The sequence below is a fragment of the Mastigoproctus giganteus genome, chromosome 8, assembly GCF_048544385.1.
Source record: "Mastigoproctus giganteus isolate SK-2022 chromosome 8, ASM4854438v1, whole genome shotgun sequence".
Classification (NCBI taxonomy): Eukaryota; Metazoa; Arthropoda; class Arachnida; order Uropygi; family Thelyphonidae; genus Mastigoproctus; species Mastigoproctus giganteus.
The window spans coordinates 175,355,552-175,427,640 of NC_143582.1; the positions used below are offsets into that span (position 1 = coordinate 175,355,552).

A 72,089-nucleotide genomic window follows, 5' to 3' on the forward strand; every position below is an offset into this window, starting at 1 on the left:
AGAGTAAGACTTTTACAGGATTGGAATACAGCATCTGACTCAGAGTTAGCAGAAGTGCATGGAAAATTATGGTGATGTAGGAAAATAACAGTGTATTTATTAATGATTGAGGACTAATTGATGTAAAAGGCATAGCACAGTTGTAGGAATTAAATATTCTGAGGAAAAAAAGAGGAGGCATTACTTTCGTATCACTCCACCTATTTTTATGGATAACATTAAAACAACAATTTCTAATACTCTTTATATTTTTCATCCTTTTATTCTTCAGTCATAGGAGTTTACACTTAGCCACGTTATCTAGAATATAATCATTAACCATGATCAGCGGTCATATGGGCTGGAATCCTGTTGAGCTCTAATGCCTGTACTTCTGTGCTACCTTACTGATTACTAGGCTCAGTCAAGCTTTGATATTAGCTTACATGATATTAATAAAATAAATTTTCTGTTTATACTCTGGAACGACCACAAGGTAGGAGGAGTTCACAAGATAGAGCGAGAATACAAGAAACAGCATCATAATTAGCAATTACGAGTTTGAACCCTAGTCACTCAAAATACGTGTAGTTATGCACCCTTGCACCTGACCATCTGGCTACAGCAGCCTTCATATATGCGGGAAACCACAGGAACTGCCTAACGGTTGCACATTTTTCACTGTTAGTTTATATGATTTTTAAATATCGCTTACCTGGATAAACCTATGCTGATAATTTGGTTTTATATGTTATGAAGAAATCTGCATTTGTAGTTGAGACAAAAGTGGCACAGGTTTTAAAAAATTTGGAAGCATGTGCTCTAAAACTTCTGTTCTTGATTTTAGAGGTGATTTCTACCTCTAAAACCGTCACGATCAGTGGTGTTTTCGGGCCGGAACGCACCCGAACTTTTTCCGGTACTTTTTCTAAATTATTATTATTTTTTATTATTACTATTACCAGCCACATGGTGCAAGGAAGCCTGAGACTTATGCTGCACCAGCCAAAAAAAAATTCCCTGAGAGAGAGAGAGAGAGAGAGTCAAAAGTAAAGGGAATCACCAAAAAAGATAAGAATGATGATATCGAGCTCAGGACCCTAGGTGTGCCAAGCCCGTACTCACCAGATGTGAGCCCCTGGGGTTGATGTCATAATAGAAAATCATTAAATTTATACATCTAATACAGTATTATGAAACAATGGCATAATCAAAGGAGAGAGAGAAATATCTATTTCACCCACTGCTACTAAAAATATATATTAATAGTAATCTTTAAAATGAACAGATTTCTTTAAAAATTTATTTAAAAACAAAAATATAAATTTTGCAATGAAACTTGAATGTTTCTTACTAAAGTACAATGTGTTAGATAAGGAGATCCAACGAATGAGATATACTGTGATGCATGCGAACGCTGCATTTTGATTCACCATGAGCTGAATGCTAGAACTGGCTGTTCTATGAACCATGAGTCTGAAGTCTGATTCAGTTACTGTACAGTCGATGTTGTGTTATCATATAGTCTTCTGGAGAACGAGTGTTCCGGTACTATTTTTTTTTAGCAATACACCTCTGGTTATGATGCTTCTTAAAGGGAAATTAAATTATGAATAACCACTGAAGGCTAAATTTAATGAAGTTCAGATTCCCTTTGTGTCTGTTTTCTTTTTTTTTTTTTTTTTTTTGGTAATTGTTGGAGCATCGGCTTCTGTGGCCATAGTGCACCTCCCAAGGTTTTTGCAGTACTTTGATCCAAGCCCGAGGCGGGATTCGGACCCGCGTCCTTTGGGTTGCCAGGCAGGCACTTTACCCACCTGGCTAGCCCGGTCGGCCTTTGTGTCTGTTGTGAAGTATTTAGGTATAAGACTAGATTGTAAATTGTCCTTTCTCCCCCAATTCAATTACATACATGAGAAAGTTAAAAAGTTCAGTTTGCCAATAATAAGATTAACTAGATCTGAAAAGAAGTGTCCTTAATTTATATTACAAAGCAATGTTTTTACTCATTGTAACTTATGCTGCCTCAGTGTGGTATCATAGAGATGTAAATGTTAAGTTTAAACAAAAATTACTTTCAATCCAGAGGTCTATGCTTTCAGTTATTTTAGATGTATGCAGGACAGTTTCAACTAATGCAATGCAGGTGTTGGCAGGCCACTTACCATTAGATTTGTACGTTGTATATAGAGCACTTTGCTACTGTACCAAAAAAGGTACAATTGTTTCTTTTATGAATATTACTTTTGATAATGCTACTGATTTGACTAAGGCCAAGAAGGATATTTTAAATCAATTGGTTATGAAATGGCAATAGCAGTGGGATATAAGTGACACTGACGAGGTGACAAGATTGTTTATCCCTGGGGTCACTTTTACTTTTGATAATTCTTTACTTATGTAAACTCTAGAAGGAAGGGGATGAATCAGATTGGTCCACTTGATATCGAAGGTTCAACTGTTGATGATCCTGCTCAGGTAGCTAACAAACTAAACGAATATTTTGCATCTACATTCACACATGAGGACTTATTCAGGGAGGGGAATGCCAGAGGTGTATTAAACTCTGGCAGTAAGCTAGAGAATCTTGTAAAAACTAAGAGTAAAGTGGAGGAGAAACTGTTGAAGATAAACATAAGAAAGGCACCTGCGGTGGATGAAACCTGTCCAGTTATATCAGAGTCAGCAAACCCTTAGCCATACTTATGAGAGCTTCCTTGGACTCAGGGTAGGCACCCATGGACTGGAGATGTGCAAATATGACCCCAATCCACAAAGGATGATCAAAGGGAGACACAGGTAATTACAGACCTGTTAGTTTAACTTCTGTTCCAGGGAAATTAATGGAGGCACTGGTTAAAGAAGCACTGTAGGATCATCTAGAGAAGACTTCAGTTATAGCTCGAACACAGCATGGGTTTGTTAAGGGGAAGTCTTGCCTGACTAATTTGATTGGATACTATGATGTAGTCACAAAGGAATTGGATGAAAAGAATAATTTTGATATCATATATTTAGATCTTAGAAAGGCTTTTGATACTGTTGCACATGGAAGACTGCTGCACAAATTGGAGCAGTGTGGCATTGGAGGTAAATTGCTGGTATGGATAAAGGGATGGCTGAGTGGGAGAAGACAGAGAGTGGTAATCAATGAATACTGCTCTTCGTGGACTAATGTTATTAGTGGAGTCCCCCAGGGTTCCATGTTGGGTTCATTGTTGTTTTCTGTATTCATTAATGATCTTGATGATGGCATATCAAGCTTAATGTCCAAGTTTGCAGATGATACAAAGGTTGGCAGGGTTTTTTAGGACACTAATGGCAGTACACTGCTGCAACAGGATTTAGAAAAGTTGAGCAGATGGGCTGAGAAGTGGCAACTGAAGTTTAACATTGACAGATGTAAAGTACTGCATGTCGGAAGCAGTAACCCCAGAGCAACATATCAATTGTGTGGTACTACACTGGCAGTGGTAGAGATTGAAAAGGAACTGGGAGTAATTGTGCAGGCAGATATGAAGTTTTCTGAGCAGTGCAGACAGTATGCAAGAGTATATCATGGTGTCTTGTCAATGATATGCAGGAATTTTGCTAGCAGGGATAAAAAGGTGATTATCCCCTTGTATAAGGCAATGGTCAGGCCACACCTTGAGTACTGTATACAGGTCTGGAGGCCTCATTTTAAGAAGGATGTAGAGCTGTTGGAATGAGTACAGAGAAGGGCAACAAGATTAGTGAATGGAATGAAGGGCTGCTCTTACAAAGAAAGGCTTAAGTTTTGCAGATTACAGTGTCTGGAGACTAGGCACCTGCAAGGTGATCTGATTGAGATGTATAAAGCCTTGAATTGTTTGAGCATGCTCAATGCTGATGGGATTCTTCCTCTTGCTCAGAATAATTGCCTGAGAGGGCATAAATTCAAATTGAGAAAAACAGTTGTAGGATAGATCTGCGGAAGTTTGCTTTAGCCAGCGGATGGTTGATTGCTGGAATAAACTTCCATCTGTCGTTGTAGAAGTTGATAGCTTAAACAGATTCAAGGCAGAACTGGACAAAGATTTGGAGCGAGTGAATGGGTGAAATGAGAAAGGTGGTTTTTTTTTTTGGCTGATGCTATGGAAGCTTGCTTTCTTGCATCATGTGCCTTTGCTAATGCTAATAAGTATAACAAATGGTTTTTTCCAGTAATTCAATTGTCTTATGTCCTGACTGGCCATGGGTCCTTGAATTTTAAGTTATACCATTTTGGCCTTGTAAATTCTTTGTGTAGTTGTGGTCAGCCTGAGACATGGTATCATATTTCATACGAGTGTAATTTGTATTCTGAACAAAGAGGAAAGTTATTGTTACATACTGAAGATTTTAGTTTTGGTAATGAAAGTAATTATCCTGCTAATCAGTTGAGATTTAATTTTTTGCAGGAGTTCTGTGTAACTGTTTTTTGGCAGCATACACATTGGATAAGCCTTATGACATCATTAAACCTAAGGTAAATTTAGAAAGTGATTTATCCCAAGTTTTTTTTTTTTTTTTTTTTGTGGCTCCCAGGCTAAGATACTGGGGGCGGGATTGCTGGCATCCACGGGTATAGTGTTTTCTCCAGTGGGTGCAGGATTTTTTTAATTTATTATTATTTTTTATTTATTAATTTATTTTTTTATATTATTTTATTTATTTATTTTATTATATATTATTCATTTATTTTTCATTTTATTTTTATTTTTTTATTCATTTATTATTATTATTATTATTATTTATTTTTTTTATTTTTATTTTTTTTTTGCTGGGTCCCAGGTCCTATACTGAGAGGGGGATTACTGGCACCCACCAGTATAGCACTTTTTCCGGTGGGTACGAATTTTTTTTTTAATTATATTATATTTCATTTTATTTATTTTTATTTAATTTATTTATTATTTTAATTATTTATTTTTTTATAATTTTATTTATTTATTTATTTTATTTTTATTTATTATTTATTATTTTATTTATTTATTTATTATTATTATTTTTTTTTATTATTTTTTTTTTTATGCAGTTACCAGGTTGGGTATCCTGGGGGCGGGACTGCTAGCATCCACCGGTATAGCACTTCCTCTGGTGGGTGCGTGATTTTGTGCTTTAGCACAGTAAGATAAGAAACACTTTCAGGCCGTTCTTTTTACTTTTTGTGGAAGTTTTATCCAAATGCAGTATATACAGGCGGAGTTAGGCGAGAGCCTGGGAGCCACCCATGACACGGACACATATAACCTCGATAAATAGCGTTATACTCAACAACGAAGAAGCCAATCCATAAAATCTAAAACAGGGATCTCTGACCATTTCAAAAATTGCAAATACTCCAAGAGTTACATCGACTTTCGAGGGCTATTTTTGAAAATATGAAGTAAATAATGTAACGTTTCTGAAATACAGAAAATGCAATATCACTGTAAACAGAAATACCAAATTTAATTAAATAATTTAAAGAAAGGTTTAAATTTATTATAACACTTTAGACAAAATGCATATGTGTGTTTACAGAGAACTTCTCATAGTCTAGACTCTAGAATACATTCAGAAACCACAACTCTGATAGTCACTTAAAATGCTTATCACAGATGCAATTGCTCTGCTTACTTTTAAAAACATTTATGAAAATGCAGTCTTACGGGTATATGACTATGTGAAGCTACAGAACTCCTTTTTACATAGCATTCACTAAGATATTTTGGATTGGTTGGTTGGTCGGATTCTCCTCGGCGCATCGAATACTTTCATCATTTTGCACCAGGTCATATGGTACTCGATGTGATCTCGATCTCTCTCTCTCTCTCGTGTATTCGTACAAGTGTCTAAGTTCAGGGAGAGCGCCGGCCCGGGCTCATGAGAGTTGTGTGTCAGTCTAGTGATTTTGTGCTCTCAAGTGAAATTATGCAACCAAGTGTAGATTATTTCGGATATCCCGAAAGCTAAAGATGTCATCTATACAAAAGTTCCAACTATCGGCCCCGAATTTTTGAGGTAATCTTACTTTTTGATAATTTTAGATAGACATAATTATGCTTTAGCAGTAGTGTTTGTTTGTTGTTTTGTTTGTTATTTGGTTTTTAGGAGCATTAGCAACTAAGGCCATATTGCTCCGGGATATGCGGTGGTCATTTCGTGACCTTTCCGCATCCTCCGTATTTGGTGGTGACGGGCTCGAACCCTGGTCTAATCAAGAAGCGTGTGCTACGCACTGCTGCTCCTTCCCACCTGGCTACGGAGGCGCCTAGCAGTAGTGATCGGATGCACGTGTATCATAGCACTTAGAGCAAATGCCACACTGCTGCACGTACTCGCAACTAGGCTAATCCCTGCCTTGAGCAACAAGGCTCAAACCATCTGCCTTTTGTTTCTCAGGAAAGAGAAAGTAGTTAATAATGCACCGTGTTTGCTGCTTACTTGTTTGAACTTAAGAAGGGCCAGCTGAGTGGGATTGCCCACGTATATTACCCCCAAGGGCTCACATCTGGTGAGCATGGGCTTGGCATACCCAGGGTCCTGAGCTGGATATCATCGTTCTTCTCTTCTTTGGTGATTCCTTTCTACTTCTCCCTCTCTCTCAGGGTAATAGGGAATTTTTTTTTTTTTTTTTTGGCTGGTGTAGCATAAGCCTCAGGCTTCGTTGCACCATATGGCTTATAATAATAAAAATAGTAATAATAATAATATACAATAAGGTAATCTATTTCCAGAGCTTACAAATTTACCCTACTTGATCATATATTTTCAGTGTATGTAAATATATTTTTTCTAAAACATTGAAGTCAGCCTGCAAAAATCGCAAACTTAGTTGTTCAGCCCATATTTGACCACTTACTCATGGTTTTTTGGCAATTACAATGAGCTCTGCTTCAACTTACTACGAGTAGATAATTGATTATCCGTATTCCTCTCGTTAATCCAGATACCCACTAAAACAACATGAGCGACGCTGAAGTTGAACTGATAGTTAAGGGGCAGGCGGATTACCCAATCCGCTCAGGGAGTGAGGCCCGACAACTGGGGAAGGTACGAATAAACCTACAAAGACCAAGGCCAAGAAGAAAGAGAAGGGTAGAAGGTCTGCTACAGATGTTCCAACAACGAAGGAAGTCTCTGAAGAGGCTGCCAATGAATCATTCAGCGAATGTGACCATGAAGAACAAAAGAGTCAGGAAACTGAGCATGAAGGAAAAAAGAGTCAGGAACCCCCTATTACCCAGGGTTCCCCCATTGACTGGGACTCCAGTGGAACAGATTACTGCCATTAGAGGAATAGTAGAAAAATACATGGCTAAGCAATCAAGTAGAATTACTGCTGCCATTGGAACTGACGTGATAGAGATCTTCAGTAAAATAGAGACAGTGGTCCAAAAATTACACGTTGACCATGAGAGGCTTAAAGCAAAAATCGAAGTTCTCACACAGGAGGGGGAAAAAACAAATGCAACAATCAATGCCCCTGCTCCTTTGCAGAGGCGTTGAGGAATGGAGCTCAATAATATGTGCCCAACCAACCAGCAAAAGTACAAAACCAAAAGGCAGTAAGAAAGCCTGAATCACATGTTATTTTGGTTAAACCAGTGGAAGATGCACATTTAGATACCAGTGAAGTGATCAAGGAAGCAAAAAACTTCAAGGAGCAGATGAAAACTATAAAAATAGAGTATTAGAAAGACCAGGCATCCAGGAGTCTTAATAGAAACAGACACCAGGGAGAAAGCATAAACCATTCTGAATAATGCTGACATGACAAATTTCAGGCTTAGGGCAGCAGCCCCAAAGAAAACGGCCTTCAGTTGTGATCTTTGATGTGGACCAGAGCTTAACACCAGAGGAGCTCAAAGCCGAGATCTTTAATAAAAATCTAAGTATATACCTGCAAGATGAGGCGAGCGTGGATGATATTAGTCCAAAATACAAAAAGAAGACTAAGTCACCTACAAACGTAAACTGGGTAATCGAACTATCAACCAGAGCATGGCAAATTCTGGGAGCTCAAAACAGAATATTCGTTGGATGGGGCAGCCATAGATTCAAAGAATATATTCCTGTCCACAGATGTTACAAGTTCTCCGCTTTGGCCATACCTCATATACTTGCAATCAGCATGAATCCAAATGTGGCCACTGTGCCCAAAAGGGGCACGACTATAAGAATTGGCCTGTCAGAAATCAGCCGCCAAGCTGCGCAAATTGCAAGGCTGCAAAGGCTCCACACCAACATTCCATCCGAGATACCAACTGCCCTGTCTATCTAAAAGTAAAGAGTCTCTACCAAATGCGGATAAATTATGGATAGAATTCCTTCTCCCAATTACCAACTAGAGATAAGAATTGTACAACTAAACGCGCAGGAGCAAGAATGGTTGCAGACCAGCAGAGAAAAAACAAATAGATCTAATCCTGCTCCAGGGGCCCTATGTTCGCTCTGGGATGGTTATGGGCTTCCCCTCATCGTATAAAATTGTCCATTGTACAAATTGCGATTGTCATCAGAAACCCTGACATCGCAGCAACCAAGATCACCCCCACTATGCACTTCCATCAGTGCCTGTGCCCAGAAATCATGACATCTCTTGGATCACTGTCCGTCCTCTCTCTCTACAGCCATCCAGATGAAGACATCGCTGCTGCGATCTCTCTGATTGAAATGGCACTCCAGCTCCTCCCGGGTGGGCAGCTACTGATAGGCATGGACTCAAACTGTTGCTCGCCACTCTGGCACAGTCAAGCACCAGATAGGAATGCCCTAGGAAATGGCTCAAGACTTGGGGACCTTATCCTCACATCAGGCTTACAAATCTTAAACCGCCCAGGACATCTACCCACTTACAGTGGCCCACTCTAGAAGAGCGAAATTGATATCACAATGGCTACACCTGACTTAGCCAACAAACTTTCCAGCTGGACGGTCCAGGAGTCCTGGACCACTTCAGACCACAAAGCGATCACATTCTCCCTTGTTCGCTCTGTGGAACGCATCGCATCGATTCCAAAGGACATTGTGCGTTATAACACCAAAAAAGCGGATTGGCAATGCTTCCTTGTGGAACTGTCCAGAAGGCTACCGGATGATGTTCCTCTACTGGCTTCACTCTCGCCGGATCACTGTGTACGAAATATTACTGCCATCATCAAAAGTGCCTGATCTGTCCATTCCGCGAGGAGGCCATACCGCTATGATGTCCCCTGGTGGAATACAGACCTTCGGGACTTAAGAAAGAGGGCACAAAAAGCCAGGAAAACTTACCAACGTGCGCATGCCCATCTTCCCCCACATGAGGTTGAAAATGCCTGGGAGGCATATCAGGTAGTTAGAAACATGTACACCATGGAAATTCGTAAGTGTAAGAAGGAGTCATGGCAAACCCTGGTTTCCACTATTGGCAATGAAGACCCATGGGGCATGGTGTTCCGCATCGTCACCAATAGGCTGCCTAGAGGTGAGGTTCTTAGTACAACTCTCAAACCGGATGGCTCTTTAACCTTTACCTGGTCTGACTCAATAAGCAGTATTCTTGATTCCATTTACCCTACTGAAGTTTCAGCGATATCACTGGAGCAACAGCAGTTCATCGACAGTAATCAAGCTTATCAGCCGTAGGATACGGAACCGCCCTTCACTAGGTTAGAGATGAATATGGCTAAAATGAAAGATGGCAAAACTCCAAGTGCTGACTTACTCGAAGTGGATGTAGTCAAGAAATTTGCTGAAAGCTACCCCACCACACTCTTGAGCCTCCTGAACAGGTGCTTTGCTGAAGGAACTTTCCCTGTACCCTGGAAGACTGCTACTCTCAAGCTGATCCTGAAAAATCCAGATAAACCGCCCCAACTTCCTGCCTCCTACCGACCAATAGCTCCGCTCTCCGTTTTGTCTAAGCTTCTAGAACGACTTCTGCTGTATCGCCTCTCCACCTGCTATAGCAATAAGTAACTCACCTCACCATGTCAGTTTGGATTCAAGACAGGCTCCAGCACTGAAGACGCTATACACAACTTGATTACCCAGGCCACACATACAACTTCAAAGTATACTCTAGCCATCATGGTGGACTTTGCTGGTGCCTTCGATCGACTGTGGTGGCCCAGTGTCCTTCGCAGGCTTCGGCAGGCAAACACGTCCAAAAACCTATACAATAGTCTAAAATCCTATCTCAGCAATAGAAAATTACAAGTTGTAAACAAATACCAGACTATCACAAGATGCGTTCACCGGGGTTTCCCCCAGAGCTCTGTCCTTGGGCCATTCCTCTGGTCCATTGTTCTGGACGAGTTCCTGGGGTTTGACCTGGGTGGGGCCAAACCCTTGGCCTTTGCTGATGATCTTGTCCTAGTGGTCAAGCTGACACAAGAGCGCCACTGGAATCAAAAGCAAATACAGCTCTGGAAAAGCTCCAAAACTGGGCAGCACTCCACAATCTCTCAATTTCTGGTGAGAAACAAAATCGATTATCCTCAAAGGAAAGCTACAAATACGCAGGCCTCCAACAATGAAGTTAAATAACATCCCCATCCGTCTCTACACAGAAGTCATACCTGAGAATCTACATTGATACCGGTCTTACCTTTCACTCTCATCTGAAGTACTTATCCACAAAAATCCGAAAGTATACGGCCATGATAAGAAGAGTCAGCAGAGCGGACTGGGGCTTGAAGCATAAAGCTTTGTCTCTCATCTATAAAGCGGCGTTTCTCCCAATTGTGTGTTATGGAGCCTCAGTTTAGTGTACAAAGGCCATCCTGGAAAAGAACAAGCGTAAACTTGACTCAAAACGAAGATTCATGCTGTTGTCTATCTGCAGGGCATGCGGCACTGTCAGCACCCCTGCCCTACAGGTCATTATTAGATGCTTGCCACTCTATCTTGAGGTGATTAAAAGGGGCCTTTACCATCGTTTAACGAAAGGAATTCCGACACAGTTGTTAAATCTTCAACTGCAGCTTACCAATGACTTGAAACAAGAAAGAAAACGTATCTTCAAACACCTTCAAGGACTTTGGCAGCATTCATGGGAAACCACGCCCAAAGCAGAAATTACCAGAAGATTCTTCAAAGTCTCCTTCCTGGTTTTCACCTGGTCTGCAAGTTACATTCCTGATCACAGGACATGGGCCCTATCAAAAGAAATTGACAGCAATGTGAATTGAAAGCAATCCATTCTGCCACTGTGGCGAAGAGGAGTCATAGGGGCATCTCATGTATGAGTGCCCTGCTTACGATGATTGTAGGCTCAAATTTTTTACTGAAATCCAGAGGAACCCTCGTGAAACATACCTTCTTCGGGATGAAACAACATACAAAGCCCTAACGAGTTACGCGGAAGCTGTCTTTACCATCAGACGGGCAAAGTTTGCTGAACTTAGAGCTGCTCAGAACAACGACCCTCAAGTGCAAACACAAACTAGGGTCGGATAGCATTTTCCCAACTGATAAAAGAGTAAGACTGAAGATTAAAATACTACGCTGGCATCATCGTGGTTGGCACTCCTTGGAAAGCTGATTCCCAGAGAGTGCTTTGCCTTTGGCACTTACACAGTGGCACCTGCCCCTGTGACTTTTGATCCCTCTCCCCATCCCCTATTTCTCCTTACTCGGGTGGACTGCCTTCTCTATCTGTCCACTTTAGCTTTTTCCTCACATTCAGATCCCCCTTCCTCTTGTTCCCCAGGCCTTCTCTTCTCTTCCTTTTTTTTTTTTTTTAACTTGGTCTTCGTCCAGGACGCTCAGGCGGAGACCAGCCAGAGAATAAAGGGCAGCCTGGCTACCTCCTAGCGGTGTGTGCGGGCAACGTGAGGCCCACCAGGGGCCCTGCGGCCAATTGTCAGGACACTCAACAGAACCTAACGCAATATGTCATATACAACAGACAACACTTTTCTGGCATTTACAGTAGTTCTGTATTTCTTCACAGCGTACATATGGCGCAGATGTGAGAAATCACAGGTGGCGCCTGACTCTAACACTATGCACTATGTCTATGTTCGGGGCTCGAGTTACATGTTGTGCAGCTGAAAAACCCAGAATTACTACTGAAAAAAGCAGTATTTTCTCCCTCTAGTCACTCTATAAACAAGTCACTGACAAGTGGCTTGTTTATAGAGGATCTAAAATACGTCATAACGGACGATATTTCATACCACTCACTAATTTTCCAGCCATTAAGTCGCTTAATGAAATATCGTTTCAATTCACGTTTTATGAGGAGCTCATGAGGACTACTTGAAATTATCTTGGAATATATGTTGCACACTAAAGCTCAGGGATAAATCCCTACTGTGAGGTAAAGGAAGGGCATTAGCTCCACACTTTGCTTACTTAGGAATACTGTTTCTTTTCCCCCTTCTGGTTCTAAATGCATTTTTCAGACTGTAGGTCGAACCCCGCTAAAAATCTGAAGTCGGTGCCTATGAGCACAGGAAAATTAGATGCTGATTAGAGGAAATCTTAAATAGCACATAAAAGTGCCTTATGACAGATGGAAATAACGAAAAGGTCTCGCCAATTGTGATCAGACGCAAAGATAAGGTAAAGAAATGTGATACCTCTGGTTTTAAAAAACTGCGATAATAATTTAAACAGTGTTATGCAATCAAGTTTTACAGAACACATGCAGTTCGGAGCGAAACCTTTAGCCTGAAAGGTGAATATAGAACTGTTAAACTTATCAAAGATGTAAACGTCATGTGATCGTTGACAGACTGGTTCAGCCTTCAGAAAGTGACCCCTAATCTCTTGGTTAGCTTAGGTATTGACAAGTGTGTTCACTGAATGATCAGCATGCTGTGCTTGCTGATAAACTTAGAATAACTCACGGGGGGGGGAGAGAGATCCCTACTCCTTTGCGTCTAAGATCAGGTTTTTAACTAATACAGAGTTAAATTGTATCGTGGTATATCTATCTTACTATTAGGTTTATGCTTCTGGATTTTTTTTTTTTTTTTTTCATATTTGAGCCGAAATTTACAATTTTATGTTAGAAACAGACTACGTATTACCATTACAAGTATTACATGACATTATAAGTATTAGATGACACGAGTAATTACAGACCAGTTAGCTTAACTTCTCAGTTTTTAAATTCTGTACAGTGCGACCAACTGACGATGTTACCAACAGCAAATTCTAAGTGGGAAGCATTCAAGGAATTAATCGTGGAAGATACAGGACGTTTCATACCTATTAAGAAATATTGTTCAAGATTTAGGCCTAAATGGTTGTCAAATGAACTAATTAGACTCGTGGCAGAGAAGAAAAATGCATGGGATGCATATAAATTATCATGCGATACAGAAGCCTATGTCATATATAAGCTAGTCTGTAATCAAGTCACAAGGAGGTTAGGCAAGCGAAGGCAGATTACGAGAAATCTTTGGCAAAGGATGCTAAGAAAAACAGCAAGGATTTCTTTACTTATATAAACTCTAAAAGAAAGGGGATGATTCTAGACTGGTCCACTTGATATCGAGAGTTCGACTGTTGATGATCCTGCTCAGATAGCAAACAAACTGAATGAGTATTTTGCATCTACATTCACACATGAGGAGTTATTAAGGTTCGAAAATGCCAGAAAGTTATCAAATTGTAGCAGGGTGCTTAATGATTTTGTAATAACTGAGAGCAAAGTGGAGGAGAAATTGTTGAAGTTAAACATAAGAAAGGCATCTGGGGTGGATGGGACAATCCAGTTATATTAAAGGAGGCGGTAAAGGAACTAAGCAAACCCTTAGCCATAATTATGAGAGTATCCTTGGACTCAAGGAAGGTCCCCACGGACTGGAGATGTGCAAATGTGTCCATAATTCACAAAGGGGGATCGAAGGGTGACACGAATAATTACAGACTAGATAGTTAAACTTCTGTTCCGGGTAAAATAATGGAGTCACTGGTTAAAGATGCATTGCAAGATCATCTATACAAAACTGAAGCAAAAATTCAGACACAGCATAGGTTTGTTAAGGGAAAGTCTTGTCTGACAAATTTGATTGGATACTATGATGTGGTTACAAAGGAACTGGATGCAAAAAATAATTTTGATATCCTATACTTGGATTTCAGGAAAGCTTTTAACACTTTTGCGCATGGAAGACTACTGTACAAATTGGAGCAGAATGGTATTAAGGGTAAGTTGCTACGATGGCTGAAAGGGTGGTTGAGTGGGAGAAGACAGAGGGTGGTAATGAATGGGTGCTGCTCTTCGAGGACTGATAATGTTATTAGTGGAGTTTCACAGGGTTCGGTGTTGGGCCCACTGTTGTTTTGTATATTTATCAATGATATTGATGAAAGTATATCAGATTTAGTGTCGACGTTTGCAGATGATATAAAGGTTGGCAGGGTTGTTAATGATAGTAATGGCAGTGTGCTACTGCAACAGGATCTAGAAAATTTGTGCGGATGGGCTGAGAAGTGGCAACTGAAGTTTAACATTGACAAAAACCATGTTTAGTCTCTAGAGCAAAGTTTCCAGCACCCCACTCCCCCCATACTTCTCCTTCAACCCATGCACGGTACTAAGTACTATAGGTTTTGATACCTTTCGTGTTTGGGGTTTTCATAAAAAAAAAAAAAAAAAAAAAAATGCAAAGTACTGCATATGGGTAGAAGTAACCCCAGAGGAACGTACCAACTGTGTGGTACTACACTTAGCGTGGTAGAAAATGAAAAAGACCTGGAAGTAATTGTGCAGTCAGATATGAAGTTTTCTGAGCAATGCAAACAGGCATGCAAGAGCAGGTCATGGGGTTTTATCGATGATACACAGGAATTTTGCTATCAGGAAAAAGAAGGTGATTATCCCTTTGTATAAGGCAATGGTCAGGCCGCGCCTTGAGTACTGCGTACAGGTCTGGAGGCCTCATTTTAGGAAGGATGTATATTTGCTTGAGCTTGTACAGAGAAGGACAACAAGATTGGTGAGGGGAATGATGGGATCCTCTTACCAAGAGAGGTTTAAGCTCTGCAAATTGCAGCCACTGGAGACTAGGCACATGCAAGGCCTTGAATGGGTTGAGCACGTCGAATTCTGATGGGATTCTTCCACTCACTTGCTCAGATTATGAACCTAAGGGGGCATAAATTCAAATTGAGGAAAGACAGTTATAGAATAGATGTGCGGAAATTTGCCTTTAGCCAACGGCAGATGGAAGTTTGTTGGAACAATCTTCCATCTGCCGTTGTGGAAGTTGATAGCTTAAATAAATTCAAGGAGGAACTGGACAAACATTTAGAGGGAATGGTTGTGTATATATATTTTTTTTTATGTTGATTTTATTGATAGGCTCATACATTTGCTTTCTTGCATCACATGCCTCTATTAGTATTACATTATTACATTTCATGATTACTACGGAAGATTTTACTAAGAATTACTTTTTACGATTTCTAAATTAAAATTTTGTCTAATCTACTTTTCTTTTCCCTTTTTTTTTTTTTTTTTTTTTTTCTAATAGAAAAGTTGTTCCCATTTTCGATTACGATAAAAGAGCATTTCTGAAACGAACATACACCGATTATACTTCAAGAAAAATAATAAAGGAAAATAACACAATAGTTGTAGCGTGACGACACACCTACCCTTATACTTCTGTTTTTCATAGCTAAATAGGCGTACTGAAGGGCAAACATCACAAACAATCGCTGTTCGTTTTATTATTGTTTCATTTATTTATTTTATTATTTTATTTTTAAATAAAACCGCTTTACATCCGTTTGTGAAGTAAACCGATGGAATTTTTTGACTAAACCAAGGAAGAGAAATAACATTCCCACAGAAAAACACAGTTTGGTTAGAGAATCTAGAATGATAAAATTTAAATGGTAATAGTTGGTCCAATTTTAACATTAAATTCAAAAATTTAACTCAAAATGTAACACAGACCATAGAACAAATTACCTAAACTTAAAAATACGCGAAATGAAGCGTATCTTTTCTTTCTTAATATCTGCATTAATATCTATAGTAAACTCTAAAAATGTGAAGTAAATCACTTTTCTTATGAAGTAACAAAAAGATTCCATATCTTTTTGTTACTTCTTTGTTACATCTCTATAGATTACATACAAATCTAATGGCATGTGACCAGATATAACCTGGAGGGCATGTTGTAGAAACTGCCTTACAGACGTTCTGTATAGCCAATTTTGTCCTTGAGGTTGTCACAGACATTCTCTCAGATATGCCAGACAAGCTATACTTGCTACCTGGGAGTCTAAAACGCTGATGGAACTGATATTCGGGTGACACTCAAGTCAAGTGGACCCAATTTCGGCGAAGTCCGGACGGTCTGTGACAGCCAAATCCTCTGCTTGCACCTTCACGATGGTGGGACTGTTAGTAATCCTGGGTATAACCTCCATGCACAAGTACATGGTGGGTGACCACCCAGGCGTGAACCAACGTAAGCAGGGGTCGAGGTGTGGCGCCCACACAACATGGAGGAGCGCCACCCTCTATGTTACCAGGCAGTACTAGGTGGTAGACGACTCTCATCAACCGGTGAAATACCACCACTTTGCTTATTGGAGGCTTGAAGTGGTGGAACCCATGTTTAGAATCTAGAGCTAAGTTCCGGTCAACCCTTCCCTATCTCTTCCATCATGCAGTATGATTGATGACTTTTGAGGTTATGATGAACGTCGTGGCGAGATCCAATATTCCTTACATTTCGAGGGTACAGCTCTAAAACGGTGTTCGCAGGCCGGCCACTAGTTAATACACTGGACCGTACCTATTGGTAACTCTCTAGGAGGTTTCCGGATCAGCTAGTGTATAATCTTGGTACCTCTACTCTGCCAGACAGTGACTGGAGGGAGTCCGAGTAATGTGTATGCGGGAAGCATTGTCGAGGCCACGTTATGTCAAGGATCTGGGTATATTTTTACCACGTGTACGCCATATCCAAAAATTTCATTACTTCATACAGCATGTCCCACCCACTTTTTCTTACTATTGAATACACCATGAATTGTCAAACTAATATAGCAAGTTTATCTGCGAAAAGATCTAAACCTCCCAAGAACTTCATAATTCATTTCACAAATATACGTGGTCTCAATTCTAATCTCAACGATGTCCATTTCCACTTGCAGTCTGCCAAACCCCATGTACTTTTTCTCACAGAATCTCAGTTATCGGTTGATTCAACTACTGCTCATCTCAGATGCCCAAATTATTCGCTGTATGATTCCTTTCGCCTCAAAGGTGGTACTTGTGCATATATCCGTTCTGATATTCCCTGTCAGACACTTGGCAATTTGGAATCTCCTCTCTTTGATCTTCTCTGGCTTAAAATCTCTCTACCTCATTGTGTCAAATTCATCTGTTGTCTCTAGCGTTCTCCCAACTCCACTAATCACTTGGAACTCTTTAACTTCCTCTCTTTGCAACTTGACTTTCTCCAGTCCAACTTTCCTAACAGTGAGGTAATTTTCCTTGGTGATTTTAATGTTCACAACTCCAGTTGGCTTCCGTTTTCTAGTCACACCGACCCAGCAGGTCGAGATGCTGAGGCTTTTGCAATTACAATGACCTAGCACAGATTGTTCATTTACCTACAAGAATACCGGACAGTCCTAATCATACAGCCAATACGCTTGATCTTTTTCTCACAAACAACCCTTCTAAGTACACGGTCGAAGTGAGAGGTCCTTTAGGCACTTCAGATCACAACTTGGTGATTGCCTCTTCTCCAATGGAACCTTTATCTCATGGCTATTCCCAACCTCGTGTTGTTTGGCATTACAAGAATGCAAAATGGGATGACCTGCGAGACTTCTTTTCTTCTTTTCCTTGGTCGGATTACTGTTTCAAAACTTCTGATGTCAACGTTTGCTCAGATCGTGTCAGTGAAATTATTCTTGCAGGAATGGAATCCTCTATCCCACACTCCACTTTAAAGTCTCGTCCTTTATCTAAACCTTGGTTTTCCAATAAATGTGCTAAGGCTGTTCAAGAGAAGAATGTTGCATATCGTAATTGGCTTCTTTCTAATTCTTCAGTTTGATTTTCTGACTACACCAAAGCTCGCAACAATTGTAAAGCAGTTATTAATCAGTCCAAACTTGAGTTTGAACAGGCTAAGAGTAGAATTCTTGCTTCTTGCCCTGATGGTAGCCGAGCATTCTGGTCTCTTGCCAAAGCTATTGGCCGCAACTTTTGCCCATCTCTGCTCCCACCTCTGTCCAAACCAGATGGTTCTGTTGTCACTTCAGCCAAGGATAAAGCTGATCTGCTAGCATCCCATTTTTCTTCCAGCTCTTGTATTAATGATCTTGGTAAAACACCTCCCACCATTCCCAACACGCTCCATTCACTGCCTCCTGTGGTCTTCCGTCAAAAGGATATTAGAAGGATTTTGATGAATCTTGATGCTAAGAAAGCTCCAGGTCCCGATGGTATTTCTCAACTTGTTCTCAAAACCTGTGCTCCTGAACTTACTCCTATTCTTTGCCGCCTTTTTTCACTTTCTTATTCCAAAGGTGTTTTTCCTTCTGCTTGGAAATTTGCTCATATCCAGCCAGTTCCTAAAAAGGGTGACAAATCCCTCCCATCCAATTATCGTCCCATTGCAATTACTTCTACTCTTTCTAAAGTAATGGAGAAATCAATAACCGCCAACTCTTAAACTACCTAGAAACCTTCCGTCTGATCAACGATCGCCAGTATGGATTCCGTCATCGTCGATCCACTGGTGATATTCTGGCTTATGTTACCCATTTATGGACTAATTCAATGGAAAGGTTCGGTGAAACACAAGTAGTTGCTCTTGACATCTCAAAGGCTTTTGATCGTGTTTGGCATAAAGGTCTTCTAAACAAGCTTCCATCTTATGGTTTGCCAACTGTTTTTAGTAATTGGTTATCCAGTTTTCTCTCTGATCGTTCACTGATGGTGATGGTAGATGGCTCTCTGTCTTCTCCCTTCTCCACTAATGCCGGTGTCCCCCAAGGTTCAGTTCTTTCCCACACTCTTTTCCTCTTGTATATTAATGACCTTCTTCCATTGACTGGAAATCCTATCCATAGTTTTGCCGATGATAGCACATTGCATTCAACTTTCCATTTTGAGAAACCTTGTCCTGCTCAATCAGCTTCAATTTCTCGAAAATCTGCTACCAATTCCCTAAATACCGATCTTCAGGTAATTCTCCAGTGGGGCAAAGACAACTTAGTTGATTTCAACCCTTCTAAAACTCAATCTTGTCTTATATCTCGCAAAAAGGATTCTTCTGCTCCTATGCTTATCTTTAGTGACACTCCGATTTCTAGGAAAAATGATATATCTCTTTTAAGGATTACCCTGACTTCTAATCTCTCTTGGCACAAGCACATTACAAATATTGCTTCTTCTGCATCTAAAAAACTTGGTTTTCTCTTTTGCTCTCGGCGTTACTTTTCTTCCAAACAGCTGTTCACTCTGTATAAATCGCAAATCCGCCCTGCCAGGGAATATTGTTCCCACATCTGGGGTGGTGCCCCCAAAACAATTCAATGGCACAAGCACATTACAAATATTGCTTCCTCTGCATCTAAAAAACTTGGTTTTCTCTTTTGCTCTCGGCGTTACTTTTCTTCCAAACAGCTGTTCACTCTGTATAAATCGCAAATCCGCCCTGCCAGGGAATATTGTTCCCACATCTGGGGTGGTGCCCCCAAAACCTCCCTCAGGCTTCTTGATTCCATTCAGAAGAGGGCAGTTAGGTTAATTAATGATTCATCTCTAACAGAGTCTCTCCACTCGCTTTCTCATAGACGTACTGTTTCTGCTGCATGCCTCTTCTACAGATACTTCCATGGGCACTGTTCTTCTGAATTGGCTTCTATAATTCCCGCTCTCTCTTTAAAAACAGTCCGAACACGTGCCGCCACCAGCCAACATCCATTTACTGTCCAACTTCAAACCCACAGAACCAACTTTTCATCTTCCTCATTTATTCATTCAACTGCCGTTTTCTGGAACAACCTTCCTTCAGAGGTATTTCCTGAAAATTACAATCTACACAAGTTCAAGTCCAATGTCAACAAATATCTTCTTTCGTCTTCTCAACCTCCAACGCAAGCACGGTACTAAGTACTATAGGTTCTAATACCTCTGGTGTTTGTGGTTCACATAAAAAAAATTAATAATAAAAAAATAATATTAAAATGAATATAATTTAACTTTAAATTTCAATTTCGTTACCAAAGTCACCCAAATAGAAGCAATATAAGTTTCAATTGGCAAAAATATGCCTTAGGCTTATAGTATAGATTTAATGTCCTCCTTCCCAATCCCCATTCAACTCTAGATATTCTTACTATGGCTGCACTAAATTTTTTAATTTTGTCAATTAAGTTGTTTACGTGGGGCATAAATTTTAAATTAGAATACAAAATTTCCACCAAATACTTATTTTGTTACACCATAGGTACCTGTTTACTGGCTATTAAAGCCCTCAGTGGTCTACTAGTATCCAATTTAGCCTTCAAAAGCATTACTGTTTTATCTGAAGAGTTTGCAGATGACTAAGTCATCTACAAATGCAACTTTGTGGCAACTCACAAGTGGCACCTGAAACCACTGGTCAAGCACCAGGTTCCAAAATAAGGGTCCTAACACTGACCCCTGGGGACACCCCCTATTCATAAACTTCCTGGTAACTAAATGTTCAGACCTAACAGTAATCTGCTGTCATTTAAATAACTTATAATAACTCTGTATAAATTATATGGACATCTGATTTTTCCGTAGAGAACTCAGTATACTATCTTAACTAGTCGCTAGGATGCCAAACCGTGTCAAAAGCTCTTTTAAAGTCTATAAATAAAACCAACTCGTACTTACTAACTGAATTGTGTACATGACCAATCAGGTCATTTAATGCACCTTCAGTAGATTTTAATTTTTCGAAGCCATGTTTACACGGCAAGCACATCTTCCTTTGATCTAATAATTCTGTCAGGCGTAGGTAAAGTAATCTTTCAAATAATCTACCCAAATTGGGCAAAAGGGAAATTGGCCGGTAATTTCGTGGGTTAGACAAGCTCTCTTGCCTAGATTTCGGAAAAGTTTGAGTAGTGCATTTTTCCAAAATACTGAGAAACCCCCTCCCAACAAGCACTTATCATACAAATTTAATAATACTGTTGGACATAACTCTAACAGTTTCAATATTGCATTTTCCACTAAATTAAAACCAGGAGTCTTGTCAATATTGATCTTACTATCTACCAATCTCAATTTATTCAGTTGGAACAAGGGACAATTCTCTAGGGAATAATACTGACTATTCAATTGCCTAATTTGCAATTGTTCAGTAGTATCAATTGCCTGATTATCATCTGGAAACAAAGCGTTCAGTTATTACATGAACAGTTTCTCTCCAATTCAATGTTTCACTGTTACCTATTTTGTCCATAGTTAACTTATAAAGTATCCCCTGGCTCATTATTACCTACTGTACTGACCAAAGTTCTCCAGGTCTGTAATTTATGTTTATATATTAATTTTCTATAACTTCTTTTACACCTGTAAATTTCGTGATAATAGCAGACCTCACTAGAATCCCAACCTTTGTCTCTGGAATTGCTTTCCAGCAGCAAAAACCTCCCTTCACATCAAATTCAATTCTTTAGCCTATCTTTTCTTTTTTTAGTTGAATTTAACATAAATATTATAAATAAAGCATATTTTGGACATATAAAGAATACCCAACAAAAATCTCCTATTAAAGAAGTATTAAATCTGTTCCAATTTATAGTTTTGTATTGAAATCGAGATTGTTCAGTTGTTCTATACCCACCATTACTGTACTTATCACCTGTATCTATATGGAACAAAATTGCTCTGTGATCACTATTAGTTACTTTAATATCAACATACCAATGACAGACTATTCAGCATTCCAACAGAAGCGTCAGATCAATATTCGAAGCACCATGTATACTGTCAAAAGTGCAAGACTGATTTATTATATTTAATACATTTAGATTTTTGGATAATACAAAATCTAAAATCATATCTCTGGCATCTACAGTACAACTAAATCAAAAGTCTGACTTAGTATTGGAATCCACGCCAATGATAATATTACCATTTTCAAGTCTTCCCAGTACCAAACTCTAACCAGTTTAAAACACTTTCAATATCCACAGAAGGTGTACAGCACAATCAAATAAAAAGCAACTTGAGGAGTTTCTACTTTTCTGAGGGGCTTCAAATTTAAATATGGCCGGGAGCCTATTTCATCTTAACCGGCCCTGTCTACATCCTTCCTAAAGTGGAGCTTCCTGACCAGTATTCAGTGTGTTTTCGGAATTCCAAAGAGGAAGTTGTCGTTTTATTATTTAGGACAGCTATAGCTGCTGTAGGCCTACTCTCAGTTACATACACTAATTTAGTAGTCAACGGAAGACCTACCACTCTAAATAGCTGCTTAGTTTGCACAACATACGCACCTTGTAAACAAATAATATCAAAACTATTCTCATTCACAAACACACGCAACTCATCCATTACAGATCGTGATCTATGTGCATTATGTTGTATAACATTCAAAAACCTTTATTCCTCATTATCAAGACTACCCTAAAAATCAAATATAAACCTACAGTCAACCATAATTTATTCTTGAGCTTGCCAATTCAAGTGCTCTTTTATACTCAGGACAATTTGAGTCCCTAACAGAATGCTGACAGGACAGTCTCTTCCTTTTTCTCTTACAATTTATACAGAGTGCTTGGTTGTTGGTGTCTGTGCATATAGTCGGCATAAACATACCCACCCCTCAGCACAGTGATCACAGGACACTACTTTACGACTACAAAACTGGGCAGAGTGGCCATATCCCAGGCACTTTAAACACTTAATTACCACAGTGAATCTTCTAAACCTATGACTAGAAAAACCTACATAAACTCTGTCTTTCTGTAATAAACATTTTAATAATCTGGGGGTCAACCCTACAACCCAGTTAGTCACTTTTACCTTATTACCTGTATTAAATACAAGAACTGTATCATCTTTAACCTCCTACAAACTAAAAGTAGAATCAGCCAGATTCTTAACAAACGAATCGTCAATCAACTCATCAATATGTCCTTAGGGACATCAAATATTAGAATTGATGGATTATTAGTTTTCGGTTTATCATATTTAATACCTTTAGTAGTTAACAAATCTGAGCCAATAGTTTTGTTCAGGTCACTTCGTGACCTGAACAAAATTATTGTAGTAGTTAATTTAAAAAGAAAAATGCTATTAAAATAACTGCAAACGTAGACATTATCAATCAACCCGACTATCCAATAATATCATCCATTTTCTCAGAGCCAGCACAAGCACGTCCTCACACCTTGAATTCAAAAGTGTAATAAGTGAAAAAAGCGGTCTTGAAGAACTACAGTATAAGCGGTCAAAAGAACATGTATGTGTATGTATGCGTGTACGTATATAAAGTTATGGGTTTGGCGGCACCAGGAACATTTGTTCAACTCCGCCGTTTAAATCTTTAGCTTTCACACAGGACACTGAATTTATAATTTAGAAAAGGCAAAACTAAAAAGCCTACTCAACAACCCATCCCTTCCGCGCGGAGGGAGCCAAACAACCAGCCCTGTTGGTCTTCAAGAAGACAGATAATCCATCTCCAAAGCGGAAACCAAACCCAGGAAGGCGGAGATCCCGTATTCAAGAGGAGAAGAAAGAGAGAGAGAGCGAAAAAAAAAAAAAAAAAGAAGAAGAAGAAGAAAAGAAAAGAAAAAAAGCTGGAGGTCGAAATCCTCTCAAGATTATATGACGCAAACAGAGCAAAGAAATGTGAACAAACAAACCGAGTCATTCAATAACAGTTAAGGTAAACTAAAACTGAACTAATATGGTTATATCAGTAAACAATATTTACACTCAGCATAAAACATAATACTAGAACTGAAACAAAGCTAACAGGGTTACATCAGTATATAGTACATATTTACACTCAGCATAGAACGAACAGTGCAGAGGTGAAAAAAAAATCAGTTGGAAGCATTTGGTGTTTGTCCAATCGATCGGCGTCTTTCAGAAACAAGACACGCAAAGTTCTGGAAGATGGAGTAAATTTCTTTGTTTTCCACAAAGAGCTATTCCAGTCCAGAGCGAAAATCTCTAACACAATTTTTAAGGAAATTCTGAAGTCCTCATAAATGTCACAGTCAAATAAAACATGCTGCCAGTCTTCAAGTTGTCCGAAAGAACAGAGGTTAATATGAAGTACGAATGTGTACAATTTATCGTTTAGTGATCCGTGTCCAGTGATGAGATATGACGTCTGCATGGATACAGAGAACCATTTTCTTCTTCCTTCATCCATTAGGTAAGTAACCTTTGAAAAAAACTTTCTAATAACCTGCCCGGTCAGCGACGTGCCCCATCGTGTCTACCAGATGTTAACAAGTTCGTTAAATGTTTTTCTTTTCACCCTTGATGTTATGATTACTCAAGTTAATTATAATATCAAAGAAATCGGTTGGAATTGTTTTTTTTAGTCAATAACAAATGTATAGAAATTAATTTTTGAAATTTTTTATTCTGTAACCTGTGAAACCATGCTCCAGTACTAAAGGGTAAAATAGGAATGAATTCTGCTGTGTAATAAAGGCTTAACAGTTTTTCTCGAAAGGCCCCAGTCCTGTCGAGTAATAGCATCATAGCTCTGGAGAAACTTTTAACTTTAGTCGCCAGATGCGAAAGATGGCCATTGAAATTCAATTTTTCATCCAATATTAATCCCGAATATTTCGTTTCAGTTATTAAAGGAAGTTGAAGATTTTTATTTATTTTTATTTTTGGGAATCTGTTATGATCTACTTTACCTTTCGGCAAGCATTTTAATTTTAAGTGGATTAATATTTAACTTGTTCAGTTTGGCTCAGTTTGTAAGATCCTGTACAACGGATTTGGCGTTCGATTCAAGTACCGCTCTTGAATTTCCCCTGATAATAATAGTAACATTGTCTGCATACGCAATGATATGTGTGCTTGAAAATTTTCTCCTTAGCCAGTCGTTTAATACCAGATTCCATATCAGAGGTCCCAAAATAAAACCCTGGGGGCACCCTCTATAAACAGCTCTAGTAATAGATTGATGTTTAGATTTTATTAGGACTTGTCTCTCCTGGAAATAGTTTCTAACTAAAGAGAAGAGTTAGGGGTTACAGTTTGCTCTCCTTAGTTGTTCGAGGACGCTCTTCCACCAAAGGGAATCGAATGCGCCCTCAAAGTCAATTATAATGGCCATCACGTATTTGTCTGTTGAGGGATTGATATGTTGTATTAAGGCGTCTTCACTCGTATTGTTTGTTTGATAATAGCCGTTTGTCGTAAAACAGTTTCTCGATTCTGAGAGCTATTAATCGTTCAAGCAATTTTCCCACGTTGGCAAGTAATGCAATCGGTCTGAACGCTTTTGGGTTAAAGAACGATTTTTCAGGTTTGTGGATTATACGCAGCAAAGCTATTTTCCAAGGTACAGGGAAAATTCCTCGAAGCGACATTTGTTAAACATTAGCAGAATACTATTAGGAAAAGTTTTTGCAACCCTGATGATGAAAATATTTTCAAGGTTACTACCAGGACATTTAGAAACATAAGAAGTTAGTCACAAAGTAATATATACAGTGCTCGACAAAATTAACAGAACAAAAGGTTTTTCATTAATATTTTATTATGAAGAGTGTCGCAGAATGCGAATATTTGATATAACAGACATCCTGGCATGCAAATTTCAAGTATCCAATAGAAATCGATCTACCACCTTACAGAGCCGCACATTATGAAAATTATTCATGCCTATAAAAACTTGGGTTGCGACCACCACTTCATTCCCTTTTTTTTTTTTTTTTTTTTTTGGGTTGCTCAGTGGGATAGCCACATTTCCGGTACTCAAGATGGTAAGTGTCGTTTAGATGATTCTTTCAGATGATGGGCCGTTGGACAACTTGAAGCCGGGTAATCGCAGGCTGAGGTGGCACTTTGGCCTAATGAGTCAACGCAGTGTCGTCTCGGCACTATGTAAGCTTTCAGAAGACAGGAACCATTACAAGAAGAGCTGGCCTAGGTCATCCGAGGGCTACGTCAACTAGACCACACTGATATTTGGCTTGAATATCTTGAAACTGAAGACATCCAACGATTGCCGTGGCAAGCACGATCACCAAACTTCAATCCGATCGAACATGTGTGGAATGCCCTTGTGCATCGCATTGCACGCCGATAGCCAACTGCTCGGGTAATTGGTGAGCTTAAGTCTGCGCTGCTGGAAGGATGGAAATTTTTGGCACAGAATCTCATAGACACCCTAATATCGAGCATGGTTCTCCTCTGTCAGGCATGTTTAGCCGTTAGGGGGCACCATACGTCGTACTGATGTCATATGACCATGTTTTCGACCCTTTTGGCTATTCTTATACAACCCCTATAAATGTCCCTTTTACGTGTCCGAAGTTTCTCGCTATCTCCTAAGTTCATCGTTATTGGTATAGTACACCATAATACCAAATTTTTTCCCGCTTCATCGCAAGCTGCACGAGTTACACCACGTTTTCTTCGTGTCCTGTTAATTTTGTCGAGCAGTGTAGTAGTTCACCACTTTATCATAGTCGGCGAGTTCGCAAACTGATGACAACTGTATAAAAATTGAAAAATATCCGTTTTGAGCGATTATTAAAAATGGGCTGTTAAAAATATGGGGTTGAAAAAATATTAAAAATAGAGCGTTGAAAACTGAAATAATTTTAATTTTAATTTACATGTAAATTAACTTAAAAATTTTCTGTGTGTATTTAGTTTTACATTTTTCTATGTGTTAAAGAAATTTTGAGACTATAAGTTATGCCCAAATTTCAATTTGCAGAAAATCACTAAAAAAATTTAAAATAAGTGAGGGAAAAGGCGCTAATCAGGCCTATATATATATATATACACTGGTGTCAAAACTTAAGGACCAACACTATTTCTAAAGGTTACAACTACAAAACCTTTACTTAAGGTACTCTTTAATGATGAGAGTAGATTCAGTCTCAGCAGCGATTCTGGACGTCAGCTGATCTGGCGAGAGGTTGGCACCCGGTATCACCCTGCAAACATCACTGAAATGGATCGATATGGCGGTCGAGGTGTTCTCGTCTGGGGAGACGTTATCTTGGATGGCCGTACACAACTCCAGATACTTGAAGGCGGTACTGTAACCGGTGCACGCTACTGTACTCAGGTAATCCTTCCCCACGTGCGTCTGTTCCGAGGTGCCATTGGCTCCGAGTTCGTGTTTATGGATGATAACGCCACCCCCCCCCCCATCACATTGCATGTGTTGATATGCTTTTGGAAAGTGAGGACATTGTTCGTATGGATTGGCCTGCACGTTCTGCAATCTAATTCCCATCGAACACCCATGGGACGGTCTGGGGAAACTCTATCGGCACGTCCACACCTACCAGAAAATGTTCACCATCTTCAGCTGAACATTTTCTGGTGGGTGTGGATGCCGAACAGAGGAATGGACGATGTTACCGCAAGAACTTATCAACAACATTGTTCTAAGTATAGACAGGCGGTGCAAAGCCTGCATCGACATTAGGGATGGCCATATCTCCAACTGAGGACCACCTCTTCCCTTTGTTCCATCTTTGGCAGTGATGCATCTGTATCATGGCAGCCAGTGCTATGTTGCCATTTTTGAATAAAGTCCCTCTGTACCATTTTGTTTCCGTTGTTGTATCCTTCGTCATTTCTGTACCTCACGAGGTTACTTTGGTATGCAGGCCACTCCTATGAGAAGCTACAGATGAAAACCTGACTGGTTTTTATATTTTGCACACCAGTGTATATAAATGGCTTTAATGAAACTTTAAAAAAATTGAAAAATAGCCGTTTTGAGCGATTATTAAATAAGGAATATTAAAAAGTGTCGAAAAAATATTAAAAATAGAGGGTTGAAAATTGAAATAATTTAAAATTTAATTTACACATAAATTAATTTAAAATTTTCTTATGTGCATTAAGTTTTTTAAATTTTTCTGTGTTAAAGAATTTGCAGAAAATCACTACAAAAGTTAAAATAAATGAGGGAAAGGGCGCTAATCAGGCATATATATATGTGCCTGAAAATGTTCGCTGTATGTTTGACGATGTTTTAACATTTTTTAAAACAATCACCAGGAGGGCCTAATATTCAGCCATATGGCGGCTAACATAGGAACTTTCCCTCCAACAGGGTTGTTTTTCCCGCCTTAAAATTTATTAGGAAGAAGCAGTAATGGCTACAGTACAATGCAAATATGTCCAGAATTCAAATAAAAGTAACCATTCCCTTGCAATAAGAGGGTGAATAAAATGAGTTCACTACAGTTAACAAAATATTAACTATGTAGACAAGTTCAATACAGCAACCATCTTATAACGTTATAGAAATAACAAGCAGATATCATATAATACCGAATTTAGAAATCTTCACAACTCCTCAACAGGCAGACAAATAGTATCAGTCGACTCAAATCATCAAGTATTCATGCATGTTTACATCTATTTTTCGAGTAGGGATGGCCTAAAACTGTTTAAAAAGAGGTAAAACAAAGAGGCTAACAGCAAAGAGGCCGCCGTAGCCTAGTGGTCAGGCGCGCGGGTGCATAAATACACGTGCCTTGAGTGACCGGGGTTCAAGCCCCTGACTGCTGAATATGGTACTGTTTCTTGTATTCTGTGTATTTTGTAAACTCCTTTGGTCGTTCCGGAGTATAAACAGAAAATTTATTTATTATTTTATTAAAGCTAAAACACGTAACGGTAACAGTAATAGGTTAAAGCTAAAACACAAGACGACGGAAGAATTCATAAGACTATTTTATATTTTTTAGCTAATTGAACATCTGCGTAGAACGCACCCGAGTTATATGTGCTTTGGACTAGGAAACGGGGGCACTTTATAACGCAGGCAGGTTACATACACATGAAAAATTATAAATGTAGTTAGTTATTTTTCATTATAACATTCGAGTTACATGATGAAAAATAATATATACATGATACTACAGTGTTATAAAACGCGATAGCATTATACTCAGTATGTTTCAAAATATTTATTTTCAAGAAATATTAATGACGCAGTATATTCATTCTGTAAACTCGACGTGCCCAGATTTCAAAATTTAAATTAGACAAAATGGTGAGCAATTTGAAGAGATTTTTGAGGACATTTTGAAGTCATTGTCTATTTTCTGTAACGCAACTGCTCCTAGCTTGCTTACATTTACTGATTCTACTCCGCACTAGTAAAAAGAAAAAAATACTTTTATTCAAATTCGAAAAATATGAGAACATAAAGAAATGCAGGAAACTGGATTAAAAAACAGAGGATATTTGTTTTTTTTTTATTAGTATGGACTACTTCAGCGAATGAAAGCACACGAAGGACATAATATCCTACATAATTAAATTAATCTTCACCGAAGGCTTTATCCATCGATCTATTTCGTTGCACGTGAATTCATCACGTTCATCTTTAACCAAACGAACAACGTGTAATATATGAAAATCAAAATATCTGATAATTTAAAAAATGTGCTTGTCTTTGCTTCGGTTTGTTTAATATTCCAAAAAATTAAACAAACTGCAGCAAAAACAAGAAAAAGCGTTGTAATTATATTAATAAAAGAAAAAAAAAATAGCACACTACTGTAATTACCTTATATTTTAAAAAATATTTAAAATAGCTGTAATAATCTAAAAATAATCTGCATAAATGACCAGAGCCCAAAACGGTATTTCTAATACAACTCAATTATCAAAATCAAAAATTTTTTTAATTTGTTTTTATTTAAAATAAATTTATATTACTGTGAAATTTTTGATGCCTTATTGCGGTAACAAAAGCCCCTACACCACGGAGGAAACATAAGAAATAAGCAGATTTTTTATTCAACTAACCTGTCAGTTAAAAGGAAGGGGGGGGGCAGAATCCCATATTGGTGGAGATAAGTAACGTCTGAGTGGACAGCGCTCGTTGCGAAAATACATAACCATTTAACACAGTTAAATAGTTATTTACGTATTAACACTACTATCCTCCACATGTACTAGAAAAGACATTTTTATCGAATTAGTAATATTAATGCTATAACTCATACAAATTAATAATATATACAAGAACGTATTAAACTTAACCAGAATATCATCCATGTATTTCGTATTTTTTACTCCGCACCAGATGGGGTTATTCAAAATGAAGTCTGGGGTTTCAATACAGGAATATATATATATATACTTTCAACATGTGTAAGATAATGTTCTGCACTATTCAAATTGTTTTTGCCCAATAGAGATCACACATAGATTTGGACTGGAAAAAAAAATAAGACACCAAATAATTAAAAAAAAAAGTGAAAAGTGTAGAACTTTCATTGCTAATTAAATATTAATCTTAATGATGATGTATGATATCAGAAAAATTATATTTCATAAGTAAATCAAGTGACTGCATAAAATTACGTTTAAGCTTAATGCAGGTTTAGCGTTCAGCGATAAGGGTGATATGAAACGCTCACAATTCTCAATGGTGTTTTTTAAGAAAAATGACCTTATTGTAAGCAAACTTATTTTGAAATTTTGTAGTTTATTAATGAACTCATACAGATTAAGTTTTTGATTTATTGAATAAAAGAAAATACTTACTTTAAATAGAAACCGATAAAATCCATCGCGATAGTAAAAGATACACACACCACTCCGTAATGAGCGGGAAAAGTCTAATTTTTTTTTAGTAAAGAGGGCGCGATATCCGAACTAATAAGTATTATGAAAATGAAATTAATAATTCGAGCTGGTAGTTTATTCATAAAAGTTATTTAAGTAAAGTGTAAATAAAAATAGTAAAGTAAAATAATACAAATGGTAAAGTACTGTCATTAAGCTGTCGATACGTTGTTTAATTTGTAATGTGTATTAGTACTATGAATTTTGGAATAACAATTTTGGATGACTGTTTTTGTAGTAACTTGGTGAGGCAGAGGTGGATTTAACGGCGGGCGCACCGGGCGCACCGGGCGCACCGGGGGCGCGCCCTGGGCCCCGACTTCTGAAGGGCCCACGCAAAACCCCAACAATTAGTTTAACATATTAGTTCAACTATTAGTTCAAAATTGTGATTATTATTATGCTATTATTAATTATATTATGCATATATTATATTCAAATTTTATTGGAAATAAAACATTAATAGTACATAATATTTTTTATTTATTTAAAAAAATGGTTAACATGTATTTTTATTTTCCCTGTCTCTCTCTTTTTTTTAACGGACCCAATATTTTCTTCTGCGCCCTGGGCCTCAACCGACCTTAATCCGCTCCTGTGGTGAGGAATCAAAGCAGTGATATTGCCACTATTGAGCATTGTTTCTTTTATGTTGACTGTTCTTCAATTATCTCTTTTATCCAAAATTGATGCAGTCGTAAAGAGTTAATGTCCCATTGCAATACTGTCATTTTTAGGAGGGCCTCTTTGTTAAACCTTACGGAAAAGTTCCTCTGCACATTTTTATTTTCCCGGTATGTGAACGTTTGCGAGCCATACACACATATGACTGTTTCAGACGGCCGAATTGTGTCGGCTATCTTGACTCATAATGTTGTTCTATAGTGTTCAAGAGGCGATTTCTGCGAGCAGCTCTCCACGTTTCCTATTTACGATACCTAAACATACCATGAATGCTGAAAGAGTTTGTCATTATTGCTAAGAACTATAAAGTATGTCATAAGAAAATGAATTCTCTCTCTCTCTCCTGTTTTATAGGTAAATAAGATAGCTAGAGAAGATCCTAAAGAAAACTAAATTTAATAACTAAAACCAAAAACGAAGTAAGGTGATAGATTCGGTACGGATTAAACTGGTGTGCAAAATTTAAGAACCAGTGAGGTTTTCACTTGTAGATTCTCATAGGCATGTCCTGGATATGGGAAAAGCATACCAAAGGAACCTTGTGAGGTACAGAAATGATGAAGGAAACAATACCGACACAACAACGGAAACAAAACGGTACAGAGGGACGTTATTCAAAAATGGCAACATAGCACTGGCTGCCATGATACAGATGCATCACTGCCAAAGATGGAACAAAGGGAAGAGGTGGTCCTCGGTAGGAGATATGGCCACCCCTAATGTCGATGCAGACTTTGCACCGCCTATCCATACTTAGAACGATGTTGTTGATAAGTTCTTGCGGTAACATCGTCCATTCCTCTGTTCGGCATACACACCCACCAGAAAATGTTCAGCTGAAGATGGTGAACATTTTCTGGTAGGTGTGGACGTGCCGCTAGGCGTCTTCTCAGAGCGTCCCATGTGTGTTCGATGGGAATTAGATTGCAGAACGTGCAGGCCAATCCATACGAACAATGTCCTCACTTTCCAAAAGCATATCAACACATGCAATGTGATGGGGGGGGGGGCGTTATCATCCATAAACACGAACTCGGAGCCAATGGCACCTCGGAACAGACGCACGTGGGGAAGGATTACCTGAGTACAGTAGCGTGCACCGGTTACAGTACCGCCTTCAAGTATCTGGAGTTGTGTACGTCCATCCAAGATAACGCCTCCCCAGATGAGAACTCCTCGACCGCCATATCGATCCATTTCAGTGATGTTTGCGGGGTTATACCGTGTGCCAACCTCTCGCCAGATTAGCTTACGTTCAGAATCGCCCCTGAGACTGAATCTACTCTTATCAGTAAAGAGTACCTTAAGTAAAGATTTTGTGGTTGTAACCTTTAGAAATAGTGTTGGTCCTTAGGTTTTGCACACCAGTGTATGAACTTTATCCAACACAAATTGTTATTGTTTTACTGTTGATTGAATACGAGTATTCGCATTAACATCTAAATAAATAGCATGTATTCGTTTCATTTTCAAAAATTCTGCACTGGAGATTTTGCGGAGAGTAACAATTAGCATTAGCATTAGAAAGGCCAAAAATGAAAGACACGGAGTAGCCATCCAACTCCACTTTGAAATTAGCCATACTCATTGCCTCCACGTTGGATGGCAACTTATTCCAATGTTCAACAACCCACTGTCCATAAGTGAAGCTGATAGATCCGGTCTTTCGCTATTCCCTGAGATTTTATATTTTTGTTTCTTGGTTCTTGTCTCACCTATGAACGAAAACAGACCTTACACATTCATTTCCCTTGCTTCCTTCAGCTCCTTATACACACATCAACCAGATTCTTAGCTGCCTGGTTGTCAAACTTTGAGTTAATTTGCACTCATTACTACTCTGGTCTCCCTTCTGTAGAGGTTCTTAATTTAGACCTTACAGTAATGTTTGGGTGTTAGCCACCAAAGCAACTAACGCTATGAAATATGTATATTCTCTGTCTGTGATTGCTTGTATTCTTCGATCGGTTTGCTGTTTTTCAAGATGTTTTTCATCCTGCAAAACTGAGACCGACTAACTTTTGCGGTGTTCTGCAAAGAAGTTCGAATTCCTCACGTAAGTGACGGAATTCGAACTCAGACCTTTTCCACTCAGTATGAGTTGCTTGATTGGTTATGTAGTATTTAGTGAGGCACTGGCGGCTTAGGTCCAGTGTGTGTGTGTGTACTAGAAGGACTATTGGAAAGTGCTAGAAGTTCTATCTTTTTTTAGGTGTAGTCTCTCCCGGAGTTCTGTTCCTGAATACATAATCTTACATTTAGAAGCATTAAACTTTAGTTTCCATCTTTCGGACAATATATGCATCCGATCCAAGTTTGTGTAAAGTAACATGGCTTGCCTCGAATTGTTAACCGCCCTTCCCACTTTAAAATTATCTGCAGGCTTTGAAAGCTTCCTTTCGAAAACCTTCATCGATATCATTTATGAAAGTTAGAAACAGCAAGAGGCCCAACGCGGATCTCCTAGGGATTCCCCTTGATTCTTCACTTACACTACCTGTAGATAACTCTCTTATGATGGAATTTGAGAACAGTATCGACCAAATTCTTGATCAACATCTGGGAATAGACCATTTAATTGTTTTAGGGGACTTTAATATGCCACAAGCCTACAATGGATGTAATTCCAATCTAACTAACTAATGTTTGGACACTTAAAGGTAGATTTCAAAAAATCTTCATCTCTTTAAATCTGAATCAGATCTGTGAATTTCCAACTAGAAACGAAAACTACTTGAATTTAGTCTTCACCAACTTTCCTTTGGTGGTCTTTAAGCCAACTAATCTTTTCAAATAAAAACACATTCCCTTGGCTTTTTCCGTCAAGAAGGAATCAGTTAAAGGTACGGATTTAAAACGAAAACAGAAGCTCAATTTCAATAAAGTGAAATGGCCTGATATGAATTATGCATTTAAAAATTGTAATTAAGAATTACTATTAAAAATCAATGATCCTCAAGAAGCACTGGACTGCTTTTACCAAATCATTAACGAAGTTACAAACAACCTTGTTCCATGCTATAGTGTTCCTGATCCAAATTACCCACTGGTTCTCTAAGGAACTAAAATCCCTACTGGCAAAAAAACGAAAACTGCATAGTAGGTTTAAGATACATAAGGAAATATGCCTTTACAAAAATATTCTTCATTAAGAAGACAGGTTAAGATGACATTAAAACAGGACTACAACAAATACTTGGACTTCGTCAAAAGAAGGGTATTTGAGGCCAAAGATATGAAGCCTGTATTCAGCTTTTTCAAGGCAAAAAAAATCAAAATGCGGCTGTAAACACGCTAGATATTCCCAATGATTTGTCATCTTTGTCTGAGACAGACTACCTTGCTAGCAGCTTTGAAGAAATTTACAAAACAGATACAGCAGATGACAGGATAGAGGGTAACGAAAATTTTCCTCTCAACTAACAGTATTTGAAATCAACCAAGCAGAATTGTTGAGCACAATTCACAGTATGAAAAAGGACCTCACACGAGCCCGGACGGTATCCCCACTGTTTTATGGAAATATGTGGAACCGCACTTCTAAAGTCATTACTAAACCCAAATTCCACTCTCAAATTGTTCTTTGAGAGTGGAATCTATCAAGCTCAATTGATAAAGGCCTTTGTTACCCCTCTTTACAAAAAAAGGAGACCCATCCTCACCCAACAACTACAGACCAATTTGTCAATTAAATACACACTCAAAGATAATTGAATCCACTGTAATGAAGCAGCTATTTAACTTTATGAAACTTAATCATTAATTTGTCAGATACTCTCACGGATTTATCAAGGGTCGTTCCACCTGCATAGATATGGTTTCGTTTGTCTCGAATATATCCCAGGTATTTGACAAAGGAAAACAAGTCGACTCCATCTTCCTTGATTTAAGCAAAGCCTTCGACAAGGTAGTCCATCAGAGACTAATCAATAAACTGCATCGCTATGGTCTCAGAGGACAGGCACTAACCTGCGTTGCAAACTACTTGGAAGGTAGAGAAATGTCGGTTACATTTAAAGGTAAAATCTCATATCCTTTCAAGCCTGAAATTGGTGTCCCACAGGGTTCATCCTTAGGCCGCTATTATTTCTTATCTATATCAACGACCTGCCAAGTACCCTTGGAGACTACGAAATCAAAATAAACATATTTGCAGACGACAAAAATCTATAAAGCAATTCACAGTACCAATGACGGCATCATCCTAAACGAAGCTCTTCAACGAGTGGCTGAAGTAGAACAAAATGGTAGTCAATGAAAATAAGTTTGAACTGATGAGCTTTGCTAAGCACACAAGAAAAACAAACTTAATTTTTCTTATTGTATCAACAACAAGGCAATCAAAAAAGTTAGTACAGCCAACAATTTAGTTATCTTTATTAAAGAATCATTTTCCTTTGATGTCCATGTCTCAAACATAATGAAGGTAGCTAGCAAAAAACTAGGTTTCCTGAAAAGAATTAACCGAGACTTCAATCAATTGGCACTTTTCATCTTTCTCTACAAAATCTAAGTTAGGTCAGCCCTAGAATCACAGGTCTCCCCACATGCAGCTTACCAAAAATTAGAAATTGAAATTATTCAAAAAAGAGCAATACAGTACGTTTGCTTTAAAAAAGTGGCCTTGAATACAATGAGAAATCCTATCACAAGTCATGTGTATTCTTTGGACTTGAAACGCTGGAAGAAAGAAGAGATAAAGCCGACTTACTCCTTTTTAACCAGCTGTTAAATGGAACCCTGAATTGCCCTCATCTCGTCTCACAAATAAATTTCACACGTCTCACAAATAAACATAATACAAATTATATAGATATAATAATTTTATTCTTTATATAGAGGTGCTAAATAAACATCAATTATAGATCACCACAAAATTAAAAAGATGGCGTACACCTTTGTATAATGAAATAAACATACAAATTAAAAAAAAAAAAAAAAAAAAAAAACATAAGTTTAAGTAACTTAAACCCAAATTACGTTGCACCCCTGTAATGTTGTTGCGGCATCCTAAGATGCCGCGGTACTCCCCCGTTGGAAACCACTGAACTAATCACTAGGATTCATTGCACTGCTCGCACCGAGGGTACTCTTACAGCGTGTAGATTGACTCCATCCGATTCGATTTTGCTATTCTCATTTAAGAGACAGCAGAGTTTCCTATTCGGCTGGCTTTTGCGATGACTATAAATAAAAGTCAACGTCTAAAAGTCAATGACTATAAATAAAAGTCGTTTGATAGAGTCGGAATTTCGCTTACCTAAACCTGTATTTAGTCACGGCCAATTGTATGTAGTAATGTCTCGGGTCAGATCATTCTAGCATGTTAAGATAAGGTTACCAGACGGGCACAAGTATATAAACAATGTCGTTTGTATTATAGAGACTGTACTACATTTTGTACGTGTAAAATTGTTACGCAACGTGCACATTTTGAATAACCGGAAAGATGGTGAAACCAAAGAAAATTTATAAGTTTCCTCAGATACAAGACGCGAGAAAGGATTCGACACGTACTGGCTTACCTGCTCACGACAAAAACAGATTACTTTTCTTTAGGACAGCTAGAGAAAAATTCTCCTACCAATTGCGAAATATTCGCAACAGGTAGAGCTAGTCATTGGAGCATAGGTCGCTTTGTTTGTAGGTTGTTGTGTTATAAGCTGATCGATGGGAGCTGTTTTGCCTTTGGTGGACAGGAGGGAAAGGAATATAAAATGGGATGGGAACTCGAGAAAGTTAAAAAAAAATTAGCAACTATTAATATTCCCGATGATACAAGTGATAATTTTTCAATTGGGATCAAGTATCCCCCTTCCAATTTCTGGTAACGCCCTTGAAAGTATACTTTGATCACATGCGAAGGACTTTTTACGTATTTATACAAAGCACGTATTAAAAGTTTAGTTTTGCTGAAAATATGGAGTTAAAACCGAAAAAAATGTCGTAGAATTGCGTGGTGTATGGTTTCCTACCTCCTGCAGCCCAAATCACGTATGGTTTTTTACATAACATTATATGCACACGTACACGCTTCTACAATGATTCCATATTACTTATAAAATAATCATCTATACAAGTAATTCATAGAATAATTATATTCTGTTGCATTTAGAATATTAACAATTACTGATTCTCTTTTTTTTTAACTTTCTCGAATCCCCATCCTATCGGTGAAAATTGCCTTCTCCTCTTCCCTGCCTCAGGACAGAACGGTTCTGTCAACCAATTTAAACAACCTACGAACAAACGACCCAATGTTATTCACATTGGTGTGATTTTATAAAATTTGTTTTGTGAAACGAAACTCGCATTCAGGAACAGAGCTCTGTTTCTTGAGACATTGAACAAACACATAATAATAAGTTACCACGAATGGCTATTTCCCTTCACAAAATCTAGGCTATATACATTTCGGACAACCTTTATAAAAATGAATCGTCTTTTTTTCTTCGAACTTATCCGATCTAACCTGTAAAAAAGCCGTTAACAGATAAGAAACAAAGCCGTTATTGTTTGGTTCTTCTTTATCTCTTAATGAAAGTGGCGTTTCAGAGAGCTATTACGAATGGCTAAGGCGAAATGGTAAAAATTGCACCCATTTTGTAACATTCTTTGATAAAAAGTTCCATAGAACAAATCAGTGATAATGTTTTGTCGAGATCAGCTTGCTCGCGAAGCAGCTCAAGAAGGAATACCACACGGTTGGTGACATTCGTATCAAAATTATGTGAAAACTTTGTCTAGGGTGGACAGAAAAATAATAGTCAGGGGAATTTTTGTTCCGATAACAGCTCCGATAGCATTTATTTTCGTCTGCCATTATCTTTAAATTTCAGATTCCGGCTAGAAGGTAAGTACTTCAATCAACGTTATTTTAAATCCTATGATTTGATCGAGAGATTATCGGCATTTTTAAACGTTGGCAATTTTATATTGATCCCAGGTAATAGCTTTGTTACTAATTGTGCTTTAATGCAATGGATCGGCCGTTTCGAGAGAAGAAAAGAAATTTGTTTGCATTGGGTTCGCTATTATTTTCACAAAATATGCACAGAGGAAGGCCATTCCAAATAAAAAAAAAAAAAAAATAGACGTAGAGTTCGAAAGAAAAGAGCAAAAATCACACAAAGTATTAGTTCGGTGGGTTTTAAGTTGAATTGACGCAGGTTTACTGACGCTATGTTGGTACTGGTTTACAAGAAAGTCAAGGAATCACTAATACCAATTTACGAGATCAGAATTCACAAAAAAACATTTGTTGAAAAGTCATTCTTTGGAAACTGAATATCCCTTGTAGTATGAATTTATGAGAGTTGCGGAGGGGGAGTCGTTGACTAGAGTACGGGCAGTTCCCGCTTTACGAGTTTCCGGGTTTACGAGTTTTTTTTTTTTTTTTTTATCAAGTATCAACAAAATCGAAAATATGAACATTAATTGCAAAAAATGAATGTTAAACGTTCATAAATAGCGCATTTCAAACCACGCTCGCAGCTATAAGATACAGTGTACCCCCTTTACGATATTAATCCGTTCCAGGGACACCATCGCATCGTGAAAATATCGTAATGTGAATCCATTAACATATCGTTTTTTAGCAATTCGTTCCACGACCTCGGAAGTTGAAATTTCCGCTATATAACTCTCTAAAAGGTCGTTTTCATAGTGTAAATTGTATTACTTACCAATTTAAATCATTAAAATGCATTACACTTTCATCGTACCATATGTTCCATTATAGGAATCAAGTTTGAACTCCTTTGTGATATTTTTCTAAACCACATTTCTGGAGGTCACTACCAAAAATAATAAAAACAATTTGCACTTTCAGGTTTTTGGGCTTTTCTGTTATGAACGGGTAGTAAACTCCATGTTATTGCATTTGCAAAAATACCGATAGCTGGAATTGTATGGTTTTTTACGTTACAGTTTTACGGCGAAATGAGTTCCCCTTCATCGAAACCTTCGATCGTATAAAAAAAATAAATAAATTTTCAGAATCTTCTCTTCGTTCCTTTTTTTTTAAACTTCGTAAACTTGTTACTCCACGCAGATCGTGTTATTTGCAATTTGTGTGTGCCCTTAAAAAAATGCTTATGCGTGCTATTGAAATTTATAAAGAAAAGAGAAGACTATCTTCGAAACAAACGCCTCTTCAAGCATTTCTGAAGACGACGACTCCTTGTGCAGCAAACCAACGAGTGCCGAAACAATAATGAGTGATCAAGGAGTGTGTATTTAGTCGATGATGGCGAAGAATAAACTTTCTTTAACATTCGTAAGTCATAAATAATTTCTTTATTATTATATTTTGCTTGATTTTGCAGGCTATATTTTCATTTCTTTGGATAAATCAATCATTGTTTAAACAAACTAATTAGCTAACTAATTTAATTGTTGAGAACGTAATCCCTATTTTTAACATTATGTATATGTGAAATAAATTCCCGCTTTACGAGCGCGCGCTTGGAACGAATTAACTCGTAAAGTCGGGAACTACCTGTATATCTCTTTTATATAAACTTGGGGAGTTTTACAGAGACTATAGAGCAGGCAGTCCCCTAGATATGAACAAGGCGGATTTGAGACTTGTATTTGTTAAAAATTGTAAAAAATGACGATGACTGCGAAAGCGAAGACCTAGTTTGTAGAGAAAGAAGCAGTACAAAAAAAATACAAACTTTATTTGGGATAGGTTTATGTCGGGAAAGTTTAGAAATCGGTAATCTAGACTTTAGCGCTTCTCAAACTAGGTGAAGGACCAGTTTCTTTTATTTCCAATTCGTCGCGGACCGGTAACAAACAGTTCGCGGACTTGCACCGGTCTGCGGACCACACTTTGAGTAGCACTGAATTTTCTAGAGCGTTTACTTATGGTAGTCGAAAGTCTGCTGTCCACCAAACGTATAGAGGACGCAACAATTGGTCAGTGAATTTACAGAAGAAATCTAGCTGTCGTTGAAAATGAACATGGGAGAAAAGTTTTATTTTATTATTATTTTCCAGGAAATAAGCCAATATTGAGTTTTAAGACTAACCTTATCATTCCTTGTGCTTCCCACTGGAGCTTTTATCTCCTCAAATGATAAGAAACATTTTGAACTTCAGAGATTATACGGTACAATTTAAGTGTCGGGGATAATCGACCATTTGCGAAAACTATATCAGGATAACAGAAAAACAATTCCATATATCACAATGACATTCAAGTGCAATGGCTGAGAACTGTACATGCAGTATATCTGTATAACGAAGCAGTTGATATGTGAAATGTTCATATCTGTGGCGTATGTGCCGTTAGTGATCAGAGCCGGGCCAATCCGGTGGTGCTAGTAGTGTACCGCACCAGGGCGGCAATGACTAAGGGGCGGCAGAGACTAAGAGGCTATAAAGACCAATGTTCTGTAAACACTAATAGAGAAGGCAAAGACTAAGGAGACTAAAAGTTCAATGTATCGAAGACTGTTTTGTCGTATTTTATATTAACAAATAATGAATTTTAAATTGAAAACTTTTTTTTTTAATATTTCTCACATGTCTGACGGAAGGAAACGACTTGGTTATGAATACAGAAAAATGGGAAAAATATGAAAATATATCAAATAAAAAAAATCAGCAAGTTCGATTACTAGGTTTCTGGACATCCAGCCATAGCCAGGTCCATCGATTTCCTCTAACATTACTACTATTGATGAAGGAAGTAAAACACGTGAATTATCACCTGTCCAAGATGTTGACATTCCAATTCAGCAAGAAACACTAGGTGCAAGTGAAGCAAATTCGAATGAAGAGCAAAGTGAAGATCACAATGGTGATATACAAGATCAACTAATTTTATTTAGTGATCCCGGTAAATGGCCAAAAATTTTAAATAGTAAAATGAGAATGATGTTAGTTGAAAACAAAACAGAACAATTAAAAACAAAATTGATTTTCCAACAGATAAAGATAATAATAGAAGAAGAAACTTTTCTATTGAATATTACACTAAAAAATTACAAAAAGGTGAATCACTTTCGCGTAATTGGTTACTGTATTCGATTTCTCAAAATGCTGTCTTTTGTTATAATTGTAACATTTTAATTGTAATATCTATAGTTTAATTTTAATATTAATTAATATTAAACTATTAATTTTAATATTAAAAATTAATAATATTAATTGTAATATTTTAAGTTTATAGTTTTATTTTATTGTCTACTGCCAAAGTAAATTAAATGTTTGTTTTTCTTATTTTATTTTTAACATATTTACTTCATGTATCATAATATATAATATTTTGTGTTAAAAAAATGAAATTATATTTTATTTTGGAAATATATTTTTTTAATTTACAAAAAAATTGATATAAGAAAAATGACCGTTGGGTTTAGGGGCCGAAATAAGAAGTTTGCAATAAGAAGATAGGAAATAAGAAGGTGAATCGCGACCCTGTTAGTGATAATCGTGTAACTTAAAAACCTGTAATACATAATGTACGATTTTAACGGTATATTTTTAATAATTTTTCAACAATCTTCTAATAAGGCGTGCTTTATTTAAAATTCTTTCATAATAATAACTTACGAATAAGAATAAAAATACAATACAATCTTTATTTTCAATAAAAAAAATTTCATAACTGGTTAAATAGACACACTACTTATCAGTCTGTTATCATTCGGTACTTAAAATCATGGTTAAAATTATTCATTTAAGTGCTTCTTACTAAAAACAAACTATAACGAGTGGATGGAAATCATGGGATACCTACCTAGTAACGGGCAGGCCCACCTTTCGTCCGGATAAGAGTAGTCATACGGCAAAGCATTGAGTCCACTAGTTCACGAAAGCGTTCCACATGTATTTTCATCCATGCTTGCTGCACCGCTGTCTATAATTCTGTCGCATTTCTGGGTGTAGGATCCAAAGCTCGAACGGACCTTTCCACAGGATTCATGTCCAGTGAACGTGAAGGCCATTCCATAATCTGCTGAATGCTCTTAGAACCATGTTCTAGTCACCTCGGCTCTGTGGGAAGGTGCATCGTCCTGCTGTAAGAGTTCATTGCACTGTGGGTGCACGATAACCACGAAGGGATGCAGATAGGCTGCATCCCTTCATGGTCACAGAGGTCCCAACGTGTGCCAGTTGAAAACGCCACAGACCATTACCGGATCAAACGTCCACCTGCCTGAACAGTTCCTTGTTGACATGACGGATGCATAGCTTCGTGCGGTTTCCGCCTGATACGAACCCTCCCGTCCTCTCGATATAGCTGGAAACGAACTCATCGGACCAGGAGACCCTACCCGTCTCCAATCATCCAAGGTCCAGTGCCGGTGTTCTTTCGCCCAGCTGAGGCGTAGAGTCCTGTGTCGTGGTGTTATCAATGGGACTCTGGTGGGTCGGCGGCTCCTATAACCTATTGCGGCTAATGATCGCCTGACTGCCTTGGTGGAGACTTTTCTGGCACCTCCATCGTTGAAGTCGGGAGTAATTTGTGCCTCTGTCACTCTCCGGTTGGCTGAAACAATGCGAGACAGACGTCGACAGCCACGTTCATCCACCACCTTTCTCCCGCCACAGCGCTGTCCACGATGAGATGTTATTCTGGAAATGGCGTATTCCCGATACACTCTTGATACTGTGGAACGGGAGATAGTACAATTTCTGTACCACCTCCGGGATAGAGTGACCCATGTGTCGGACACCCACGATCATCCCTCTTTCAAAGTCGGTTAACTCACGACGTTCATCCATACTGACATCGAATTACCATCTACGTGAATGCGGTGATGCAGTGTACCTATATTCCTGCCGAGCGGTGGGTTCGTCCACTAGCGAGAGGGGTGACAGAGTCACGTTGCCCAGTAGCCAAGTATCCCATGAATTCTGTCCTTTCAGTGTACAAACAAGCAACGTCTTACTTAGTAGGAGAAGGACAGATCAATATCATAATTAGATAACATTTCACCTTTAATGAAAAATAAGACTATATTATTTCTTATTTTTTATCGATAAAAAATGTATAATAATCGTGTAACACCAGTATGGTGCCAAAGACCCTACATAACAACCTAGCAGCAATAGGTCTCCCACAGAACATCTACAAGAAACTTTAGCAAGTCGCAATTCTAAACACCTGTAAGATTGTCAGAGAGTTCCTCGACCATCAGTAACACCAGACATACCACTCTGTGCACTTGGTACCAGTACCCCTCACGGGGTAGACACTCCCCATCAGGGAGAAATAATAATAATAATAATAATAATAATAATAATAATGACCAAGAGTCGCCAACACCACCAGAAGTCAGCAGTTGAGAGAATAACAATACCTCGGAAAGAGGGAGGAAGGGGCCTGATAGACCTAACAGAACAACAGAAAACAGCGACAGTTAACCTAAAAGATTACTTCGAGAACAACACAGCACCACTCCACCAGGCCATAAGGAAGATAGATAAGTGGTATACCCCACTCAACCTAAGCGAGGAAACCCCTCTCGCCCAAACGGTACAAGAAACGAAGATTGAAAGATGGGCAAAGAAGACACTCCATGGCAGACACTACAATGACCTCCATCAAGATCACATCGATAACATTGCTTCCAATGCATGGCTCACAAGCGGGACGCTCTTCCCCGAGACTGAAGGATTCATGCTGGCCATTCAAGATCAGGTAATCAACACAAGAAACTATAGAAAATACATCTCAAAGGAGCCCGGAATGTCAGACACACATGTCGACGATGTCGACGATGTGTCTGAATCATATCGACGATGCCACCTGGCCTCAAAAACGATCCAACACATTACCGCGAGGTGCAAGGTGATCACCCAGACTAAGTACACTCATTGACACGACCAGGTAGCCAGGATAATACATCAGAAGCTAGCGAGGAAATACCAGTTGACCAAAGAAAGTGTACCATACTACAAGTACGAATCCCAGGCAATACTAGAGACCCGAACCCACAAGCTGTACTGGGACCGCGCCATAATAACGGATAAGACGATCCCGCACAACAGACCGGACATAACCCTTGTGGACAAGATGGAAAAGGCCACCTACCTGATTGACATAGCAGTGCCTAACACTAGCAATATCCAGAAAACCCATGAAGAAAAAATTAGGAAGTACACGAACTTGAGACATAAGATCAAGGAGATGTGGCATATGCAAGAAGTATCAACCATCCCAATCATCGTGTCAACAACCGGTATGGTACCAAAGACTCTGCATAGCAGCCTAGCAGCAATAGGTCTCCCAGAGAACACCTACAAGGAACTCCAGAAAGTCGCAATCCTGAACACCTCTAGGACAGTCAGAGATTTCCTTGACCGAACGTAACACCAGACATTACAACCACCCTATGTACTTGGTAGCAGTACCCGTCACGGAGTGGAATCCCCCAATCAGGGAGAAATAATATAAGAGCAACAACAATAATAATAATAAAAGGAAGAAGAAGAAGAAGAAGAAGAAGAAGAAGAAGAAGAAAAAGTGAAAATTATCAATTCATTAACATAATAATAATAATAGCTCAAATAAGTAACGCTTCGCTAATAGAGAAGACTATTGTCACTTATTCTCGGTGAGCACCGACGGCACTGTTTCAAAGCTAGTTGGCTTTCATCTGTGGGCGTCTTTCACACTACGATCGTAGTTTTTCTTTTAAGAGTTGTCTATGGTGTATCTACGCCGATATTACATAGATATAGAATCTTAAAATATTATGCCTTGTTGCATTTAGTTTATTTAAATAAATAAGCTACTTATGGAAACCAAGAATGGTACTGCGTGCTCATGTTAGATAAACATAGCGCGTGACCACTGTTAAACAGAAGTAAAACAAGCTTCTGTTACGTATTACCACGTAACCCGCATCTCTCTTCTCCCTTTGGCTGAATAAAGATCACTAGGAGGAAAATTATTTTAATGTATAAAATGATAATAATAATAGTAATAATAATAAAAAGAAGAAAATTATCAATTCATTAACGTAATAATAATAAGAATCAACATCAATTGATGATGGTAGTATGCCAACGAAACAGTTCCGGAAGCTATGATGCCTACAGAGAGAGATGTTGCTGTTATTTGGTTTTTAGGAGCATTAGCAACTAAGGCCATATTTCTCCGGGAATATGCGGTGGTCATTCCCTGACCTTTCCACATCCTCCGTATTTGGTGGTGACGGGCTCGAACCCCGGTCTAATCAAGAAGCGTGTGCTACGCACCTACTGCTCCTTCCCACCTGGCCACGGAGGCGCCACCCGGTATTACCTCGCAAACATCACTGAAAGGGATTGATATGGCGGTCGAGGAGTTCTCGTCTGAGGAGGTGTTATCTTGGATGGACGTACACAACTCCAGATACTGGAAGGCGATACTGTAACCGGTGCACGCTACTGTACTGAGGTAATCCTTCCCCGTGTGCGTCTGTTCCGAAGTTCCATTGGCCCCGAGTTCGTGTTTATGGATGATAATATCCCATCGCACTGCAGCTGTTGATATGCATTTGGAAAGTGAGGACATTGTTCGTATGGATTGGCCTGCCCGTTCTGCCGAACCGATCTAAATCCCATCGAACACATATGGGACACTCTGGGGAGACGCCTAGCGGCACGTCCACACCCACCAGAAAATGTTCACCAGATGAAGATGGCGCTGACAGAGGAATGGACGATGTTACCACAAGAACTTATCAACAACATTGTTCTAAGTAAGGACAGGCGGTGCAAAGCCTGCATTGGTATTAGGGATGGCCATATCTTCTACTGAGGACCACCTCTTTCCTTTGTTCCATCTTTGGCAGTGATGCATCTGTATCATGGCAGCCAGTGCTATGTTGCCATTTTTGAATAAAGTCCCTCTGTACCGTTCTGTTTCCGTTGTTGTGTCGGTGTTGTTTCCTTCATCATTTCTGTACCTGATGAGGTTCCTTTGGTATGCTTTTCCCATATCCAGGCCACTCCTATGAGAAGCTACATGTGAAAAGCTGACTGGTCCTTAAGTTTTGCACACCAGTATATGTCAATTGCGTTATTAGACATGATTATAAAACGGATAAACTTTACCTTATCGGCGAAGAAGGTAATTTTATATGGCAAGCTGGAGTGAAATAATTTATTCGTTCATACTTCATTAAATTTCTGAACCCAGTTATAAGAGCAATTTTATTTATTTATTTTTGCTTTTAGAACATTAGAGGTGCACACCCAATGACAATGTGCGAAGAACTAATAAATGTGATGAAAACGTGAGTGTATATCTAATGATCAATAAAGTAAAAAAAAACAAAAAAACTATAAAATAAATTAAAAATACATACTAATTAAAAGCAAAGTTATAACATAAAATTCATTCCATTTTTAAAGAAAATATGTTGGAAAAAAGCATTGGTTCGTTTAACATTAATAGTTATACACTCAAAGTGGACAAAAAATAATAATAAAGAAAAATTCTGTTTCTTAAGAATAATTAAGAAACAGAAAGTGACAGCAATAAAGGATGTTTTAAAGAATAATTAATAACTTATAATTAATATAATCAATATAACATAATAATTAACAGATAAAAGAAAAAATCAAGCTATGATAAATTACAAAACAGTATAAAATTAACGCTGAAATCTATGAAGTAAATACAGAATTGTGATGATAAATATCAATGAATAAAACAATTAAGATTAATAAAAGGTTTTAAGTCAAGAACGTTTATTAAATTTAGTAATTTAAAAAGGGGGAATATAACACCATAATCTGGACGAAATTGGAAATAAAATAAGTTTTATTTCCAGTTTCAAACTCCACCTCTTCCGACTTGTTCTGCAGGAGAGGTGGAGGTTTAAAAACACCCTTTTATAATTCATTAACCTTTCCAGAAGTTAGTTGCTCTTATCATGACACGTAAAATCAACCATAATGATTTGAATAGAGATGTTATTGACGGATGTTACATTGCTGATTGTCGAGTTCGGAAATTGCTAACAGCCAACGCTATCCAAAGTCGACTATCGGCGATGTGATCACTAAATGAAGGAGTGATGGTATTACCACCATCTAGCAACGCACAGGAAGACCACGGAAGCTCACACCACGTGAGCAGAGGATACTCGTTAGGGTAGTACGACAATCTCGTCAGAAATCCCTGCACAACACCCTCCAGGAATTTGAAGTTTGTACGTATACACTAAGCACAAAGCTCAACAGTTTTCGTGGGAAAGCAGCGACGCATAAGCCAAACATCAGCAACCGCAATCAGTGACCTTGTCGCTTTGCATGGTGCAATGAACGACGGTCCATAGAACAGGAGAAATCCCATTAATCCCATTTCGATAAGATGGGTGGGTATGAGTGTGAAGGATGGCTGGGGCACGTTTGATAGCAGAGAGCTGGCATCGTGCTCTCTACTATCAGAGAGCACGATGCCAGCAATGAAGTTCGGAGAAAGTAGAGTTTTGATGTGCTGCTGTTTCTCATGGTATGGCATAAGACTGATGGTAGTTATGCGGAAACAATAAACGCCGATGCCTACCATATAAATTTGAACAATTCCATGCTCGCTCTCTACAGTGTAGCAATTTTTTCGTCCAGGCCCATGTTTGTTCAGCGGGATAATGCCTCGTGCAATACCGCAGGTGCCTTCGAGAATGTTTTATGGATATGAATCCACAAAAGCTGGAATAGCTGAGCAGAGTCCCAATTTCAACCCTATGGAACACCTATGGGATGAACTGGAAAGTCGGATGAAGGTCATACCAATGCGTCCCACAGCAGTAGCTCAACTGATCACTGTTCTACAGTATGAATGGAGCACAGTATCTTCTGCATTGTATCATTCCTAAATTCTACCCATAGAGGCGGAGTGCGTCATAGAGGCCAAAGAGTAATTAACACGCTGCTGAAGTGGTAGTGGTATTAATATGAAACCAACGTGTGCACGGATACTTTTTCGACGTTAGTGTATTTACATTAGAATATTTTTAGGTAGAATAAGACAGTATATACAGGGCTCTACTTAAACTAAAGTATCAATTCATATTCGAGGCTGACGAACACTTGGTTTATGAAATGCCAAGTTGGTCGGTTGTCAATTTTTAGGCGCATCAGCAACTTAGATATTAAGCCGTATTGAGCCGTATATAATACGTCTGTAAATTGCATGTGTTCTGTGGCCAATTTGCTTGTTTGCTGAAGGAAAAACTCAAGTTTCTGGGACAAAAACCATTCTACCCTCATGAGACCAACTAACTCAGCCACGATGGGAAAAGGCCCATAAAATTCATTGCGTCCAACTGTGCTACCCACGAGAGCCATGAAGTGCCAGAAAGGAGTCATCACCTGTGAATATATATTCTCAGCTGTGCCACAGAAAGCAGACAGCAACAGACTCTGAGCTCAACCGCCAAGCTCTGCACTAGGCGAGCTGGAAAACACAGACACTGCACGGGCCTTCCCCAACAACAGGAGAGAATACCCCATGCAGATACAGATTTGCACCTTCATCCAGCTTCACCACGAAACCAATGAACCTGAGTAAATTGGAATAAATACTGCATGATTTATTATATTAAGTTGTTGTTTGGTAATTATTCGTGTTATTTGTACATTGAACTTGTATGTGCGTTTAAGAGTAGTTAATGTATTCAATAAATGATTATAATTTAAATTTACTGACTGCTTTTAGTGTTTCCTTCTAGGGATTTTCTAATGGAGCCATTACAGATAAAAACTGAACCTGGTGAGTATAAGTTTGGATATAGGTATAGTAAATAAGCCTTAAGAAAAAAACAATTTTATATGCACATTTACAGTTGGTGCGGAATCTATAAATTGAAAATAATCATGACTTTTATGAATAACGAAGAACAGAAAAATCTCAAATCTTCACGATGCTCATGGTAACATTTAATGAGTATTGATGAAGACGTTTACTTCTCATTCTAAGAGTTGGTGGTGCTCTGAACTCAATATTTTCCAGGAGAAAGGTGCATTCGGTTCAGGTCGATCCTATCCGCAAGATCTCCATAGGTCTTGAGAATATGATCGACCTGAATGCAATGCAATCCGCAAGGTTTCCAGACCTGAATGCAATCCTATCCTAAAAATCTTCAGAGATCTTGCGGATAGGATTGCATTTTCTATTACAGAATCGACATTCAAGCGATTAAAATCTGGTGCCATAAAGAAATATATGGAAGTTACTCTTATGAAAGGTAGGTCCTTTTATAACTCAAAGATGGCGGACATTATTAATCACTTTGACACAGACTAGTGGTTTTATCACATAGCTATGTTCTCTTCCCATGGCCATGATGGAAATCTTCTGGGCATACCTCAATACATCACTCAATACGTCAATACGACACTCTGCATCCTTCACTCACTAAAAAAAAACTCAAACTATTATATTAGGGCCACCCATTATTTCTAATATATACCCATCTATGTATTTTGTCTGTAAATTGCATGTAACAGTTCACTCACTATGAACATCCACCTTTTGTAAAACTTTAGAGTTCTGTCGGAGGGAAGTGGTTTTACTTTTCGATACTATTCTCTGAACACCTTAACCACAGTGGGCCGTAAGCAACGGATAAGAAATGTTGTCGATATGGAAGCATCCGACGCACGAGCACCCGCAATGATGCCCTTTGAAACTCTATGTATTATATTTTTACTACGTCCCATAACTGCTATTTTATCACTATGACTTGCACGACCAGATGCAAATTACCAATGCTCAAGCGTACGAAGCTGTTAGGCTTTTTATACTGCGAGTTATGCAGCTAATCCATCACGGATGGGGTGGTCATAATTCAGTGATCACTGAGTATATATATGCTGGTCATACTGTTTGCTGTTGGTCTCTGTCTTTCTGCCATGATGGACATTTTCATCTTTTACTTCTAGGCTATAGTATATTCAATGAAGATTAATTATTATTATTTTTTTTGTTTGTTTTCTTTAACTACAGGCTGATTCGCAATTCGCATATTCCCAATATCAGTAATTAAAATTCGTTAATTATTTTACTATCGTATTATGAAATCATAGAAATCATAAAAATTATAATAAATGTTGAAAAGCTCTACAGACTGTTTCTAAATATCACAGAACAAATACAGGAAAAAAGTTTCTCTGAACATATGCCTCAAAAAAGTCTTTATTTCCTAGATATTAAACATTAATTATGAATTACAACATAAAAATAAATTGAAATAAACCTCTAAAAGATAAACATGTAAAGCAGCCGTTCAAAGTGACCTCCAGTTTGTTCAATGTAGTTCAATCTATTCTTCCCTGGTATGTCTTATTGTTTCGGAACTTTTCTTAATGGTTTCAGCAGCTTTCGAAACACTGAAATCAGTTTGTCTTTTGTGTTGCAGTATTCATTCAAATATAACAAATAATTACAACCAAAAGGAGTTATAAAGTTTTTCCTGTTAACCAGGGAATAAAATACGTTTCTATAATAAGAGGAGATTCATTTTAAAAGTGTTCACTATGTATAGACTATTCCATAAGGCAATTTATTTTTATGATATTTTTTTCTATGGAATTCTCTTTAGACTCGTCGTTGAAAAAAGAGTATATCGAACCGCTGGGACACCTCAGTCAGGTGCTAAATGAATTGTGCTCGAAAAGTAAGTGAAAACTCTTCTCTTGTTCCATATTAGACGCAATTTTTACTTGTCAATATTAGTCTATTAAATCTAATACTGATGTTTTGTTAAAAAGTCTTTTTATTTTGTTTATTTATTTTTATTATGTTTTTATTTTATTTTTTATTATTTGTTTTACTGTTTCAGTTATCTGGGTGATAGCAACTATTATCAGTATTTCTGTTTCAATACCCATGATTGTCATTGGTAAGTGTATATCATAAGTTTTGCCAAAATTATTGTACAGTTAATGGATCAAGATTTAATGTTATGACTCAGTCTTCAGAGTTCGGTATGGACCGGAATGCCATCCCGGTTAGTTACACTGATCGTTAATGTCATTTGTATTTGTAGGTTTTCCTCGTTTAATTAATTTGGTCTGTTAATTAGGTTTTATTTAGCGGTAACAGTAGAAGTTACTTAATACGTAATGTGTTGCAGTTTCAGCACTATTACTTTCACTTGGTTTAAGAGTGATTAGTTCAATCAAACTGGTCGTTTATAAGATATTTAATTAACGAGCTTTCTGTTTTGTACAAATTTTCTATCCCAACCCCTGTCTGCTATATTTAGTAAAGTAATTTATATAGAATACACATGGATGAACTAAATATGTACATAGGAACATGAAACAAGATACAGATGATTGTATGAGGGTGCTGTATAAAATTTTGTTTCTGTATATTTTGAACAAGCAAGCAGGAAAAAAGTAGATGAAAAAAAAGTCAGCCTTGAGAATGGTAACCCTTAATGAAGCTTAGAAGTACAAAGGCTACCTAAATTTGTTAGCATTAGGTTATAGAAAGCTTATTTTAACTAGAATTGCATTATCCTCAGAAAAGCGAACTGGTGTGTGTGTGTGTGTGTGTGTGTGTGTGTGTGTGTGTGCACCCCCACATGTCATTCCTGGAATGCCTAACTTTAGTTTGTATGGGTAGAGCGTGACAAAGATAAGTACTGCTAGAGGATGGTGTGGCGAGCTGTAGCTTAAATAATGAAAAGAGGGGTGTTCTGATAACTGAAAATTACGAGTGTTTGATTGCCTTGCATCGAAAATTACCTTCGTCGTTTTCTTAAAGGTCGTAGGAGGAGATGGTAGTAGAATAATTCTGCAACATTAAGAATATCATAAAATGATCAAATTTTTATACACATCTGTGTGATATATGCAGAACTTCGGAGAAGTTTTCGTAAAAGTCGGATGCTAGTTTAGAAGTGGGGAGTTGTACTTATTTGCTTGTCCCCGTTACTAGCACAGTGATTATACTTGCTGTTCTTTTACACCATATGAAAAAAGATTTGGGTTTAAATAACGTCTGGAAACACGGCTACGTCAGCAACACCAAACATCATTGGTTATCATCCTATACACTTGGACTTCACGTCCAGGTGTACAAGATGAAGCATAATATGGGTAGAAGATTTTGCTGTGTTTGGTGGAATGCAGCTGGTTTCGTTTATTATTATGAACATCCTTTTATTTCCACATCAGTGGGTACCCCCAGAACAGCCTGGTTCGGCTAGAAGGGTGTACATTATGAAAATTCGAGGTGATCACATTGATTGAAATTACAAGAAAGCATAACACATTATAATTGTATGGAGAATTAAAAGAATGAATAATGAAGTTTCAGAACTGGGAAAGAGGTGAAAAAAAAAATCCCTCCAGTGAAACCAAGCGAGCCTAGGCATGGAAATCCTTCCACATAATTATTATTGTCCATGTTTATACGCTTCTTTCAGGATGGTCTGTCTATAGTGCTTCGAGCTGCAGAAAGATGAGGCATCAATTCCAAGAGAGTTATACATTCCGAACCTATTCGCCGAAAACACCGATCTAAGGTACTGCAAGTTTTGAAGGAAAGATTTTAGATAAGGTGTTGCAGTGCACCGGGTTCGTTCAGTGGTCCTAGGCATGTAGAAACTTCCAACATGCCAGGCGAATCCATATGGTGGCAGAGAAGTTGTGCCAAGCTGTGCAGCGTCTTCTCCTTGATTGTGGCTTTCCAGGTTTTCATGCCAAGGTTTGTGTAGAGCAGCACACTTCGTGAGATGGTAAAAGGGCTACCCATATTAGGAACTTCTTTTGCGAATAAAGTGTGTTTTTTTTTTAATTTTTAAACTTTTTGGTCACCTGATTTTTCATTATTCATTTATAGAACGTTGAAAAGTTATTTACGTAGTATAACATTATTTTTTTTAGAGAAATTTCTATAGTGTACTAAAAACGTAGTTTTTGTTGTCCAGTGCATTTCAGAAATTAGATTATTTTATTTTATTTTTATTATTTTTTTTTATACAGTATATATTATTGTTTTTCTTTTTTTTTTTTTTTCTTAAATCAAGCGATATATTGCTCTGAATACTTTGGCAGCTGAGGTGAATTTCATAAGCATATGTAATTAATTTTAAAATCATACTATCCATTATCCATTATTTAAATACGTACATATTATCCATTATTTAAATAACATGTATCCATTAAACATGTTATTATTTAAATACGTACATGTTATCCATTATTTAAATACGTACGTTAAGCTGAAATCCGATTTTAAATATGCAGTACAGTTTCAGTGTTTTGCCGAATTAAAAATTCGGGATGCTGATTTTTTAAAAATTATATTCTGATTTTAACTTCGTGAACAACTTTGTTAAATGAAAGAGAAAGAAAAACAGAATAACGAAAACAGTAATTAAAATCAATAAAGATACTGTACTAAAAATAAAATGAAATGGGAAATGCGCTAGTGAGTGTGAAGCTAAGTTATACTTGCGATTTATTGTATTTCGGATATACGACTATCCAGTACGGTTGCAAAGACGATTTTGCTCTTCTTTACAACCTTCTCTAATCAGGCCAAGTGAGGCCAAGAGATACGCGTAATAAGTGCAGCTGCACACGGCACAAAGCTGGCGATGAATTATTTTACCCCATGAGAGTTCCAATATGCAGAAGAAACATTATTCCTAAAATATATCAAATAAATGTATTATATATCGTATTTGACAGTCTTAATTTGAAACTTTCTGTCATAAGAGCTAGGTTATTATGATAAAACTAATTTTGTCTTTACGTGCAATAGTATTTTAATGTTTACTAGGGGATTTCGCCCCCTGCTCGCTGCGCTCGCTTCTTTTGATAAAGTAAAATAAAATACAGAAGCATTCGACACTGTGTTTTGCTATTAATACATAAATACGTTACATATGGAAATCAAGCATGGTACCGCGTGGTCATGTTAGATAAACATAGCGCGTGACCACTCTTAACAGAAGCTTTTTTTACCACAGTAAAACAAGTTTCTGTTACGTATTATCACGTAACCACATCTCTCTTCTCCCATTGGCTGAATAAATATCATTAGGAGGAAAATTATTTTAATGTACAGAAAGATAATAAGGATCTTTATGTTAATGTACAATGTCTTAATAAATATTTATGTTAATTCGAACATGCAACTATTTTGTCAATGTGTTTATTCTTGCTTTCATTCGGTAAATGATAAGAGGCTTGCGAATTAGGGTTGGTTGCACAAAGTTTCGCAAAATATTCAATTCGGATACGTCTGTAATTCATTCTATTCACCTAAATCAATCGTAGCACTGATATTTGAATTCGTGTCAGTTCTTTACTATGATATTTTCTAGAAACTCTTTTACTTTCTTTGAGTAAACTAATTAGATTTTATGCTAATTATCGATTCTTTATTATTTATAGGTTCAATATATCGGAATGACTGTCCAGCTCAAAAATATATACCTATCTACTTGATAGTAGGTGGAGTGATCAGTGCGATCCCGGTTCTTTTGACTCCATTAAGAAACATTTCAAAAATTATCGGTTTTTTAAATGGAGTGATTGTCCTTTTCGATGTAATCTGGTTCATAACAGGTAGGTAGTCTATATTATTAAACCTCTCCTTTTCAAAAGTGCGAGAGCGAAGGTAACAAACACGCTCGAATTACAATCTACTCCTATGACACTGGTCCGCGTCGAAATAGAAAGAAATTTTATTATTATTTTTTTTTTTATAATTTAATTTTTCACTTTATAATTTCCATTTACAGATACATTCTATTGATATTGTTACATAAAATTTTTTTATGTAACCACTTGGTCGCAGATACAATCCGGACACCAACGCAGGATGCAGGTTGATCACCCAGATCAACCTGCATCCTGCGTTTATACCCACAGACACGACCAGGATAATACATCAGAAGATAACGCAAAAACCAGTTTATCAAAGAAAGAGTACCGTATTATTATCCCCATGCCGTACTTGAGATCCCTACTTACAAATTATACTGGAACAGCGCCATAAAAACGGACGAGACGATCCCACAAAACAGACCAGACATAACCTCATCGACAAGAATAAAATGGCTATCTATCTGATAGACATAGTGGTGCCCAACACCAGCAACTTCCAGAAAATCTATAAGGACAAGATCAGGAAATCAAAGAAATGTGGCATATGGAACAATAATGCCCATCCCGATTACAATATCAATCACTGGCATAGTGCCAAAGAGCCTCCATAAGAACTTAGAAGCAGCAGGCATCGCGGAGAACTCTTACATGGAACTCCACAAACCCGCAATCCTGAATACCAGTAGGATAGTCAGAGAACTCCTCGACCAACAGTAATAAACAACTGTAACCGTACATAACCAACCACCCCGTGCACTCGGTACTAGTACCCGTTACGGGGTGGAAAAAAAAGCATGATAATAATAATACTTACAATAATAAAAACCTACCTGATCTACATAGCGCACCCAACACCAGCATCCTCCAGAAAACCTATAAGGACAAGATCAGGAAGTACACAGACCTCAGATAGAAAGTCAAGGAGATGTAGCTTATGAAACAAGTAACGACCATCCCAATCACCGCTGTGCCAAAGAGCCTATATAAGAACGCAGCAGCAATGAGCCTCCCAGAGAACATCTATAAGGAAATCGAGAAAGACGCGATCCTGAACACTTGTAGGATAGTCAGAGAATTCTTCGACCAATAACTATAGCCGGATACAACAACCATTCTACTCATCTGGTACCACTCAAGGGATGTAAAAAAGGGGGGGGGGGAGAAAATAATAATAATAACAACAATACGTTAATTAGCACAGCTAAAAATATAATTGAGTGAATTAATAAAATATATAATTGAGCAATCTATGTGTAGGAATCTACAGGTAGATTGCTCAATTATAAAGGGTTGCTAAAATTAAAGTATCCCTATGTAGAGGGCTCTGGAGCGAGTTCTAAGGCTCGTACTGAAGAGAAATTTGGACAAAAGGTACAATAAAGAATGAGCTCGCCATTTATTGGAAAAAAAAAATTAGTTACAAAATTTGTCAGTATATGGCGCTACAATTGTTCAATGTGTCCTCCATTTTGGTCAACAGCAGTTTCCATTCGAAGAACAGCATTTTCTTCAGCAGAACGTAACATGTCAACTGGAATAGCCAGCACATGACGTCTAATGCTGTCCTTCAGATATGCCAGAGTTTGACATCCTTCCCGATACACCTGGTTCTTCAATAAACCCACAACCAGAAGTCGCATGGGGGTGAGGTCCGATAATCGGGGTGGCCAAGATGTCTGGAAACAACAGCTGATGACCCGTTCGTCTGTAAAGTTTTGCTTTAGCAATCTTTGGACACAACGGTGGATGTGGAGTGGCGCACCATCTTCCATGAATATAGGATCCTGAAGTATCATCCATGGTATCATGAATATGGTATCCACGTTGTTGCAGCTCTGCTATTGCGAAATTTGCCAACATTTCATAATATCGCTGTCCAGTAACGGAACAGGTGCGGGGTCCAGTCGGTGTCACCTGTTCAAAAACGTATGGCCCAATCATAAATGTGGTCGTAAATCCACACCACACTGTCACTTTTGGAGAATGCAACGGGACCTCTTGGATAACTCGAGGCGTTTTCTGTTGCCCAAATGCGAGAGTTGTGCGTATTCACTTGTCCATTTAAGCAGAAGTGGGCTTCATCACTCCAAAGGGTGTTCCACGGCCAAGTGATATCCACTGTCATTCGCGCCAGAAACTGAAGTGAGTATGTGAAACGAATATCTGCATCACGATGCTTTAGCTGCTGTAACATGTGCATCTTGTAAGGATAGTACCGCAACACCTGACGCATTACTAGCCTTACAGTGGAATACGGCATGGCCACTTCACGAGAAACAGCTGGCACACTTGCACTACCACATGAAGATTGACTTGATAAATCCACTATAGCCATAGCCACATCTTCAACGCGAGAGGAGTCAATCGTTTGCGACCTCTACCTGGTTGAACACCAAGATGTCCTGTCGCTTCAAATTTCGCAATCATTTTGCAGAAAGCACAAACAGTCATAGGTCCACGTGGGCCTTAAGCGCTTCTGACGCCGGAATTCTCTGATAGCCGCAGCTGCATTGTGGCTATTCTGATAGTACAGCTTCACTAATAGCGCCTTTTCCTGCAATGTTGTTGGCATTGCTGCTGTAGTGCAGGCAAACATCTACTGTATAATTTTGAAGAGACTGCTTTGCTTTTATACAGTACAGTAGAGCTGAGTAGTGGCGTTCTGGCAATAACTTACGATTATGCAAATAACATAAGTTATTTGCTTAATCGTAACTTATTTGCATAATCGTAACTAAGATAGTTACGCGCCATTCAGTGACAAATTTTGTAACTATTTTTTTTTTTCCTCAATAAATGGCGAGCGCATTCTTTATTGTACCTGTTGTCCAAATTTCTCTTCAGTACGAGCCTTAGAACTCGCTCCAGAGCCCTCTACATAGGGATACTTTACTTTTAACAAAATTAAAGTATTTTCAGGCTAGCTATTTTCTCATCTTATTTTTTTTAAATTGCATAATTTATTTTAATTTTAGGCTAGCTGTTTTCTCATCTTAATTTATTTCTTTATCGTTAGGTTGCGTCTGGGTGTTTGAGATATATAAGCCAGAATATTATGATGTGGAAGACACGAAATACTGTCATCAAACCCTTTACCTCTTTGCCTTCTGGTTGCTCAGCTTATTTTTCCTTGGTATAGGCAGCATCTTAGCCCTAATTCTGGCCTGTGGTGTATGCTACTTTTTCTGCTGTGTTAAACAACGACGTTCATTTGAAATATTTTATAAAGAAAACGGTACCCTTTACATCAAGAACGTCAAACCTTCACAGCACGTCTATCTCAGGAGCGATTCGACTAAAGAAATGGTGGTATTAACAATTGACGAAAACTTAGATGAAGCGAAAGAATGAACATTGTGTTGAATTTCGAAAGGCAGATTTTATTATTACGTGATTGCTAAAGAATGTAAAATTAAAATTCATTTCAACTGTACCGATATGTAAACGAATTGTTTACATACCGTCATGTAAATGATTGTTTCACTAAAATTAAAATTAAAATTACAGTTGCTCAGAGCGAAACGGATACAAAAATATAGATTGTAACAGGTTAGATTAGATACATAAAGCTTTCGGTTATCTAGTTAACCTTCTTCAGTTGATATGAAATGACAGAATGGAGGAGTGTACTGCCAATCTGGTACGTGAAGCGCGTGACTAATTGTTTGAGGTTGAAGCCCGTGGTTGTGATGTATGTGGACGTGGCCAGCGCTTGTCAATGGACAGGATCGTTGCTTCGGTGATAGGGTGGACGTGACAACCGCTGTTCCTGTTCACTGAGGTATTGGAGCATTTGATGTTTAACGATTCCAACCAGGCGCGGCACAGATAATGGCGGGACTTATCTATCCACAATCACGACATCGCGGTGTTGGTCTATGTCGTGGTGGGTTGCCAAGACGTGCTCGGCAATAGCTGAGTGCTCCACATCCGCTAGCGGATCGCTCTTTTGTGTTCGGAAAGGCGTTTTTCGAGCCGTCTCCCAGTTTCCCCGAAGTAACAGCTAGTGCAGTCACGGCAAGAGATGGGGTAGACCAATCCGCTTTGTAGTACGATGGGGACAGGTGTTTTCACTTTGGAGATGAGGGATCGTAATTTCCTGCCTGGGAGTTGCACGCACTTTATCCCATGTGATTTTAAGATTCTACAGGTCTGTGCGAACAATTCACTAACTATAGATCCGGCCACGCACCAAGTCATCTCAATAGCACTGCCCACACCCTATTTTCCAGGGCTTGGAGCCATTCCAGCACTGATGCAATTAGGCGTAACGAGATCTCCCGTGTGAAGGCGGACCTAACCAAATGTGGTTATCCATCCCATGTGTTAAGCAGGTGCCTATTACAGGCACAAGAACTCACATCCCACCGAAGACCACCGAACCAAGACGGTATACCGTCCGCCTACATTCCCTATTAGCCAGGCGTGTCAGGACGGATCTCGAAGATTCTTAGAAATTACAACATCAAATGCGTGCAGTTACCCTGCAGGAACCTACGTTCACTTCTCTCCAGTGTGAAGACCCCTGTCACACCTCTCTTATGCAGCAATGTAGTATATCGCATCACCTGTAGAGACTGTGACAGCTGCTACATAGTCGAAACGCCAAGGCGTCTCCAATATCGCCTTACGGAACATGACAGAGCAATCCGGCTTGCCGAAACTGACCAGTCCGCAGTCGAACATTTTTGGGCCACCAACCACGATCTTGATCCCAAACGTGACTTTGAAATAGTAGACCACTCATGATACTTTCCCCACCGCCTATGGCTAGAGTCACTTAACATATTAAACAATCCAAAGGCAATAAACTGCCACAAAGGCATACGTCTACACCCCATACTAGAGACCGTTTTAATGCTAGATGATCAGTGTAGTAAAACAGTGCACGTCCGTGCAACAACAATAGCAAATGAATAACGTGCCTCACTCAGCTCATTGCACTTATCCGTTGAATTCAGTTGAAAAAGAGACTCGTTAGTCTTGAAAGCTACTGCCTGTTACTTATTATTATATATTTTATTATTACATTAAACTGGGTTATAATTTTATGTATCTATATTTTTCTCTCATTGTAAGGATATGTTAACCTATATCATTAATTTAGGCCAGGTGCCAACACAAGATAACATATCAGATGAGGTGTAAAGAGAAAGAAATTTTATTTATAGAGAAACCTCAAGAGTAAAGAGGGACGAGTAAGATGATAACTAGAGAGTAACTAAGGTAGAATGAGTGATTTAGAGTGAACATTATTGAGGTAAGAGGATACCACCTGTAATAAATTTCATGGGTTAAAAGCTAAGAGATCTAACAAAGTAATAAGAGTTGAAATGAGTTTTACTGGCGATAGTGATAAAAATTGGTAATGGCAGAGAATGATTGAGTAATCATCGAGGATTCATATTAAGTAAAATGCAACTGATTCAAATTGATGTTAATAATTTGTAAATTGAGAATAGTTGATGAAAGAGAGGTAGTGTATTGTACTGTAATATGGTTTAAATATATGTAAATTAGTATGCATATGTGTAGTTTGTTTTTTTTATGTAATTGCTGTATAAAATATTCATTAAAGGTTTGTAAATAAATGTGTGTTTTTAATGTTCTGCTAACACCCGCCTTACACACCCTGGAATCCAGAATTTTCAGCGAATCGCAGTCAGATTTGCGTTTGTGGGGGTGGGATTGTGGCTTTAGTAGAGTGGAGGTCTAAGGAAAAGGGAAGCAAAAAACCAAACCCCCACAATTCTGTGAATTGCAATTAATAACATTATTTTAATTCCATCCCCCCCCCCACAACTGTGTATAATAAAGTATATTCATTCTTCGGACGATTTGCCTGTTTACAGGACGAAAAATCCCAGTTTCCGGGAGATAAAACTATGCAACCCTTGTCCGAAATCAACTAAAATAAAAAAAAACATAAGTTGCTTCCATCAAGGTGGGGTTTGCGCCCAGGCCTTTTCCACACGATGCGGATGAAGACTGATCGTCCCTACAGTCGTAAAACCCTCTGCTAACCGCAAAGGTTTTACGATTGTACTTTGAGAGTATATAATCGTGAAATGTAACTGGACAATTAAAAGTCTTCATACAAGACTATGTGAAAACTTCTAATTACTGTATAAAATAGTTATGAATAAGGATCGTTTTTTCTGGTATTTTTTAATTTACTTTTAATTAATTAATTTTTTTGTAACGGCTGTGTTGTCACTACTTTTTGAATAACTACCTTAAATTCATTCAGGCACAATCCTCGCTACACTAAATAAGAACACAGCTTAAAATAAACAGAAATAAACTAGTCGAACTTCGTATACACAATTTTAAAATTAATCATAAAACATTGTTACCAAGGGTTTAATTATCTAAATGAAATAAAATAAATGTATTTAATAATCATACAGTGCTACAGATAACTTTCTGTTACTTCTTGTCAAGCATCTGGGTACAAGTGTACATAGGGGTTACCATTGTTTTAAAATAGAAGTCGGTACACAGCAGAATTGCCGACCGGGCTAGCCGGGTGGGTAAAGTGCCTCCCTGGCAACCCAAAGGTCGCGGGTTCGCAACTTGCCTCGGGCTTGGATCAGAGTAAATGCAAAAACTTTGGGAGGTGCATTATGTGGCAGAAGCCGATGCGCTAACAACTAACAAAAAAAAAAAAAAAGAATAGCAGTTTTTTGTCAGAAACTTACAGGAAGTGACGTACATGAATCACGTATAGTGTGAGGGCAAGTGGAAGATAAATTGGGGAACCATTCAATCCAGCCTACCCCCCTTCCTCCCCAAAATAGAAAATTTACCAATAATTTTGTGATATTTTGCTTTTAATTTCATAAAGAATTGCAAATTATTCTCAGACGTTTCGTGGTACTTCCTGCACCACTTCTTCAGTGAACTTCTGTAATGCTGACCTAACGATATGGTATATATATCGTAAAGTGTGCATATATCATACCACTAAACGTCAGAGAATAATCTGTAATTCTTTAAGAAATTAAAGCCATATTACAGTCCACACAGTTTAAGTGCTCGTTATTTTATCAATTTCCTGTTCTTGATATACCTGCGCACCATGCCGCTAAAAGAATATTTACTATAATTTATAAGTATAATTTATTTTAGATATATATTGTACATATTATCATTAACAAATATTCAAACAGAAAAATCAAAATTGCGTTTCACCGTTAATTCTGCTTTCAACTTGTGAAGTCAGTTTATTTATTTACGTCACGTGTTGTTCACGATACATGGTTCGCTCAGTCACGGCGCTAAAATGTGGAATTGATAGGATGAATTCTATTAATTTAATAAAATTAACCAATATTATATCAATAAATATAAGGTTGAAATCGAGATTTTGGTGGTCTCGCTTAATATAAAGAGGGATGCAGAACGTGCATTTGTAAATCAGGACTTTCCCCTCAGATGCAAAACCTGAGAGACTAGGCACCCGAGAGATGGTCTGATCGTGGTGTTTAAGGTTTTGAATGAATTGAGCAAACTCAATGCTGATGGCGTTATTCCTCTTGCTCAGAGTACACACACGAGGGAACATAAATTCAAATTGAGGAAGGATGGTTGCAGAATTGGAATTTTTTTTTTTTTTTTTTTTTGCTGTATGAGTATAAGCTTGTTTTCTTGCATCATTTGCCACTACTAATACCAATACTAAATCGGTACGGGGACATGTGTTTTTGTAAGAGGCGGCTCCTAGAAGTGAGTTCATCTGCGCCTCGTATCTCTGTGAAGGACATTACCACCGTAAGAGGGCCAGAAATGTGAGTAGTATAGATTTGTGCGTATTATGTGCGTGTTCTGTTGTTATGTTCTGGCCACTTGGCTACCCAGAAGCATCAATCACCAGGACAGATGATTCTGAGTACTCGTCCACACCACCGGAGGGTGGGCCAGTCCCAATGGAGCACAGGCTGTCTCGATAAGAGACTCTGACCCACCTGATGTTGCCAAAAGGTAGGCCCACTCCAGAAAGGGGGGAAAATAATATAAAATAAATAAAATTAAATTAAAAATTCCCTGTGGTAAAAAGAAGAGCTGTTCGGCACCAGTGACAGTCCAAGTCCCAGGTGCCGGAACAGAGCACAGTAAAAATAAAATAATAATAATAATAAAAAAATAAAATAAGATAATAATAATAAAAAAATAAAACAAGATAATAATAATAAAAAAATAAAATAATAATAAAAAAATAAGATAATAATTAATAAAAAATAAACAAATTAAATAAATAAAATAAAATAATAATTAATAAAAAATAAACAAATTAAATAAATTAAATAATAAATAAAATAAAATAAAATAAAAATAATAAATAAAATTTAAAAAATAAATAAATAAATTTAATCCCGCACCCTGGCTACAGTGAAGAGGAAGAGATAAGTCGGGCTGCCAGCAGAGAAAGAGAGAGGAAGGAAAAAAGGAGAGCTTTCCGGCACCAGTGACGTCCCAGGTGCCGGAAGAGACCGCGAGTAAAAAAAAAAATAAATAATAATAAGAAGAAAAATAATAAATAATAATAATAATAATAATAAATTAATGAAATAAATAAAAAAAATTAAATAAAATAAAATAAAAAATAAATAATAAATTAATAAAATAAATAAAAAATTTAAATAAAATAAAATAAAAAAATAATAATAAATTAATAAAATAAATAAAAAAATTAAATAAAATAAAAAAATAAAATAAATAATAAACTAATAAAAAAAATAAAAAAAAATTAAATAAAAAAAATAAATTAATAAAATAAAATTAAAAAAAAATAATAATAATAAATTAATAAAATAAATAAAAAATGTAAATAAAATAAAAAAATTAAATAAATAATAAATTAATAAAATAAATAAAAAAATTAAATAAAATAAAAAAATAACTAATAATAATAATAATAATAATAATAAATTAATAAAATAAATAAATAATTTAAATAAAATAAAAAAATAAAATAAATAATAAATTAATAAAATAAATAATAAATTAATAAAATAAATAAAAATAAAATAAAATAAAATAAAATAAAATAATAATAAATTAATAAAATAAATAAAAATAATAATAAATTAATAAAATAAATAAAAATAATAATAAATTAATAAAATAAATAAAAAAATTAAAATAAAATAAAATAATAATAAATTAAATTAATGTAAAGTAAAAAATAAAAAGAAAAAAATGAGCGAGTGGTTTTCCAACCCGCACATGATAGAGTGAAAAAGAAGAAAAAGTGGGTCAAGGCTGCTTCCAGTTCCAGGGCAGGCCCCGTAACCAGTGTGAAACGCGGGTTAGAGGGGTAAAATTTGCAGTGAAGTAACAGTCAGTAGAAGTAGTGACTTTCAGTTGGCAATGGCATTGTTAATGATCGGGATTTCCACGTCAGTGATTGGCGATCGGTGTCCTCCTCCAGGTAAATACCTCAACTGAGAAGGTCTGGCTTTGAGTTTGTTCTGAATACATATCAGTTGATGCAGATCTGCTGGGGGGAAAGTCCTGTATCTTATTCTGGAGACGGATTCTGATGTCGTGGTAATATACACACTCCAGAAGCAAGTGTTTCCAACTTTCACTTTATCCGCAAAAGCAGTAGGGAGTGTCAATGAGTCTCAGTGTATGCAGTTTCTCATTTAGAGAACCGTGTCCGGTAATGAGAAAGGATGATTCGAGACTGAGGGAGAACCATCGGGCGTTCTTTTTAGTGGTTGAAAAGGTTACCTCTGGAAGAAAACTCCGAGTTACCACCCCTACAGTAGAAGTGTCCCATCTGGTCTGCCAAATATTGAAGAGTTTATTGAGACAACAAGATTTCTCCCGCTTTACATCCGTACTTAGTGAGAGTTTTATATCCAGGATCGTTGCAGGAATATCTTTTTTTAATTCGATAGCAGAGCCCCTTGTAGATTGCATAAAGGTCTATTGGGAGGGTGCCTGCTATAACTTGGAGAGCTGCTGTAGAAACTGTACGGCAGATTCGGTGGGTCGCCAGTAACGTAGCTCTTTATATAGAGTTTAGCTTTTCCTTCACCTTAATGATGGTTACTATTAAGAGAAAGACAGCTTTATAATAAAGAAGAAGGATTCGTTTTGAGACTCCCCACTCACTTCTTGAGATCCTTATAATAGCGGCAGAGAACTTTTTAGTCTTGGAACTCAGATGCTGTAGATGAGGAAGAAAGACAGGCGGTTGTCTATTACTACTCCCAGGACTTTTGCCTGTTCTACGGAGATCGGGTGGGTTCCATTGATTTTGACTTGGGGGGGGGCTTCGTAAATCGAGTTTGTTTTTAAACACCATCATCTTACTTTTGGCAGGGTTAATTTGCAATTTGTTGAGTACAGTCCAAGTAGAGAGATGGTTGAGTACTTGCTTTGCTGTAGATTCGAAGGCTGCTCTGGAATGACCAGCGACCACGATGGTGAGGTCGTCGGTGAATGCTATGTTTTTCGATTTTTTCAAAACTAATCAGTACGGTAGGCAACCCTAATTGGGTAAGGTGGCTGTCAGCTGTCAGTGATTGACTTCAGGATTCAGGCCAATTTACTTGTTTCTGCAATAAAAACGTGTCCACATATGTGGACAAGAGAAACAAATTAAAACTGCTATGAATACAATAGAAGATGCTAGCACAGCGGTCGGTATCAATTCAAAATTCGGAATCAAAATGAAGCAGCTAGCATCTGATGTCAGCTGCATCAAGCTGTTCATATACTTGAATCTCAATGTTTACATATCTGTGATAGTTAAATTCAATACACAGAGCCCGATTTAGACATGACAAGATCCTAAGCCAAAAATATGTAATTATAGATTTTTATCTGCATAAGTGGAAACTGGGTCCCACTCCCCCGCTCTTAGCTGATCTACTAATTAAATGGCGATCAAATGATCAAGCGATTAAATGGCGAATTAGTTGTAATGGGGCATACCCTTATCAGGATCTCTTCCTTGGGATTTTTATATCTTCAGGCGTGTACTTAAAGAAGGCATTGAAGGGATGCTGATTCTAGTCGGACTTTGAAAGTAAGGTAGGGTGCCTGAGTTCAGTTCTATCAGTATTTGAAATAATTTTACAATGTTGGTAAAACAATGGAACACATGTCTGATAGATAAGGGCAAGTGCGATAGCAGTAACAGATATCCTAGAAAGTATACTCGAATTTCTATTGAGCGAACTTCCCAAGTTTTAAATTTTGGCTTAGAAGCAACTTTTTTACCCTATATATTTTGATTACTTTTACTCGAACTTATATGATGAATTAATGGAAATAGTTTGTAAAGAATCATTGAACACTTCTCTGTATGACTTTCCCAAAAGCAACACGTGAAATAACATATTTTTTTTTTAAACTGTTGCATGACGTCAACCATTTGTGCTCGACTCCCTGAAAGCAGTTAAGTAAACGGACTTTATCTCCTAGACCACGTGTCTTTATTACATCTTAACACTCCCTTTTTTTTCCATAGTTTACTTGAACAATCAACTGAGATAAGATAAATCTTGAAGAAGTTCAAGAGACAAACAAATACAGACTTCTTGCACTTTCAGTAGCGGGGAAATTCTTGATATGCATCAAAGGCGTACATAGTCATCGTGGAAGCATATACATATTGACGAGATATGGGTCTTCATGAGTCAAAAATCAAAGTAGTGTGAAAACAAACCGTCTGGAATCGTTATCAAATAGCATCTTGTTGGTTAGTTAGTTAGAAGCAGGGTGGAATGATAACAAACAAAATGAGTTTTTATCACAGAGTAGTTGGCTAAAGTCTCGTCATGCAGCTGTATAAAAATAGCTATCGTTCTACGTTAGCAGCATAATTGTGGGACTCAACATTCTTGTTAGGCTCAAAGGCAAGTACGTTAATTACTTATGACTGACACATTTCCAATGTTCATTATACTTGTTAACCATTACACAAAGTATATCCTACATGACGCTAACAGAAAATATATATATATTTTTTTTTTTTTTTTTTTTGGTGGGGGAAGCAATGAGACGTGTGTAGGGTATTTCAGAATCGGAGAAATTTGCCGAAAGGTCTTTTGATATCGAAACATCTATGACTGACATGTTGATAAATGGAATAGTTTTATTACTATGTTTGAATGATTAAATACTGCCATATGCTATTATTTACAGCTAATATTTGTTATCACTTCTTTATTCACTTTCTACTTCAAAAAGGAAACGCTTTTTAAAGACTGAAAATATTTTTAACTGACTCATCAGATAGCAGAAATGCACTAAGGTATAATTTTTCTTCTGTTATTTGAGAACAGGATGCCAAAGGACAACTTTGAATTAGGGGGTAAAAGAGGGAGAGAAATACGATATTCAGAGAGGGAGTCATTTTTAATCTACGTAGTTATTTTTACGGTAGTGGCAGACAGCGGTGATTGAGATACTTGCCATGTATTTTAAAGCTAAAATGTTCTTTACCCTGGCACGACCACATAGGCCAGAAAAGTGAGTTCAAACTAATAATTTTGACAAACATATTATAAATAAATAAAGTAAATTGTCTGTTTATACTCCAGGACGACTATACGGTCAGGGGCGTTTAAAAGACGGAGAAAGAGAGAGAGAGAGAATACAATCAACAGCACCGTATTTAGCAGCTACGTGAGCTTGAACGTTACTCAAAGTGCGTGGTCTGTTTATGATACTGACGGCTACAGTGGCCTTCGTTATCATTAATGACGTTTGGTTTAATTTTTGATGTTACAATTGAATTTTAATGAGAAAGTTCTGAAATTGATTTAAGTGTAAAATTTTAATATTTTTAATATAAACTATATAAAAAATAATGTTTAAATAATTTAATCGGCGCATGGTGGGCAATTTAAGTGTACCTCTCAGGGCTCAGAGCCGGTCATAGTTTTGTATAAACAATAAATGGTTTCCACTGTATTTTGTGATATGAATAACATTTGCCTGCATATAGAAGCATAATTCGATCCCCCCCCCCATTGCAGCTCAACTCTTCTTTCTACCTTAAACAGGCCCTGACCATACTCTATATCTTATTAATATCAGAGAACACCTCCAAAAATAGTAGGCAGAATAGAAAACCATAAACATTAAGAGAAATTTTTTAAGGGAAAAAAATATATTCGGATTCTGGTAATTGGAATCATGTTAGAAAACGAATAATTATTCTCTTACTGTGTAACAGTAAGATTATTCGGTTTACTGTTCGGTTTGCTGCACAAAAAAAAAAAAAATAAATAAATAAATAAACAAAATAAAAACGAGTTTCCGCAGGAAAACCATGCAATCCTTTCCAGAGACCAACTGACTCAGCCACATTAGTAAAAAATGCTCATAAAACTCCTCGCGTCATTGGCGGAATTCGAAGTCAGACCCTTTCCAGCTGGTGTAGGAGGATGATGATGATTATAAGCACCGTTCTACCAACGAGAGTCGGCAACAACTGCCCTTAGAACAGCAGTGAAAGTGAACATATAGCTAGGGAGAGCCCAAAGGTTAGAAAGCTGACAGTTAGTTCTTTTTTAAAGAGAACGGGGAGGCACGTTCGAGAATTTTCCAGGGAGCTCACAATTTACAGTTTTGTTACTGAATAATCAATCCGTCAATGTCAAAATTCAGACTGCAAGTACAGTAATATAAACAATTAGGGTGGTCGGATTTATGCACAGGAACGTGAGCCCCAGGAAATGATAAGAAGCACCGCCTCAGAAAAGATGCTTGTAAGAGGCCTCCACTCCGAGACACTGATCCCTGAGTGCTAAAATGTGTCAAGGGACACAATTGCTTGATTTGTGCTTATTAACAGGAGAGACTGCTTCTACAGGGATGGGATACACTTAAATAGAAAGGGTGCAAGAATATTTGCTGATGCTATCGAGACAGTGTTAGGTGGGTCGGAAAACTGCTAGTTTGGAGGCTACACAGATTAATAGATTAATAGTAGCCTCTGGCAGAGGTGAAAGTGTAAAGTGTAAAGTGTAAAGTGTGTTTGGTGTCAAGCGGCACCAGGGGTTTCCCCCATCTCCGCATTGTTTGCATTGTGATGGGTGTGCCAGTTTACTGGAAATGCCAGAGATTCAAAAGTGTATGGATATTGTACATGTGTAGTGTCGTGTACCGTTGTTCATCTGGTCATTTAGCCGCTGAACCCCTACTGAGGCCCAACGTTGCCCCACTTTAGCCCCGTGGAGGCAGACCAGGAAACACCAGTCGACTAAGATTTACTCTGGCAGGTCCTGCCACCTAATTTCCTGAGATTTCAGTGGCTAGGACCTTAAAAAAAAAAAAAAATATATATATATATATATACATATATACATAATACACACAGGTGTATATATATATACACCCGTGTGTGGCATGTATATATACACATACATGCCACACACAGGCGCCTCCGTAGCCAGGTGGGAAGGAGCAGCAGTGCAAAGCACACGCTTCTTGATTAGACCGGGGTTCGAGCCCGTCACCACCAAATACGGAGGATGCGGAAAGGTCAGGGAATGACCACCGCATATCACGGAGCAATATGGCCTTAGTTGCTAATGCTCCTAAAAAAAAAAAAAAAAAAACCATGCCACACACAAATACATATACACATATACACACCCTCTATGCGCTTGCGTGGCAGGGAGGCGCTGCGAATGAGAGGCCGAAAGTAGTGGGCGAAGGTGATTTTAGATTGTGTGGGGCATTGCGTGCAGGTAGAGTGGGAGAGTAGATTGAAGACTGGGGGTGATGGGGTAAAGGCAGAGACATGGAGCCGATAGAGAAGACAGCTCCAGTTTACAGTGGGGCAAGCCCATGCCCCACCAGAGAGTAAGAATGGGGGTGGCGCGTGGGGGGGATACGGTGGAACCGTCACCTCCCCCACCCGCCGGGGAGGGGTTGAATAGTTGAGCCAGGCAAGGGAGCTGGCTCAGGTCGCCAATACGGCGTGCATGCAGAGACTGCGATTTGTTCATGTGGCATTTGGTATAGACTAGTAGGATTGAGCCGCTTGTAGGATTTAACTCGTCTTCTCTGGCTGAGGTGAAAGTGATTCTTGCACTGCTTCTATTGGAATGAGCAGCAGCTTGGAAAACAAGGTGCGGGGGATTTCAGAGACTGCTGGGAGTCATCGCGGAACAAGTAAATACATGGACTGTGTTAGGGTAGCGAAGAATAAGTACAGGTGCTGGTATACTTGGTGTACACCAATGCTAGGAGTTTAGTAAATAAATTTGATGAGGTGTTGGTCAAAACATCAAAGACAGATATTGTTGGGATATCAGAGACATGGAGTCACACAGACATAACCAGTGCAGAACTGGAATTTGGGAGTACAATATGTACAGAAAGGATAGACAGGACAGGAAGGGAGGAGGGGTTATGCTGTTAGTTAAGAAACACATAAAATCCAAGGAAGTACAGCCAGTCGATATGGACAGTGCAGTGTCGAGTCAGTTTGATGTGACATAAGCATTGAGAAATCAAAATTAAGAGTAGGAGGATCAAAGGGTAACACAATATAATGGGGGGGGGGTGGATTTTAAATTCCCAGATAGTGACTGGAACTTGTGGATTGGTCACTCGCACCCTAGCAAGAATTTGTGGATTAATTGGATGATTGTTTTCTACAGCAGCATGTTCGGGAGGCAACCATAGGAAGTAACACACTTTATCTGATTATCAGTAGTGATACTCCAAGCATTAAGTATCTGCAAATAAAGGAACCACTAGGTGGCAGTGAACCAGTGATCACAGTGTGCTGATGTGGGATTTATTCAAAGAGGTAACTACCATCAGGGGTAAAGGGTTTAAGTTTTCGTAAAGGTGACTACGGTGGTCTGAGACAGTATTTAAATTCTATACGGTGGGACCAACTGATGATGTCATCAACAGCAAATTCTAAATTGGAAGCATTCAAAGAATTAATCTTACTAGGCTTTTCATACCAAATAAGAAATAACGTTCAAGGTTTAGGCCTAAATGGAATCAGATGAACTAATGAGACATGTGACACAGAAGAAAAATGCATGGGATACATATAAATTAACAGGTGACACAGAAGCCTATGGTAGATATAAGCTGGTCTGTAACCCAGTCACAAAGGAGGTCTTTAGTAATGTAAACTTGAGTAGGAAGGGGACTAATCAGGTTGGTCCAATTGATATCTTTGGTTCAACAGTTGATGAGACTGCTCAGATAGCTAGCAAACTGAATGAGTATTTTGCATCTACATTTAAACAGAGGAATTGTTCAAGGAGGGGAATGCCAAAGATTTATTAAACTCTGGCAGTCAGCTAAATGATTTTGTAATAACTGAGAGCAAAGTGGAGCGGAAATTGTTGAAGATAAAATAAGAAAGGCGCGGCGGGTGGACGGGATCTATGCAGTTATATTAAAGGAGGCGGCAAATGAAGTAAGCAAACCCTTAACCATAATTATGGTTAAGGGTTTGCTTACTTCATCTGGGGTTCGTACTTTAGTATGGTACACTTTCTTTGGTCAACTGGTATTTCCTCGCTAGCTTCTGATGTATTATCCTGGCTACGTAGTCGTTTCTACCAGCGTACTCAGTCTGGGGGATCACTTTGCATCCCCTGTGATATGTTGGATCGTTTCTGAGGCCAGGTGGCATCGTCGACATGTGTCATCTGACATTCCGGGCTGCTTTGCGATGTATTTTCTATAGTTTCTGGTGTTGATTACCGGGTCTTCGATGGCCAGCATGAATCCTTCAGTCTCGGGGGATGAGCCTCCCGCTCGTGAGCCATGCATTAGAAGCAATTTTATCGATGTGATCTTGATGGAGATCATTGTAGTGTCTGCCATGGAGTGTCTTCTTTGCCCATCTTTCTAGTTTCGTTTCTTACGTCGTCAAGGCGGGAGGTGGCTCCTCGCTTAGGTTGAGTGGGCTATACCACTGATCTATCTTCCTTATTGCCTGGTGGAGTGGTGCTGTGTTGTTCTCGAAATAATTCTTCAGGTTACCTATCGCTGTTTTCTGTTGGTCTGTCAGGTCTATCAGTCCCCTTTCTTCCTCTTTCCGAGCTTTTGTTAG

At 38.0% G+C, this 72,089-nt stretch overlaps 1 long non-coding RNA gene across 1 annotated transcript; it reads left to right on the forward strand.

The window, feature by feature from the left end:
- Window positions 1-4,770: 4,770 nt before the first annotated feature.
- LOC150082025 (uncharacterized) lies at window positions 4,771-51,067 on the forward strand. Its single transcript, XR_016547312.1, has 3 exons — window positions 4,771-4,826; window positions 49,126-49,166; window positions 50,998-51,067. It is a non-coding gene; the product is annotated as an uncharacterized LOC150082025 (long non-coding RNA).
- Window positions 51,068-72,089: the final 21,022 nt, after the last annotated feature.